Source organism: Borostomias antarcticus, assembly GCF_949987555.1.
Source record: "Borostomias antarcticus genome assembly, chromosome: 2".
NCBI classification, from domain to species: domain Eukaryota; kingdom Metazoa; phylum Chordata; class Actinopteri; order Stomiiformes; family Stomiidae; genus Borostomias; species Borostomias antarcticus.
This window is the reverse complement of record NC_140235.1, coordinates 18861952-18932839: the sequence shown is the minus strand read 5'-3', so window position 1 is coordinate 18932839 and position 70888 is coordinate 18861952. Positions and strand designations below refer to the sequence as shown.

Here is a 70888-nt window from a genome sequence, read left to right as displayed (position 1 = left end):
GACGCTGGCAGCCGGAGGTGTAGGCGTGGGCGGTGGAGACGGAGACGTAGGCGCTGGAGATGGCACTGGAGGTGGAGGCCGGTGCGCTGGAGGTGGAGGCACTGGAGGTCGTGGCGCTGGATGTAGAGGCTGCAACCGGCGGGGGCACGACCGTCAGGTCAAGGACCACTGCAGACTCCCCCTCCTCTGAGTCCCACCCCACGTCAGAGTCTGGAGAAACAATTTCAGTCATTTTCTTTGAGTTTGTCTGTTAACTTGATTATGCATTAAACATTTTATTGTGTAGCCATATTCAATTGATTTGGCAGCCAAATAAATGCTTAAGTGTGATTTACCGGGTGATTTAGATCTATAAATCTAAATTTCCCAGAGGGGAAAATGTTTAATGTGGTCTAACATTATGAAGTGGTCATCTGTGTTATCGTTCCCTGTTTTTGGTCCTAAATCAATCATAGCCTACCACAGAATGTGTGGAATGTTTGCTTTCCTCACAGCCACATAATACAGCATGTCCGTGTAGCCTACGCCACATACAGGATACACGAAACGTACAGTAGGCTACCTAAACTGTAGGAGCAATCAGACAAATGTAGGCTCGTACAAATAGCTTACCTTCCGAAGATGATTTTCTTTCCTCGCGTGGACCTCACCAACAAGCACATGCACCTCCGTCTCCGAAAAGTTTCTCTTCTTTCCGCGTTTTTCCATAAACGTCTTTGTCTGTCCTATGCTCCACGCTATATTATGTCGGTTCCTTCCGGGGTATCCACGTTGTGCGCTGTCATAGTTTTGACCATATATGGTTGGATTTGGGCGTGGAGAGGGCGGAACACGGGGCGCGTACGCTCTCTTCTCCGCCAGCGTCGGATTTTTCGTGCAGGAAATGGCGTACGACATTTTTGATAGATCCGAAAAGCGTGTAAATATTCTCGTCGTACGCTACATTTCGCATTTTCCGCGTTTTCGTCGTACGCCCTCTTTTACACCTGAATTTACACGCTCTTTGATAAATGAGGCCCCTGGAGTGCAAGGTTATGCAGCCACTCTAGTTTGTCCTCTGCTTCTTCATAGCCAGGTGGGACCTGCTCCACCTTCTCCAACCCGCACAATGTAGCTGCCTGCAGTGTGCAGTATGCTGCTTTTGAAAACTTAAAGAATATGTATTATATATTAGGAGATGTGGTAATGTTCCCAGTTCCCTGAAGTGGTAAAGTACAAAAAAAAAAAATTAACAAACACACTGCTAAATATTCTAATTTTCAATATATCTACTCAAAGAACTACCTCAATCATGTCCCATGCATGTTGCACGTTGTCTTTGACATCTTTCTTCAACCCCCTGTGATTGAAAAATGTCTTCAGTTGAGACAGTGTTCCTCTGGCAGCCTCACTCTTTGTCGAAAGCAGCATGTTGAATGTGTCCTAGAATATGATATATATTGGGGAAAAATATATTAACAATGAAAAAACAACAGTTCTGCATTATTGCAGAAAAATCCCATTCAAATAATTATTTTAGTGATCACCTGCATTAGGAGGATTTCTTTGTGGAATTCTTGGGGAGAGGCCACCAGTCCCTCCAGTCTCCCTGTAGATGTCCTTCCATTGACCCTGGCTTGGTGGCAGTGGTCCATCCTCTCTATACTTAGCCCATCTCCTCCGCAAAGAAGAGGCACTGATTTGCCATTTTTCAGTGGCACATAGCTATGGAGATGGTCCATGATTTCCAGCACCCCAACCTTGGAACTCGGGTTCGCAGAGATAACTCCCAGATTTACCTATGAATAACATTCCATAACACTTTTATAACAACCATTTTAAAAAGGATTATTTCAGAAATATTGTTACACATATTAGTAACCAGGATCATATTCTGCAGTATTTTAACATGACAAATTAGAATGAAATACAAACACTCACGATAGTGCTTCTCTGTCTCATTTCAAGGGAGTATTTGTGTGGGATGTGGCGGACAACATCTCCCTTGATGTCCTGCAGCGCCACAAGGTTGTCCACCAAGATTCTCATCACTATGATGGTCATCCTCTCCTTGAACAAGGTGAACACCTGAAATTATATGTATTCTCATTAATGTTGGATTAAGAGGGCATATAGTTTAGTGGAAATAAAGATTACACACATTTTATTAATTTATTATTTAGATTATCACACAGTCTTAACCTGGTTACAATTTTGTTTTTGTGCACCTCAGCAGTGGGCAGCAACGTCACTGGGGAGATTTCCACAGCCTTCTTTGCAGGCCCATCCAAATGGCGAAAATCCACCTTGTTCTGGTGAGCAAATAACAATGCCCAAAGGAGGAATGTGTTGGCATGCTCCTTGGTGTGGTGTTGACTATGCACAGTAATCTGGAGGACAGAATTACATTACTCAAATCAGCAAATTAATGTCTGTAGACTAATGTTGAAATACTGCACATAAAACTCATGTGGTACTATTACACTAATCAATAACATAAGGTATAATTTAATCTATAGCAACGCATTAATAAATGTAATGTTCATAATATATAAGGATGGTATTTTCAATTACTTGAACATTATCCCAGCACAGTAGGAGATGCTGTCTTTGTCATTCTGTGTGCTGTATGTGAGCCGTTTCCTGCAGGTGATGATTTCGGTCTTCTGAATGAATAACACAATACCAAGACAAGACAATCAAATAATGAAATAGTTGTAATACATGTAGTTAGATTGCATTTTCTAATGTATTCGTAAATATTTTTACTAAATGACTGTTACAGAATCTGAAATGGGAGTGTTAGATGAAAAACATTAGATAATACCTCAACTCTGGTTTTCCATTCCAGGATTTGTCGATCATGGCCACCACGAATCCTGTCTACATGGCCTCGTGCAGATTTCTTGGACTGACATGAACCAAGAGCATTCAGCAGGGAGAACACCTTCACGGAACACCCTTGTCTCCAGAGCTCATCTCCAACACAGGCCTGGATAAAGTTGACCCTAGATACGCAGGCTGTGAACAGGATCACAGAGAGCACCATCCCCATCCTTTTGTTGATGACCTGTTGTGCCTCTTCCTCTGTTGGGAACCTTTATATTACAAACAAATATTAATTGCAGGTACCATTTGCTACAGATGCCTATGCAGTCACAAATGCAGCTCTATCACATTGAGGAAAGAAACATTTCTATAATCTTACCTTGCATTTGCCTTGATACCCGGGAACTTGTGTGTCCTAATTTTTGATGCCAAAGGGAACATGGCCTTTAAACAGCCCATGGTCACGGGTGCTTTTTCAACCCCCCAGGCCAGTGTGGTATCCCAGGAAAACGCTCTGATGTTGTCCTGTGTGGGCTTCATCCGCAGTGGCCCACTGCTGTCTCGCAGCATTTCCTTTCTCTGGCAATTGACTTTTTTTTTTTTTTTTTAAATACATTCTTATAACAAATCCCAAATAATTATAATACAAATTGAAAAGTAATATTGGGCAACAGGACTAACTGCTATATTTTCAATTCACTATAGTTACATTATTAAAGTTATAATCTGAGGGCTCACCTCCTGCACTATTGCCTGAGACACTGCCTTCATCATGGCGTCCTTGACTTTATTTATTTGAAGAAGGACTCGGAACCCTTGTAAATACTTCTTCTTTTGTAGAAAGTTCAAACCTTTGGCCAAGACACCAAGTCCTCTACATGGCTGTTCTCTTGAGCCTTTCACCCTTTTGGCACATGGTGATTTTACTCGGGGTCGTGGCTGGGGTTTTTATTGGTGTCTGTTTGGGGCTGATTGTAGATTTGGCCAAGATCCTCCTCCTCTTCATGCACTTCTTTTTTGTGTTGGCTTTAAAGTGTGCTGTACATTTAAAGCAAATAAATGCAGCTGGTTCTAAATCGGGGAACACCTGACCACATGTACTGGGACTAGCCAGATTTCCTAGTCTGTGCCGATTGTAGCCTTTCTTTTTTTTGCTAATTAGTTCTAAGCAATTACTACATGTTGGCAGTTTATCCATGTTTAAGCGAATTTTAGGCTTCAATCCGATCGCTAGTTAGACAAATTTTCACGCTGGAATTTGTTATTGATATACCCAATCCTTATTGGTCGAGTAGCCTATTATCCCAAAATGTTTTGTGAAGAGATCGTTTGCCATAGTTAACTCAGCGTAAATGTTCTCCCGCTAATCAGACTCCTTCCTCAACGCGAGTCTCACAACACCATTTAAGATGTAATGCATCATCCCCGACATGGGCGGCAGCAGTGAGTAGACTAAACAAAGCGGAGAGCGCCGATTCGCCGGTAGAAGAAGACAGTCGATGCGCTGTGGATATAAAACATTTAAGTGTACAAATTTGCCCTTTATTTGAAAGGTGGGGGACTACAAACTGTAGCGCTTTAGGAGAAAAGGCTTTCATCTTTCCAACGATGTGTTTACTTTGGTGAGTAACGAAACGGTTTTGTCTGTAGAGTCGGACGACCGAGCAGATGAAGCGCTTTCATAGGCAAATTGCATTGAGAGTAACAGGGCGTTATACGTAGGATATCGCCCTGGACCAGGTCTAGTCCCCAATCTGCTCTCTTTATGGCTTTAAACCACAGCTTTCGGCGGTTCCTCTGAAAAGGGTGACATCTCGAGGGGATGCTGAAAAATCTGAGACCATCATCTTGTTTTCTGTTTGTACAGTTCACAGCACAGCAGCTTTGAGGCATAATTAGCTACATGAAACGGAGCTCCTGGCTACTGTGGCTAGCGAGTTCGTTTGCCTTTTTACCTAGAGGCCGCGTGCGCACTCTGCTGTGACGTAGGCGGCGAACCCATCTATAGGGAGGGAAAGTAATCTCATCGCCCCCTAGTGGTAGCGTTCCATAATGGCGAGAGAATGAATGGGATTTCTCTACACGTCTTTTGAAAAATGATCTTGGTCTTGATCAAATCTTGGTCGACACCGAAAAGTTAGTAGAATTTTTTTTAATTAATGAAAAAGCATTCAATTTATAACAAACAGGGAAATATACTATCAATAACATTTCTAAGATGAGTTATTAACCTCAACATACAGTACAATATGAAGGATATAAGCGAAAATTATTTTAAAAAAAGAAAAAAGAGCAGTTTGGCAAAGAATCCTGCCTACTTTAACTGTGAACCAGCAAGCAGTGACGTCACGGGATAGCCCGATTGCTAGCCTAATAGGACTGTAATACAACGTCACGTGATCTAATGATTGCAGGGACCCATGTTGCCAATCTTTCTGCAACGTTGCAGTAAAGTCTAATTAGACTTAGGAGGGTAAAGTTATTTTCGACCATAGATGGACGTTGTCACAACATCGCCTGATGGTAACATTGCAACTTACCTAAGTACAACTTATGTGCAACGTTGCTGCAACCCACTGTGTTAGTAGGGTAGATTGGTCAATACATTCGGGCGCGGTGCATTCTTTGAATCCAAAATACAGGGCAGCTGTAAACACAGAGATCCAAGTTTATTCTCAGAGCACTTCTGTTACTGATAGCTGAAAGGATATTATGCCAATTTTACCAAATAAAGCCAAAAGCAAACTACCTATCCCACCTTTAAATACAATATCCACATACAATGAATAACACTGAAACCATTTCATATTCATGAAGAAAATATCACATTTCCACTCCTTCATTACCACAAAGGAACATGCATCATATGTGGGGGACAACATGTTTACTGTGCACTTGTTTACAAATGAAAGAGTAAATGTGCGCACATCCGATCCTGTTTCAGGCCAGGTGCTGGATCAATATGTAGAATGTCTTGAAGGTTGAAAAGATCCGCACATTGGATTAATGCTCCCAGTAGGTCTACTCTTTTATTGGCTACAAACATAACGTATCAATAAAATTGCCTGATGAAGACCTGGGGCCTCATTTATCAAAGAGCGTGTAAATTCAGGTGTAAAAGAGGGCGTACGACGAAAACGAGGAAAATGCGAAAAGTAGCGTACGACGAGAATATTTACACGCTTTTCGGATCTATCAAAAATGTCGGACACGCTGCTGCGCCATTTCCTGCACGAAAAATCCGACGGTGGCGTGGAGGAGAGCGGACGCGCACGCGCCCCGTGTTCCGCCCTCTCCACGCCCAAATTCAACCATACATGGTCAAAACTATGACAGCGCACAACGTGGATACCCCGGAAGGAACCGACATAATATAGCGTGGAGCATAGGAAAGACAAATACGTTTATGGAAAAACGCGGAAATAAGAGAAACTTTTCGGAGACGGAGGTGCATGTGCTTGTTGGTGAGGTCCACGCGAGGAAAGAAAATCATCTTCGGAAGGTAAGCTATTTGTACGAGCCTACATTTGTCTGATTGCTCCTACAGTTTAGGTAGCCTACTGTACGTTTCGTGCATCCTGTATTTGGCGTAGGCTACACGGACATTCTGTATTATGTGGCTGTGAGGAAAGCAAACATTCCACACATTCTGTGGTAGGCTATGATTGATTTAGGACCAAAAACAGGGAACGATAACACAGATGACCACTTCATAATGTTAGACCACATTAAACATTTTCCCCTCTGGGAAATTAAGACTCTCATCTAAATCACCCGGTAAATCACACTTAAGCATTTATTTGACTGCCAACAGAAAAACATATCAATTGAATATGGCTACACAATAAAATGTTTAATGCATAATCAAGTTAACAGACAAACTCAAAGAAAATGACTGAAATTGTTTCTCCAGACTCGGACGTGGGGTGGGACTCAGAGGAGGGGGAGTCTGCAGTGGTCCTTGACCTGACGGTCGTGCCCCCGCCGGTTGCAGCCTCTACATCCAGCGCCACAACCTCCAGTGCCTCCACCTCCAGCGCACCGGCCTCCACCTCCAGTGCCATCTCCAGCGCCTCCGTCTCCGTCTCCACCGCCCACGCCTCCACCTCCGGCTGCCAGCGTCCCTGCCTCAAGGGTCCCTGAGGGCTGGGCTTCCTCTCAGACGCTGTGCTGGAGGCTCATGACCCTAGAGGCCCAGAGGGAAATGGCAGAAGGGATTGGGGCAGTTGTGGGGCAGTTGTGCAGCAGTTGGAGGTCACCACACTACACCACCAGAGCCAACAGGACATCCTCACTGCACTTCATTCCCTCACACATGCTGTCACGGACCTCACACTGTCACTCACTACCACACTCACGGACCTCACACAGTCACTCACTACCACACTCAAGGACCTCACACAGTCACTCACTACCACACTCACGGACCTCACACATTCACTCACAAACACACTCACACACCTCACACAGTCACCCACCAACAGACAATAAAATGGTAGAAATGTGAACCTTACTTGTTTGTGTCTTCATAGCTGGCGCATGACCTCAGTGTGGGCCCTTTGGCCCCGCTGGTAAACCTCATGACGGGGAGGGGGCTGAGGGCTTGGGTCCTCATTTTGTGGTGGGGTCTTGACTGGTTCTCATTTTTATCAGCTTTGAATATACATCTTGGCAAACATAACAGAATGATGTACAAGGAGGGGACAGATACCTAGTGAAAGTACTATTGGTTGCTAGTAAAAAGACAATAATGAGGGCTTGGTATAACCAAGGAGCAGTGGTGGGTGTTGTGGAGGAGATTTATGAGATTTATTTATGCATTGAGGATGCAGGAAGGAAAGTTTGAAGGGAGATGGGAAAAATGGATGGATTATAGAAGGAAGTGTGATGATACCACTAATATTAAAATTGTCATATTTGAGTAAGAAAAAAAAGCTGCATGGATGGAAGTACCCATAAGCTGTTATTGTAAGTGTTTATGTTTTATTGTATTGTCGTTGTATGGAGGGAAAATGCTAATAAAGATTAAAGTAAATAAGACAAAGAATATGTATCTTGGCTATGCACACACCAACAAGCCAGCCGTCACGCGCAGCGCCTGCCTCCAGTCTAGCCCCTACCATGCTGTGCGCCAGGATGAATGAGTCATGCGTGGAGCCAGGCCACCGTGCCACTACACTTGTGATGAGCATGTCGGCGTCACATATGATTTGGGTATTTATAGTGTGCACATTTTAGCGATTCACATAGACGTATTCATTCACTGATGGTGCCCTTATGTGGGTGCAGTCGCCATCGCCGTCACCTCTTTGGAGTTCTATCTCGGCCAGTAGGCCGAGTAGCGCCGGATTCATTTGGGCTCGCATTACGCACAGGAGGACTGTCATTTATATGCTTACCAAACAGCAAACAGGTCCACATGATCACATAATAATGACAATCTAATTGGTCAATTATTGCCGTTTGATGGAGTGCCTGCATTAGGTGTGTGACATATAGCGCGGAAAGGTTTGGGACAGCGCATAGGTTCAGTTTGGGGAACAAATCCATATCGGACCATGAATGAGCCGGTTAGAGGACACGTCTAATCTTGCATTGCGATATATGTTTGTGCTGAATTGGGCTATTAGCCTACATGATTGTGCGTTCAGAAACTGTCGCTCTTATTCTCTCCATCAAACATTGTTATTCACCGACGCACCACCTGCGTCGCCAGTTCCCCGTGTTCAAAAAGGGTGTAGGAAACCGTGTAAATCGGTACGACAACCTGAGGCGTGATTTTTTTTACCAACCAACTTCTGCCATAACCACGCCCCCGCGAGTTTTCATTGGTTAGGGTTAGGTTTAGGGTTAGGGTTAGGGATAGGTTTAGGATTAGGGTTAGGGTTGTCCAATGAAAACTCGCGGGGGCGTGGTTATGGCAGAAGTTTGTTGGTAAAAAAAAGCACGCCAACCTGAGAGGTGTCCTACAAAAGCGTGTAGAAAGGCGACTAAATTTTCGCCCTTTCGGCTTGATAGATCGCAATGTGGGGGGGGGGGGGATGGCGTACGCCTGAAATCGCGAAAAAGACCGTGTAAAATATGGCGTACCTCAATGATAAATGAGGCCCCTGAGCGGTTGGAATGTTGTGTTTGTAGCCGTACTGGGAGCATTAATCCAGTGTGCGGATCTTTTCAACCTTCAAGACACTTGTATAGAAAGGTTTATTTCACTTCACCCAGCGGTGATATTTTACTGCCACCTAGTGGATTAACAGATCAACTGACTTTTACTGTCACAGCAATGCCAGTGCTAATCAGTTTTCACTTCACAAGTTTCCTCTAGTGCTTTTAAAGGGAAATGGCTCTCATTATGTTTACATAGCAACTCAAGAGTCTCTTGGGTTAGCCCGTCTCCATGGCAGTAGCTTTGATGAAACTGTATTGACATAGCCTACCTCCCATCCTTCTCACTGGACGCCACAGTTGAATTGAACTTGAAGACGGAACAAACTGCTCAGAAATGTATTAGTTAGTCACACACACGGGGTGTTGAATCACCAAAAAGAGAAGTAGCCTACAGTATGAACCAAAAGCTAAAATGTGTGCCAGTGCTGGAGAAAGGTCTGGCTGGACTCATTACCATTCGGGGATGGTGGTACTGTATTTATTGAAACCAAACCAATTATAATCGTTTTCGGCAGAGCGGTTGCTAGTTTATTTCACGTAATCTGGATTAATCAGATTCAATTCTGTCGCCACTGTCAACGAATGACAATCCCCAAAACCTTCATCCATTCAGTCAGACTAGGGATCACCTAACACTTATGCAAGACCACAGTAAGCCTCCTCCCCAAAGTAGTGATCATCAAACAGCATCATGGAAAATGTTATTTTTCAGTGTCATTCATTTCAGTGATTTGGTTCTCTTCCCCTGACGTTAGGGATGTGAGTGAACCACACTGCAGACAAAGAGTATGGAATGCCAAGAGGGGACACTAAGGTGATTTTTTTAGACCCGCCTGAGGGCGCTTGCGTAGCGTTTCTGCTATTATGGACTGTCATCTGCCGCCGAATTCATTCAGTGAGGTCAACATGAAGACTATAAATCAGCTGTGGAAAAAAAATGAAAGCACTGCTCTGCAATAAACTGACATAACTATCAGAGTAGCCTACATTTCGAGCTTGCCTTTCACCAGTTCCTCAAAGATTCTGACAAGTAATTAAAACATGTTCACAAAAGTGTAGAAATTGAAATTTACTGTCCCTGTCAGTGCTAGCTATACAGTTAGCTGTAACCACTTTACAGTTTACAGTTCCTGCTAGTTTACAGTTAACCATTGTAAACTAGCAGGAATGGCTCTAAGACTTGCTTGGGGCTGATGTGGTTTTTATCTGTCCTGTACACAGAAAGGCATCACATCACAGTCATATACAGATGGCCCCGGCGCCCCAGGCGACACTGCTCAGTCTCTTCTTTCAAACATAAGGGGTATGTAGGCTACTATCACATAAAGTACTGTACTTGGCACGCAGTATCCACATTCATGTCAGTCCATATGTAACTATAGTTATAATGTAGCACAGCTAATGTTAGCCTACAGAAGAGGACATATGTTGGGAATCTACATGGTTACTTTCTCGCCTGAAAACATATTCAAACTTCATAAAGTGACAAACAGTCATGGAGACAAAATTGCTCTTTTGGTCGGAGCAGTGGGGCGGGCGCATGGGATTGTGGGATATCTTGACCAAGGAAGGATCTGTGCTGCCTTCAAAATCTGCCCAGTCGGAGGCACCTCAGCAGGCAGCATATTTGTGAATAATCCATTGGGACATGACTTGATGCCTCCCTAGGCATCCCATAGGCAGCATTTTAGATGTTTGAGACACAGCCAGGGTTTCATCAGGACCTGCCCGGCATGCTCGGCAAACGCCTCGGAACATCGGTCTCATTCGTAACATCACTACCTGTAGCTACTCTGTGTCACATCTGTAGCTAGCCTACTCTGTTTCTTTGTAGCTACCAGGGGTCTGTTTCATAAAGCTGGCTAACTGAGCAAGCCTGACTTTTGCAATGAGTAAAACCTGGAAACTTCAGATCTGGAACCTGAAGTAAAACAGCTTTCCGGGTTTTACTTTGTGCAGAAGTCAGGCTTACCCAGTTTTATGAAACAGACCCCAGGTGTCTGCCTTAGTGCCTTTGTCAGCTAGTAGTCATCGTTTTGAGTAAAGTCTTGTTTCATGCCTATACTAGTGCTTTCTGCTTAAGTCCTTTGCACAGGGGCAAGGGGACAGGTAAGCTGCCCATTGGTATACACCCCACCACATAGCTTACTCTTGTTAAATAGCCTAGGTTAGGAGTTCACACATCAGCACTTGATTCCATAGTATCGGAAAACAACTGTGACGACCCAGTAGGGCTGGCCGTCTACTTGGTTGGCTGCCTGCTTGTTTGCAGGTGGGCGGGGCCCAGCCCATTAGGCTAACCAAGTGCACCTGGCCCGTACCTTACCCTACAAATGGAGCAAGCTCATCTTGATCTGCGGCTCTGACCCATTTCCTGTCCGGCAGCGGACATTATTATTCGTTGGAGCACCTCATGTTAAATACACACACATACAGTATGCTTCCACTCATCCATTCACTTGCTTTACACTACTGATTGACTGATTTACATATGTTATATCATGGCACTTTAATAAATTATGTTAACTTTTTGAGATACAACCGTGTGGACTCCATTTTTGTCACAGCCTTAGAGCCGGGTCGTGACAAAAGTGGGGGCTCGTCCGGCCGTTTTTTTTTGCTGTTGCGTTGCGTAGGCCGACTGGTTTTGTGAATGGGCTCGTTGGGTGCCTGTATGCCGGCGGCGGTGCAGCGTTGATTGGTGGCTCGTGGACCTTGATTGTGGTGCGGGTTGCAGGTTGTTCATTGGAGTCGCGCGGTTGTTTTGCGGTAAGCATTTTTTTCTTGTTAATTGGCCGGATTTTTGATGTTGCTGTGGGTGCGCGAATCTGTGTCAGGTGGCGCTTATTTGGTCTGATTGCACACTCCCCTGAGTAGGTACAGCGGCGCTTCCTCTTTAGGGGGCGTCGGTTTGTTTTTTTCTGCTAGTGCTGTGGTAAGCATGGTTAGAGCTTTGCTCGGGAGCACGGCTAGGGCTTCAGGGGGGTTGCCATTTCTTGGTCGCTTTTCCGGGCCGCTGGTATTTAGTGCATAAGTACCCGCCATTGTACCCACATGAAGACTAGGGTTGAGCTGGTTGGCAGTTTAGTCTGGTCTAGTGAGGCAGTTTAGATAGAGGGGTGTGTGTGGTCTTGTTCGGGTTTGTTTGACCCTGTTTGCGCCTCCTGGCACGTGAGTTTGTGTGTTCATATTTGGCCCGTGCGCGCGACGGTCTGTTTGGGTGCCGTTGGTTGGTTGATGGTCGGGTCGTCTCTCCTCTTGTGGTCGTTTTTCGTTGGGGGGAGGGATGGCAGACATAGCTGCCTTTATTACGCATCCCTCTGAGGAGGGGTTGGACGGTTTAACTAAGGGGCAATTGTTACAGTTAGCTGGGCACTATAATGTGACAATTGCGGATACAGATGTGCGTCTCAAGGAGACTGTTAAAAGCGCGTTGAAAGCCGGATTGGTGGCGAGCGGCGTTTTGACCGTGGCCGTTAGTGAGCCGGGTGATGTGTTTACGGGTATACCTACGGTAGGATTTACTTTTGAGCAGCATAAGGAGTTGCTATTATTGAAGCTCGGATATGAGGAGAAGAAGCAGGCTGCTGAGGAGCGAAAGCAGGCTGCGGAGATTGACGAGCGGCTTAAAAGAGAGGAGATGCGCGTTCGCGTTGAGCGCGAGAAGTTGGAGCTTGAGAGGCGCAGGCTTGATTTGATGGCTGAGGGGACGCTGTCAGCTGATGCGTCAATGGCCCGTAGTAGCTCATCTGGTGGTGTGGCACCAGGGGAGCGCTTTGATATATGGCGCAACTTGCGGCTGTTGCCTAAGTTTAGCGAACGGGATCCGGAGACGTTTTTTTCTCTTTTTGAGCGGGTCGCTGACTTGCGAGATTGGCCGGACACAGAGCGCACGCTCATGCTCCAGTGCGTGTTAACGGGGAAAGCCCAAGAGGCTTATTCTTCCATGTCCATTGCTGATAGCGGAAATTATGAACTGGTTAAAGCCGCGGTGCTAAAAGCATATGAATTAGTGCCTGAAGCTTACCGTTTGAGGTTTCGGACATGGAAAAGGAAAGAGAACCAGACTCACCTGGAGTTTGCGCGCGACTTGACGCAGCATTTTACGCGCTGGCGTTCTGCTCTGGCGGTAGATAGTTTTGAGGGGCTCTGTGAGCTGATTGTTTTGGAGCAATTTAAAAATGCTGTGCCGGAGCGAATTGCGACATACATCAACGATCAGAAGGATACTACCGCTGGTGAAGCGGCGGCCTTAGCAGACGACTATGTTCTTACGCATAAGCGTGTGTTTGGTGAGGCTCGTACGCGCGAGCCTGGTTTTGAGGGAGTTACCCGTGGGGTATATAGTTCCCCTCTTTCTGCTGGCTCCACCCTCCTAAACCAGTCATGGTGACAGGTGGAATGGTTCCACCCTCCTAAACTGGTCATGGTGCAGGTGGAATGGCTCCGCCCTCCTAAACCAGTCATGGTGACAGGTGGAATGGTTCCACCCTCCTAAACTGGTCATGGTGCAGGTGGAATGGTTCCACCCTCCTAAACTGGTCATGGTGACAGGTGGAATGGTTCCACCCTCCTAAACTGGTCATGGTGCAGGTGGAATGGTTCCACCCTCCTAAACTGGTCATGGTGACAGGTGGAATGGTTCCACCCTCCTAAACTAGTCATGGTGACATTAGAGTGTTTTGAATTCCTTGCAGTGTCCGAATCAAAGGCTGGTTTGGTGGTCTCTGCTACTGCAGTCTTATTGGCTGGGCGTGCGATACATCAAGGGCTTAGACAACGTGGTGGCAGACGCGTTGTCTCGAGCCCCTTCCTCGTGAGACAGCCCTGTTCATTGCCTAGGCTGGTTGCCTTGTTTCGCTCTTGTGTTCTCCTCTTTCTCCTTAAATTGCTTCCCTTAGTACTAGGTTGCTGGGGGGAGTGGTGTGACACAAGGTGTGGGACGTGGTGACGGGCCGGTGGTGAGTTGTGGCGTGGTGGCGTCTCGGGTGCATCTTGGTTCCTGGTACCTTGGTTCCTCGTCCCATTGATGTTGGTCATGTTTTGTTTTGTGCTGCTTTATTCTGTTGTGTTTGTTTTGGTTGTAGGTTCCGGGGGCGGGGCCCCTCCTTGATGGGGGGGGGGTGTGACGACCCAGTAGGGCTGGCCGTCTACTTGGTTGGCTGTCTGCTTGTTTGCAGGTGGGCGGGGCCCAGCCCATTAGGCTAACCAAGTGCACCTGGCCCGTACCTTACCCTACAAATGGAGCAAGCTCATCTTGATCTGCGGCTCTGACCCATTTCCTGTCCGGCAGCGGACATTATTATTCGTTGGAGCACCTCATGTTAAATACACACACATACAGTATGCTTCCACTCATCCATTCACTTGCTTTACACTACTGATTGACTGATTTACATATGTTATATCATGGCACTTTAATAAATTATGTTAACTTTTTGAGATACAACCGTGTGGACTCCATTTTTGTCACAGCCTTAGAGCCGGGTCGTGACACAACCAAACCACAAAACCTAGTCAGATCTGATTATCCTGATGGCTGGTTCTTTAACCTCCTGGACTGATGATCTTGCATTTGGCCCACATTTGCACTTGCTACAAAACTGGGGTCCTGGCATCAGCCATTAAACCCCTAGAACCTGTCCAGAAAGCTGCTGCTCGCCTGGTGTTCAGCCACCCCAAGTTCTCCCACACAACTTCCCTTCTTTGTTCCCTACACTGGCTCCCTGTAGCAGCTTGCATCCAGTTTAAAACTGGCACTAGCCTACAGAGCAATGAAAGGAACAGCCCCCTCCTACCCCCAGGCCATGGTCAAACTCTTGAAATATTGATGGGGACATGTCCCCAGCGTCCCCCCTAAATTCTACGCCCATGGTTCTAACTTGTATGCAGTGTATTTCAGAACAAATAAGGCAGCTCAGCGATTCCAAAAGAGATCCCAAGTCGATCAAAGGCGAGCTTTTAGAACTACCCATGAGCCCCTGCTTCGTATACTGTAATGAAAACGCTGAATAATGAAATAAATTAATTGAACTGTGATTTAGAATTGCAAGAATACTTTAATTTGCCACGGTTTTATTTCGGATTATGCTTTAGTTTGGTGCCACTGTTAGTCCTCTCTGTTCCCTGTGTTGCTATTAAATTCATTATTGCCTATTTTGGTTGTCCTGGTTTTGTGTGACTGCACCCTCATCTGTCCAACCCATTTTTATGTTGCGCTCTGCTTCCTTGGGCCACCAGGGGGCGTAACATAAATGGGGGCTCGTCCGGGATCTTTGATCCTTTCGGGTTGGTGGATGTTGGTGTGCAGTGTGCACGTCGTGTAGGCTGTTAGGTTAGCAGTGTTGCGGTTTGGGTGTCGTGTGAATACATTTGACATGAGTACTTTTGAGCTTGAGGAGTTTCTCAGTGATCCTTCTGTGGAGCGTGTTTACCTCTGTAGGAAGGAGGACTTGCATGCTATTGCAGCCCATTTTGAGGTTACATTATCGCGAAGTTTGGTTAAGGCTGAGTTGAAGGAGGCTGTATTGCGTCTGCTGGTTGATTATAAGGTGCTGGGTACTGGCGCCGGTGTCATTGCTGCCCCGTCTGCAGGGTTATGCGACCTAGAGGATGAGGAGAAGGAGGTGGAGGCGCCTGAGGGGTCCGCTGGGTCGGATGGAGCTCCTAAAGTGGAGACTAGACCTCGTAGTGCTGTGAATCAGCCCACTCCTCTACACTCTACTCCTGAAGGGAGCGATGCCGGGCACAGGCTTCGCATGGCTCAGTTACAGCTTGAGGCGCGAGAGAGAGAAAGAGAAGCTGAGTACAGTCACCGGTTGGCTATGCGTAAACTGGAAATGGAAATGGAGGTGAAACTGAAGGAATTGGAGTTGGCGGCCGCTGCTGCAACTGCCGGTTTTGTTCCCTCTAGTCCTGCTAAGCCCATGGTAGCCGATTCCTCTACGTTCGGTGGGGGGTTTAATGTTAGTAAACACATAGCCCTTGTACCTCAGTTTCGTGAGGATGAGGTAGACTCGTATTTTAATGCATTCGAGCGAGTTGCTACCTCTCTGCAGTGGCCTAAAGAGGTCTGGGCTATATTGCTTCAATGCAAATTGACAGGGAAAGCGCAAGAGATTCTGTCCTCTCTGTCTCTGGAAGTCAGTCTGCACTATGAGGTGATAAAGAAAGCTGTGCTCCGCGCATATGAATTAGTGCCTGAGGCATATAGGCAAAAGTTTAGAGGGCACAAAAAGTTGCCTGGTAAAACTTTCGTTGAGTTCGCCCGTGAAAAGGAGACTCAGTTTAATCGATGGTGTAAAGCCAGCTATGTAACCGATTTTTAGTCTCTGTCCGAGTTGATTCTTATAGAAGAATTTAAAAATAGCCTCACAGACCGGCTTGTTACATATCTAAATGAACAGAAGGTGTCGACGTTAGCGCAAGCTGCTGTGCTCGCTGACGAGTTTGTCTTAACCCATAAGCAAACCTTTGGCAGTTCTCGTAATGATGGTAGGGTTTACCCCTCTGCTCCAGTGAAAGCGCAGACTAGTCCGCCCAGCCCATTTTCTACCCGCACTAGCGAGGAACGGGAGTGTTGGCACTGTCATCAGACTGGTCACCTCCGAGCTGACTGTTTCTTGCTAAAATGCAAGTTAGCGCAGCCCAGTAAGCGACCAAAAGAGGTTGGTCTAGTGCAAATGTTGACTAGCCCCATGTCATTACCTTCAGATGGGGTGTGTGACTCCTTGGACTCTAGTTACGCACCATTTGTAATAGATGGGTTTGTGTCCCTCAGTGGTGAGGTGTCAGACCGGTGCCCTGTACGTATACTGAGAGACACCGGAGCAGCGCAGTCGTTTATATTGTCTGATGTGTTGCCCTTCTCTGAGTCGATCAGCGGCTCTTGTATTCTGGTGCAGGGCATCGAAATGGGGTTTGTGTCTATGCCCCTCCACCAGGTGCATCTAGCCTGTGACTTGGTCAAAGGAGTGTTTATGGTGGGTGTGTGTCCGTCTTTGCCCGTGAAGGGAGTGACATTTCTGTTAGGGAATGATATCGCTGGTGGAAAGGTGATCCCAATGTTGGAAGTTTTAGAGCGCCCCACTGTTACGCAGCCCGATGTGTTAGCTCAGGATTTCCCTGACGTATTCTCTTTATGTATGGTCACTCGTTCTCAGGCACGTAGATCGGGAGAAGCGGTTGATCTGTCGGACACCATGTTCGCGACTGCGTTGTCTGACCAGCCTGTTTCCCCAGGTCCACCAGTGTCTACTCAGCCTGCTGTTGAGACCAGCGTTCCGAGTTTGCTTCAGTGTAACAGCCTTGTTTCTGAGACAACACAGTTACCCATGACCCGCAGTAATCTTATCGCTGCTCAGAAGGAGGATGCTGATCTAGCCAAGTGCTTTGCTGCTGCGCTTGATTCAGAGGCGGCTAAAAACAAGGAGGCAGTTTATTTTGTGGAGAACAATCTCCTAATGTGGAGGTGGAGATCACGTTTTGAATCTGACACTGAGTGGAACACGGTGATTCAGATTGTGGTGCCTACTCAATTCCGACAGTCTGTTTTGTCCCTGGCCCACGACTGCCCATGGTCCGGTCATATGGGGATTACCAAGAGCTACGACCGCGTATTGCAGCATTTCTTCTGGCCGGGGTTGAAGCGGGACGTGGCTAGGTTCTGCCGCACCTGCCAGATATGTCAGGTAACCCCAATCAGGTTATTAAGCCTGCCCCTCTTCACCCGATCCCAGCTATGGGGGAGCCGTTTGAGCATGTAATAGTTGATTGTGTTGGTCCCTTGCCCAAAACTAAGTCTGGAAACCAATTCCTGTTAACTATTATGTGTGTAGCCACCCGATACCCTGAAGCGATCCCTCTTAGGAAAATAACATCCCAGGCAGTAGTAAAGGCCCTGATCAAGTTTTTTTCTACGTTTGGTCTTCCTAAGGTGGTCCAAACCGATCAAGGTACCAACTTCCTTTCAGGTGTATTTGAGCAAGTCCTAACATCACTGGCTGTTTCACATCGAATCTCCAGCGCTTACCACCCTGAGTCCCAAGGGGCACTCGAGAGGTGGCATCAGACATTTAAATCAGTGTTGCGAAAATACTGTATGGAGAGCGGTAGGGAGTGGGATGAAGGTGTTCCCCTAGCTTTATTCGCGGTAAGGGAAATTGTACAAGAGTCGCTAGGTTTTAGCCCAGCAGAGCTGGTCTTTGGTCACAGGGGTGAGGGGTCCTTTGAGGGTATTAAAGGACCAGCTGATGGGGGAGAGTTCACCTATACAGAGAAACATGCTTTCTTATGTGAGCCGTTTCAGACAACGACTACATGATGCCTGTCAGATGGCTAAGGATAATCTTGCTTCTGCTCAGGGTAGCATGAAAAGGCAGTTTGACAAGAACGCTCTTTCGCGTTCTTTTGAGCCTGGTGATTTAGTTTTGGTTTTATTACCGACTATTGGTTCTTCTATGTGTGCTCGTTTTTCAGGGCCATATGCTATTGACCGGAGATTAAACGAGACTGATTATGTGGTTAAGACCCCTGACAGAAGACGAAAACACAGAAACACAGAGTATGTCATGTTAACATGTTAAAGCGTTTTTATTCTAGAGGTGAAGGCATGTGTGAGACCCAGAGTGCGCCCGTGGTGGTTGCGGCCGCGGTTGCTTCTCCGGCTGCTGTGAGCGCTAGCGCTCCTCTCCCAGTGAGCGACGAGGATGGTCTGAGTATGCGTAATGTCCAGCAGCAGACCCCTCGGTTGTGCAACTCTGCTATGTTGCTGAACCTTCCCTCTTTGATGCTACATCTCAGTAAAGAACAGGAGGCTGATATATTTCAGCTGATTTCAGATTTTTCCTGTTTGTTTGGAGATGTACCCACCCGCACGACGGTCTTACAGCACGATATCGCTGTGGGTGAGGCAAGACCTCAAGGAAGGATCTGTGCTGCCTTCAAAATCTGCCCAGTCGGAGGCACCTCAGCAGGCAGCATATTTGTGAATAATCCATTGGGACATGACTTGATGCCTCCCTAGGCATCCCATAGGCAGCATTTTAGATGTTTGAGACACAGCCAGGGTTTCATCAGGACCTGCCCGGCAAACGCCTCGGAACATCGGTCTCATTCGTAACATCACTACCTGTAGCTACTCTGTGTCACATCTGTAGCTAGCCTACTCTGTTTCTTTGTAGCTACCAGGGGTCTGTTTCATAAAGCTGGCTAACTGAGCAAGCCTGACTTTTGCAATGAGTAAAACCTGGAAACTTCAGATCTGGAACCTGAAGTAAAACAGCTTTCCGGGTTTTACTTTGTGCAGAAGTCAGGCTTACCCAGTTTTATGAAACAGACCCCAGGTGTCTGCCTTAGTGCCTTTGTCAGCTAGTAGTCATCGTTTTGAGTAAAGTCTTGTTTCATGCCTATACTAGTGCTTTCTGCTTAAGTCCTTTGCACAGGGGCAAGGGGACAGGTAAGCTGCCCATTGGTATACACCCCACCACATAGCTTACTCTTGTTAAATAGCCTAGGTTAGGAGTTCACACATCAGCACTTGATTCCATAGTATCGGAAAACAACTGTGACGACCCAGTAGGGCTGGCCGTCTACTTGGTTGGCTGCCTGCTTGTTTGCAGGTGGGCGGGGCCCAGCCCATTAGGCTAACCAAGTGCACCTGGCCCGTACCTTACCCTACAAATGGAGCAAGCTCATCTTGATCTGCGGCTCTGACCCATTTCCTGTCCGGCAGCGGACATTATTATTTGTTGGAGCACCTCATGTTAAATACACACACATACAGTATGCTTCCACTCATCCATTCACTTGCTTTACACTACTGATTGACTGATTTACATATGTTATATCATGGCACTTTAATAAATTATGTTAACTTTTTGAGATACAACCGTGTGGACTCCATTTTTGTCACAGCCTTAGAGCCGGGTCGTGACAAAAGTGGGGGCTCGTCCGGCCGTTTTTTTTTGCTGTTGCGTTGCGTAGGCCGACTGGTTTTGTGAATGGGCTCGTTGGGTGCCTGTATGCCGGCGGCGGTGCAGCGTTGATTGGTGGCTCGTGGACCTTGATTGTGGTGCGGGTTGCAGGTTGTTCATTGGAGTCGCGCGGTTGTTTTGCGGTAAGCATTTTTTTCTTGTTAATTGGCCGGATTTTTGATGTTGCTGTGGGTGCGCGAATCTGTGTCAGGTGGCGCTTATTTGGTCTGATTGCACACTCCCCTGAGTAGGTACAGCGGCGCTTCCTCTTTAGGGGGCGTCGGTTTGTTTTTTTCTGCTAGTGCTGTGGTAAGCATGGTTAGAGCTTTGCTCGGGAGCACGGCTAGGGCTTCAGGGGGGTTGCCATTTCTTGGTCGCTTTTCCGGGCCGCTGGTATTTAGTGCATAAGTACCCGCCATTGTACCCACATGAAGACTAGGGTTGAGCTGGTTGGCAGTTTAGTCTGGTCTAGTGAGGCAGTTTAGATAGAGGGGTGTGTGTGGTCTTGTTCGGGTTTGTTTGACCCTGTTTGCGCCTCCTGGCACGTGAGTTTGTGTGTTCATATTTGGCCCGTGCGCGCGACGGTCTGTTTGGGTGCCGTTGGTTGGTTGATGGTCGGGTCGTCTCTCCTCTTGTGGTCGTTTTTCGTTGGGGGGAGGGATGGCAGACATAGCTGCCTTTATTACGCATCCCTCTGAGGAGGGGTTGGACGGTTTAACTAAGGGGCAATTGTTACAGTTAGCTGGGCACTATAATGTGACAATTGCGGATACAGATGTGCGTCTCAAGGAGACTGTTAAAAGCGCGTTGAAAGCCGGATTGGTGGCGAGCGGCGTTTTGACCGTGGCCGTTAGTGAGCCGGGTGATGTGTTTACGGGTATACCTACGGTAGGATTTACTTTTGAGCAGCATAAGGAGTTGCTATTATTGAAGCTCGGATATGAGGAGAAGAAGCAGGCTGCTGAGGAGCGAAAGCAGGCTGCGGAGATTGACGAGCGGCTTAAAAGAGAGGAGATGCGCGTTCGCGTTGAGCGCGAGAAGTTGGAGCTTGAGAGGCGCAGGCTTGATTTGATGGCTGAGGGGACGCTGTCAGCTGATGCGTCAATGGCCCGTAGTAGCTCATCTGGTGGTGTGGCACCAGGGGAGCGCTTTGATATATGGCGCAACTTGCGGCTGTTGCCTAAGTTTAGCGAACGGGATCCGGAGACGTTTTTTTCTCTTTTTGAGCGGGTCGCTGACTTGCGAGATTGGCCGGACACAGAGCGCACGCTCATGCTCCAGTGCGTGTTAACGGGGAAAGCCCAAGAGGCTTATTCTTCCATGTCCATTGCTGATAGCGGAAATTATGAACTGGTTAAAGCCGCGGTGCTAAAAGCATATGAATTAGTGCCTGAAGCTTACCGTTTGAGGTTTCGGACATGGAAAAGGAAAGAGAACCAGACTCACCTGGAGTTTGCGCGCGACTTGACGCAGCATTTTACGCGCTGGCGTTCTGCTCTGGCGGTAGATAGTTTTGAGGGGCTCTGTGAGCTGATTGTTTTGGAGCAATTTAAAAATGCTGTGCCGGAGCGAATTGCGACATACATCAACGATCAGAAGGATACTACCGCTGGTGAAGTGGCGGCCTTAGCAGACGACTATGTTCTTACGCATAAGCGTGTGTTTGGTGAGGCTCGTACGCGCGAGCCTGGTTTTGAGGGAGTTACCCGTGGGGTATATAGTTCCCCTCTTTCTGCTGGCTCCACCCTCCTAAACCAGTCATGGTGACAGGTGGAATGGTTCCACCCTCCTAAACTGGTCATGGTGCAGGTGGAATGGCTCCGCCCTCCTAAACCAGTCATGGTGACAGGTGGAATGGTTCCACCCTCCTAAACTGGTCATGGTGCAGGTGGAATGGTTCCACCCTCCTAAACTGGTCATGGTGACAGGTGGAATGGTTCCACCCTCCTAAACTGGTCATGGTGCAGGTGGAATGGTTCCACCCTCCTAAACTGGTCATGGTGACAGGTGGAATGGTTCCACCCTCCTAAACTAGTCATGGTGACATTAGAGTGTTTTGAATTCCTTGCAGTGTCCGAATCAAAGGCTGGTTTGGTGGTCTCTGCTACTGCAGTCTTATTGGCTGGGCGTGCGATACATCAAGGGCTCAGACAACGTGGTGGCAGACGCGTTGTCTCGAGCCCCTTCCTCGTGAGACAGCCCTGTTCATTGCCTAGGCTGGTTGCCTTGTTTCGCTCTTGTGTTCTCCTCTTTCTCCTTAAATTGCTTCCCTTAGTACTAGGTTGCTGGGGGGAGTGGTGTGACACAAGGTGTGGGACGTGGTGACGGGCCGGTGGTGAGTTGTGGCGTGGTGGCGTCTCGGGTGCATCTTGGTTCCTGGTACCTTGGTTCCTCGTCCCATTGATGTTGGTCATGTTTTGTTTTGTGCTGCTTTATTCTGTTGTGTTTGTTTTGGTTGTAGGTTCCGGGGGCGGGGCCCCTCCTTGATGGGGGGGGGGTGTGACGACCCAGTAGGGCTGGCCGTCTACTTGGTTGGCTGTCTGCTTGTTTGCAGGTGGGCGGGGCCCAGCCCATTAGGCTAACCAAGTGCACCTGGCCCGTACCTTACCCTACAAATGGAGCAAGCTCATCTTGATCTGCGGCTCTGACCCATTTCCTGTCCGGCAGCGGACATTATTATTCGTTGGAGCACCTCATGTTAAATACACACACATACAGTATGCTTCCACTCATCCATTCACTTGCTTTACACTACTGATTGACTGATTTACATATGTTATATCATGGCACTTTAATAAATTATGTTAACTTTTTGAGATACAACCGTGTGGACTCCATTTTTGTCACAGCCTTAGAGCCGGGTCGTGACACAACCAAACCACAAAACCTAGTCAGATCTGATTATCCTGATGGCTGGTTCTTTAACCTCCTGGACTGATGATCTTGCATTTGGCCCACATTTGCACTTGCTACAAAACTGGGGTCCTGGCATCAGCCATTAAACCCCTAGAACCTGTCCAGAAAGCTGCTGCTCGCCTGGTGTTCAGCCACCCCAAGTTCTCCCACACAACTTCCCTTCTTTGTTCCCTACACTGGCTCCCTGTAGCAGCTTGCATCCAGTTTAAAACTGGCACTAGCCTACAGAGCAATGAAAGGAACAGCCCCCTCCTACCCCCAGGCCATGGTCAAACCCTTGAAATATTGATGGGGACATGTCCCCAGCGTCCCCCCTAAATTCTACGCCCATGGTTCTAACTTGTATGCAGTGTATTTCAGAACAAATAAGGCAGCTCAGCGATTCCAAAAGAGATCCCAAGTCGATCAAAGGCGAGCTTTTAGAACTACCCATGAGCCCCTGCTTCGTATACTGTAATGAAAACGCTGAATAATGAAATAAATTAATTGAACTGTGATTTAGAATTGCAAGAATACTTTAATTTGCCACGTTAACCCTGCCAACACAGACCCCCCCCCCTCAAAAAAAGAGCACGCAAAAATATCTAGTCAATGGCAAATAATGTAAAATGCGCAAGCGCACGCAAACACCAAATCCATATAAATTCTCCCTGCTTGGAGGTCCACTTCTTATGGTCACTCAGGGCTTTCTGCCAGCATCCTGGTGAAGCAGAGGACTGCAGGCTCCTGGGCAGGGTTGCGGATGCTGTAGGCATGTCCTGTTATATGGGGAGAAGAAACGACATGAAGGACAAGACTAAACATACCGCCTCTGAGGACTTTTTAATCTTGAATCGCTTAACTTCAGGGACCAATTTCTCTCTCAGATTAAGCCAAACCTGGACACCTGGTTGTAGACTATGATTAGGCTAATGTGTGTCCAGAGAAAAAGGATCCCCAGTCCTGATTTCTTTACAGAAGTGTTGAGATAAAGTTCTCACCACACGGGATCATGAAGGCTTGTCCAGGGTTGTAATGAGACTCCTTGCCGTTGATGGTCACGCTGACACAACTTGTTAAGACATTATAAACCTTGAATGCAACCAACAAACACTCTAAGTTAGAATGCAATGGCTCATGACTATAGGTAATCCATGCAAGGAGAGGATATCATGATAAAGGACAATAGGAATAAGAAATAGATGGACAGGGGGAGGATGAAAGCAAAGGAGAGACTTAAAGAGGAGTCAACTCACCGAAGTGGTGTTGTGATCCACCGATAGAGGTTTCTTCATGAAGGATCCTAGCAGAATCTTGCCATTGCAGAAGGAGTCAGCCTGCAGATCCACACAGAAGCCAATGGCTCTGCCCCGGTGGCAATACCACTGGAAATGTTCAGGAGTCATCTGACCCCCATCTGTGTAAGGAAAGGAAAGACAAGACAACAATCACGTTTACGTCATAATCTAATAAAGAAGATTTCATCCCTTCATCCTCTTCTTTGTAAGGGATCCCGTTCACGTTTGGCAGATTCTTGACACTTACAACCAGAAACAAAAAAATGCTCGCCCTGCGGCGCTCCAGTATAAAAAAAAAAAGAAAAAAAAGATTGCACAGATGTTTAGAGCTAAACGCTCTTCATCAGACAACAGATTATTTTTGATACTGGAGCCCAGCAGTGCGAGCGTTTTTTGGTTCCTGGTTATAGTTGGGTTTACCTTCGGCTCAGCACCTGCCTTATTTGGCAAGGGGATGTGCGTGTTTATCTTTCTGTTTAGATTCTTGACATTTACCTAAACGATTCTGAGTGATATCAGTGCAAAAACGTAAAGATGCAATCCACAGCACTGATGTCTAGAATTCAACAATCAGTTCATAGAAAACGCATGTAAATGAAAAGTATGTGAAAAGCAGGGGTGGGATTCTGCAGGGATCACAATTCAATTACACAATTTGACTACTGTATACTGATCAAGGTTAATACTAGGGATAGCTGATCAGCAGCACTAGATAGACAGCAGTCCTAGTCTGAGACTGAATTGCGGCCCTGGTCTTACTTTTGATGTTGGTGGGCCACAGCACCCTGAGCCACTCTACTAGCAGGGCCCGGTCCTCCTCCTGCACCAGTAGGGGCCTCAGAGGAGGGCCACACAGGTCAGAGACGCACAGAGTTGGCCGGAGCACCCTGGTTGACGGCAGGCCTGAGGTCGGCAATAGATAGAGAAGTTAGCATAATTGAGTGAATTGATTGATTGACTGAAACCTTTATTTATACTCAGGTGAGCTCTGAGGTGAGGCCACCTCATTTGCAGAGCTGCTGAGTGTACAACAAAATAGAACAACAAAACAATGTACAGTGCACTTAGTTAAAAACAGTTACAGCATGTATCATAAAGAAATTAAATCAGGCATTTCAATTCCGTAAGGGGAGGAAGAACTTCCAACTTTAACTTGGACTGAATGTCATTCCAGGACTTTGGGGCTGCATAAGTAAATGCTGTCCTGCCAAGTCCTGTACTAGTCCGTGGAACTTTAAGTGTGATCCAGTCACTAGAACGTGTTTGATGGACTGGATTATGGTACTATAGTATGGAATTCCATAGTATGGAATTGCATACTATAGCACACAAACAGAAGAAAAAGAAGGGGGTCAATCAAAAACATAATCTTACACATCAACGAGGAGCCAATATTTGTTCCAATGCACTTCGTTAGCGATGCGCATTTCAAAGTATTATACTGTTCTAATAGTATCAAGATTTTTGTTTTCAGATATCTGGAGAGTCGAATGGTCTTTTTGTTTGGTTTTATCTGAAAATATTCCGACACCAAGGCATTCGGTAGGGAACAAATGAACCATTACACAAATACTCACTGTAACTGTTTACTATGAATTGGTTTATTAAATAACAAAAACGAACTGTTACATATGTTGTGTGCTGTTCTGTTGTTTTGTTAGGCCTACCTGTTTGGTTTTGTTGTGTGGTTGTTTTTGTCCCCCTCTACTGTTCTCAATCTCCAAACTCTCAGGGCGCGCACCTGGTTCAAGTCATCAGTTCTCACCTGCTTTCAATTAACTACTTCAATCAACCTGGTCCCTCCCTTCCTATAAATAGTCCTATTTGTCCTCAGTTCTTTCTTACCTGCCTGAGCTGTGGCAGGGCTTTGGTTGTTTATTGGTTTGATGTGAAGCTTCTCTTGTGTTACTCTTTGGTTGTAGTTATGTTAGTTGGTTAAACAGCTTTAGTTATTGTCTGTGATTTAACCCTTTATGTTTTTGTGCACACAGGGGCAGATGACTAGTTGAGATACCCTGGGTCTACATCTCCACACACACGTAGGATTACCTGCTGTCTAACACCCCAGTTTAGAGTGCGCACCACCCACTGTACTTTGAGGTGCCCAGCACCTGTAAAGGGGGGGTGGGGTTTTATTTCGGATTATGCTTTTGTTTGGTGCCACTGTTAGTCCTCTCTGTTCCCTGTGTTGCTATTAAATTCATTATTGCCTATTTTGGTTGTCCTGGTTTTGTGTGACTGCACCCTCATCTGTCCAACCCATTTTTATGTTGCGCTCTGCTTCCTTGGGCCACCAGGGGGCGTAACATAAATGGGGGCTCGTCCGGGATCTTTGATCCTTTCGGGTTGGTGGATGTTGGTGTGCAGTGTGCACGTCGTGTAGGCTGTTAGGTTAGCAGTGTTGCGGTTTGGGTGTCGTGTGAATACATTTGACATGAGTACTTTTGAGCTTGAGGAGTTTCTCAGTGATCCTTCTGTGGAGCGTGTTTACCTCTGTAGGAAGGAGGACTTGCATGCTATTGCAGCCCATTTTGAGGTTACATTATCGCGAAGTTTGGTTAAGGCTGAGTTGAAGGAGGCTGTATTGCGTCTGCTGGTTGATTATAAGGTGCTGGGTACTGGCGCCGGTGTCATTGCTGCCCCGTCTGCAGGGTTATGCGACCTAGAGGATGAGGAGAAGGAGGTGGAGGCGCCTGAGGGGTCCGCTGGGTCGGATGGAGCTCCTAAAGTGGAGACTAGACCTCGTAGTGCTGTGAATCAGCCCACTCCTCTACACTCTACTCCTGAAGGGAGCGATGCCGGGCACAGGCTTCGCATGGCTCAGTTACAGCTTGAGGCGCGAGAGAGAGAAAGAGAAGCTGAGTACAGTCACCGGTTGGCTATGCGTAAACTGGAAATGGAAATGGAGGTGAAACTGAAGGAATTGGAGTTGGCGGCCGCTGCTGCAACTGCCGGTTTTGTTCCCTCTAGTCCTGCTAAGCCCATGGTAGCCGATTCCTCTACGTTCGGTGGGGGGTTTAATGTTAGTAAACACATAGCCCTTGTACCTCAGTTTCGTGAGGATGAGGTAGACTCGTATTTTAATGCATTCGAGCGAGTTGCTACCTCTCTGCAGTGGCCTAAAGAGGTCTGGGCTATATTGCTTCAATGCAAATTGACAGGAAAAACGCAAGAGATTCTGTCCTCTCTGTCTCTGGAAGTCAGTCTGCACTATGAGGTGATAAAGAAAGCTGTGCTCCGCGCATATGAATTAGTGCCTGAGGCATATAGGCAAAAGTTTAGAGGGCACAAAAAGTTGCCTGGTAAAACTTTCGTTGAGTTCGCCCGTGAAAAGGAGACTCAGTTTAATCGATGGTGTAAAGCCAGCTATGTAACCGATTTTTAGTCTCTGTCCGAGTTGATTCTTATAGAAGAATTTAAAAATAGCCTCACAGACCGGCTTGTTACATATCTAAATGAACAGAAGGTGTCGACGTTAGCGCAAGCTGCTGTGCTCGCTGACGAGTTTGTCTTAACCCATAAGCAAACCTTTGGCAGTTCTCGTAATGATGGTAGGGTTTACCCCTCTGCTCCAGTGAAAGCGCAGACTAGTCCGCCCAGCCCATTTTCTACCCGCACTAGCGAGGAACGGGAGTGTTGGCACTGTCATCAGACTGGTCACCTCCGAGCTGACTGTTTCTTGCTAAAATGCAAGTTAGCGCAGCCCAGTAAGCGACCAAAAGAGGTTGGTCTAGTGCAAATGTTGACTAGCCCCATGTCATTACCTTCAGATGGGGTGTGTGACTCCTTGGACTCTAGTTACGCACCATTTGTAATAGATGGGTTTGTGTCCCTCAGTGGTGAGGTGTCAGACCGGTGCCCTGTACGTATACTGAGAGACACCGGAGCAGCGCAGTCGTTTATATTGTCTGATGTGTTGCCCTTCTCTGAGTCGATCAGCGGCTCTTGTATTCTGGTGCAGGGCATCGAAATGGGGTTTGTGTCTATGCCCCTCCACCAGGTGCATCTAGCCTGTGACTTGGTCAAAGGAGTGTTTATGGTGGGTGTGTGTCCGTCTTTGCCCGTGAAGGGAGTGACATTTCTGTTAGGGAATGATATCGCTGGTGGAAAGGTGATCCCAATGTTGGAAGTTTTAGAGCGCCCCACTGTTACGCAGCCCGATGTGTTAGCTCAGGATTTCCCTGACGTATTCTCTTTATGTATGGTCACTCGTTCTCAGGCACGTAGATCGGGAGAAGCGGTTGATCTGTCGGACACCATGTTCGCGACTGCGTTGTCTGACCAGCCTGTTTCCCCAGGTCCACCAGTGTCTACTCAGCCTGCTGTTGAGACCAGCGTTCCGAGTTTGCTTCAGTGTAACAGCCTTGTTTCTGAGACAACACAGTTACCCATGACCCGCAGTAATCTTATCGCTGCTCAGAAGGAGGATGCTGATCTAGCCAAGTGCTTTGCTGCTGCGCTTGATTCAGAGGCGGCTAAAAACAAGGAGGCAGTTTATTTTGTGGAGAACAATCTCCTAATGTGGAGGTGGAGATCACGTTTTGAATCTGACACTGAGTGGAACACGGTGATTCAGATTGTGGTGCCTACTCAATTCCGACAGTCTGTTTTGTCCCTGGCCCACGACTGCCCATGGTCCGGTCATATGGGGATTACCAAGAGCTACGACCGCGTATTGCAGCATTTCTTCTGGCCGGGGTTGAAGCGGGACGTGGCTAGGTTCTGCCGCACCTGCCAGATATGTCAGGTAACAGGAAAACCTAATCAGGTTATTAAGCCTGCCCCTCTTCACCCGATCCCAGCTATGGGGGAGCCGTTTGAGCATGTAATAGTTGATTGTGTTGGTCCCTTGCCCAAAACTAAGTCTGGAAACCAATTCCTGTTAACTATTATGTGTGTAGCCACCCGATACCCTGAAGCGATCCCTCTTAGGAAAATAACATCCCAGGCAGTAGTAAAGGCCCTGATCAAGTTTTTTTCTACGTTTGGTCTTCCTAAGGTGGTCCAAACCGATCAAGGTACCAACTTCCTTTCAGGTGTATTTGAGCAAGTCCTAACATCACTGGCTGTTTCACATCGAATCTCCAGCGCTTACCACCCTGAGTCCCAAGGGGCACTCGAGAGGTGGCATCAGACATTTAAATCAGTGTTGCGAAAATACTGTATGGAGAGCGGTAGGGAGTGGGATGAAGGTGTTCCCCTAGCTTTATTCGCGGTAAGGGAAATTGTACAAGAGTCGCTAGGTTTTAGCCCAGCAGAGCTGGTCTTTGGTCACAGGGGTGAGGGGTCCTTTGAGGGTATTAAAGGACCAGCTGATGGGGGAGAGTTCACCTATACAGAGAAACATGCTTTCTTATGTGAGCCGTTTCAGACAACGACTACATGATGCCTGTCAGATGGCTAAGGATAATCTTGCTTCTGCTCAGGGTAGCATGAAAAGGCAGTTTGACAAGAACGCTCTTTCGCGTTCTTTTGAGCCTGGTGATTTAGTTTTGGTTTTATTACCGACTATTGGTTCTTCTATGTGTGCTCGTTTTTCAGGGCCATATGCTATTGACCGGAGATTAAACGAGACTGATTATGTGGTTAAGACCCCTGACAGAAGACGAAAACACAGAAACACAGAGTATGTCATGTTAACATGTTAAAGCGTTTTTATTCTAGAGGTGAAGGCATGTGTGAGACCCAGAGTGCGCCCGTGGTGGTTGCGGCCGCGGTTGCTTCTCCGGCTGCTGTGAGCGCTAGCGCTCCTCTCCCAGTGAGCGACGAGGATGGTCTGAGTATGCGTAATGTCCAGCAGCAGACCCCTCGGTTGTGCAACTCTGCTATGTTGCTGAACCTTCCCTCTTTGATGCTACATCTCAGTAAAGAACAGGAGGCTGATATATTTCAGCTGATTTCAGATTTTTCCTGTTTGTTTGGAGATGTACCCACCCGCACGACGGTCTTACAGCACGATATCGCTGTGGGTGAGGCAAGACCTTTTAAACAACATCCGTATAGAGTCAATTCCACAAAGAGAGCTCTGATGGAACCGGAAGTCGCTTATTTGATAGAGCATGGTTTAGCAAGTCCCAGTTCCAGTCCATGGAGTTCTCCTTGTTTATTGGTACCGAAACCAGACTCTACGGTTAGATTCTGCACGGATTATCGCAAGGTCAACCAAGTCACTATTCCTGACTCGTTTCCTATGCCCCGGGTAGATGACTGTGTTGACACGATAGGATCGGCTTGTTTTGTTACTAAGCTAGACTTATTAAAAGGGTATTGGCAAGTTCCCCTTTCCTTCCCGTGCTTCTGATATCAGTGCTTTTGTGACCCCTGACTCGTTTCTGCAGTATACAGTAATGGCTTTTGGTATGAGGAATGCTCCGGCCACATTCCAAAGACTGGTCAATATAGTTTTTTCTGGTGTGCCTAATTGTAAGGCTTATTTGGATGATGTGGTGGTTCACTCCTCAGATTGGGAAAATCATGTATCCTCGCTGAGGACAGTTTTCCAGCGTCTGGCTGATGCGTCTCTGACACTGAACTTGGCGAAGTGCGAGTTCGGGAAAGCGACGGTCACATATCTTGGTAAGCAGGTGGGCGGAGGTCAAGTGCGCCCTCTGGAGGCCAAAGTTGCTGCTATAGCCTCCTTCCCTGTGCCAACCACTCGACGTGAGCTGCGCTGGTTTCTAGGCATGGTGGGTTACCACAGAAACTTTTCTACTGTTGCAGCTCCTCTGACTGATTTAATCAGTCCCTTGGTGCCTTACAGGTGGTCAGAGAAATACCAAGTAGCTTTTGACAGCTGTAAAGCTCTGCTGTGTAATGCCCCAGTACTGAGTGCTCCTAGTTTTAGCACCCCCTTTTCTCTTGAGGTGGATGCAAGTTCTACTGGTGCTGGTGCAGTTCTGACTCAGATGGACCCAGATGGTTTTGTCCATCCCGTAGGGTACTTCTCAAAGAAGTTCAGTGGGTGTCAGAGTCGCTACTCCACGATTGAGCAAGAAACATTGGCCTTGCTGCTCGCACTCAAAAGTCTATGTGGGGTGTAGTGTGGAACCTGTGGTTGTTTACACCGATCACAACCCTTTGGTTTTTTTGCATCAGATGCATAACCACAACCAGCGACTAATGCGCTGGTCTCTGATTATTCAGAGCTATAATTTGACTATTCGTCACAAAGGGCGCTGAAAATGTATTTGCTGATGCCTTTTCTCGGGGATAGTCTGTAGGATTTGTTGGACTTTTGTTGGACTATTGTTGGACTATTGTAGTGTATGTGAAGGGGAGGTTGATTTATCGTTAGCCTAACTCTTTATGGGGGGGAGTGTTACATATGTTGTGTGCTGTTCTGTTGTTTTGTTAGGCCTACCTGTGTGGTTTTGTTGTGTGGTTGTTTTTGTCCCCCTCTACTGTTCTCAATCTCCAAACTCTCAGGGCGCGCGCCTGGTTCAAGTCATCAGTTCTCACCTGCTTTCAATTAACTACTTCAATCAACCTGGTCCCTCCCTTCCTATAAATAGTCCTATTTGTCCTCAGTTCTTTCTTACCTGCCTGAGCTGTGGCAGGGCTCTGGTTGGTAGAGCTTGGTTTGGTTTGGTTGTTTATTGGTTTGATGTGAAGCTTCTCTTGTGTTACTCTTTTGGTTGTAGTTATGTTAGTTGGTTAAACAGCTTTAGTTATTGTCTGTGATTTAACCCTTTGTATGTTTTTGTGCACACAGGGGCAGATGACTAGTTGAGATACCCTGGGTCTACATCTCCACACACACACGTAGGATTACCTGCTGTCTAACACCCCAGTTTAGAGTGCGCACCACCCACTGTACTTTGAGGTGCCCAGCACCTGTAAAGGGGGGGTGGGGTTTTATTTCGGATTATGCTTTTGTTTGGTGCCACTGTTAGTCCTCTCTGTTCCCTGTGTTGCTATTAAATTCATTATTGCCTATTTTGGTTGTCCTGGTTTTGTGTGACTGCACCCTCATCTGTCCAACCCATTGTTTTATGTTGCGCTCTGCTTCCTCGGGCCACCAGGGGGCGTAACACGAACGCAATTTGATATAAATTGATTGGGCATGAGAGAGTCCTTGGATATGGAGGCGTAGTGTGCAACACAACCAACATTAGCCGAGGCTCTGCTCGAGTCAACCATTTTTAAGTTAAAGGAGTAGTACAGGGAAAATGCATGCTTAGCCCTGTTTTAAGGTTACTTGTGATCATATACAATGATTCAGATCAAAACGTTGACAAAGCTAGCATTTTCGAGAAAGTTGAAATTGCTCTACCACTGTTTAGGTCATACAATGGATGTGGATGGGCATCTTGAAAAATCATTTAAAAACATTTTAAACTCTCGATTTCAAAGACAAGAAACTCACCTAGGTTTTCGTTGGCGTTCTGGCATATAATTCGCCATAAAGTAAGATTCTAGTTCATCTGGAAAGGCTTTTTAAAAATATTTAGCATCGAATTATTTAGTCGCAGCAAATACGTGTGTAAACTTCCGCTTTAACTGATTCCGATCTTGCGCAATGACTTGATCTCGCGGTAGGCGACGTCTGTGGAATCCGGCTCAGCTTCCTTATTTGAAAAGCTAGCCGCAACAACAAGACAGGCTCGTGCGAAGCATTTGTTTGGGATCTCAACAATGACACGCTATTGTGCCATTGCCAATTGTGGCAAAATCCGTTCATCTGTAACTTGTCATAGACTTTCCTACAACGATCCCACAAGATTGAAGTTGTGGCTAGAATCTCTTTACTTGGACGTAAACACACCCGTGGATATTCTTCGGGTGTTAGATCACCGTGTGTGCGCTTTGCATTTTGAGGACAAATGTTATAAGCCTAGGCTATTCTCGAAGAAATCTCCCAAAAGGGTCTTCCTCAAACGTGATGCTGTTCCGACTTTACATAGAGGAACGACAGAAGACGAACGAGTGGAAGAACTTGTGGTAAGTTCTTATTGCCAGCTGTGTGTGTGTGTGTGGGCGCCCGTGTGTGTGTGTGTTGAAGCATAATAATAGTAATAATCCCTTTGCTAAGACTAACTTTAGAAAAATAGAATTGTAAGAAGTGGTCTTACAGCATGAAATTATCAAAACTATAGATTTATTCGCTCGGACATGAATACTAGTGGTAAAAGCAGGACTCACTTTCAACAGGCAAGGAGGCAGACTCATGGACCGAAAGGTTTGCCATGTCAGCTGTTAGCAACAGGTCCCACTCAGTACAGCACAAATTTTCCTCTTCGGTGGGCATCTGTCGGCAATGTTTGCAAGCACACCACCAAAGACCCGTGGTTCGTGGTATAGCGACAGCTTCATCGACCGTCTCTGGCTCAGCGGTTCGGCGAGCCTCAATCTCTTCCATTTGCTGCAGTTCCTCCTCACTATATTCAGGCTCGAAACGATAAGCGCTGCCGTCAAAGTCTAATTCCTCGCGATCACATTCATACTCTTCTAGATCAACCATTTTGATAAGCGTTTTCTGAACTTTAGCCTAGGGCTTCCTTGTCTGTGAGCGAAAGAGTAGCGTGAGCAGTGAGCAAACTAGCTAGCCTAGCTAACATAAACAATAGCTACCGTAAGTAGTTCCGCTTCCTGAATCACCTCTGCGGATTGATCTACACATCTACAACGGTCGCGTCAATACAAGTCAATGGATTTCATAAAATGATCAATAAAACCCTACAGGATTCATACTTTGCGGCGAATTTGATGTCAGAACACTAGGGCTGCCCCCCAATAGTCGACTTAACGTTAGTCGACGAGAAGAGTCCTAGTCAAGCAAGTTTTCATTAGTCGCTTAATCGCAGAAAGAAAAAAAAACCTCAAAATCTGCTTGGGATAACAATGTCCAGGGCCGGCCCGTATGTATAGACGGACTAGGCAATTGCCTAGAGCGGCACTTTGGCAAGGGCGGCAAAATGTGAGCCAACCAAGGGTACATTTTTTATAAAAAAAATAAAAAATCTAGGCGCGTCAATGGTTGAGCCTGCGTGATTGACACATTCCTCGTGGCTGAGGAATGTGTCTGCACCTGCCGCCGCCTCCCCCCTCGCCCCCAGCTCTCACGAGCCATGACTGAGGGAAAATTGAAGCATGTTGTCCAAACGAGCCAAATTATCTGGCAGAGACTACAAAAAAGAGACTATTGAAGGACCAAGCACTCCAAAAACAGAGGGGTTCGTTGTTTAAATATATTGATCCCACCGGGAGTAGCAAGGATGACGCACCTTCTTCAAATCCACGACCGAACCAAGAGACTGCTAGCACTAGTAACATTAGCACAACTACCTCCCTTGCTCCAGAAGAAGCAGCAGGTGCTAGCTTTAGCAGCATCGGAGCAGACAGGCCGCCTTCAAATCTACCGTCAAGCCCACAATGTCAGGAGATTGCCAAACTACCAACTACAGGCATTTGTCCACAAGAAGAAACAGCATGCTAGCTGTAGCACTAGCAGGACAATGACAAGAGCCGATGCTAACGTTAGCCTGCCTCCAGGACCAGATCTACCGTCAAGTTCACAAGCAACTTTTTGCGGAGTTGACTCCGGCTTCTGGAGAACGCAGTTTCTCAAAGTTGAAACTAATAAAAAACTACCTTCGTAGTACAATGACAAAGGACAGACTGAAATGGACTTGCAACGCTCTCCATAGAACACGAACTGGCACAGAGAATCGAAGTTGAGGATGGAATTGACCTTCGCTGCGATGAAGGCACGTCGTGCCGCTTCTGAAAGGTAGGCTAATCATAAATATGAAGCTAATCTTCATTTTCTCTCTAGTCGTTTAAACTGCTTGCGCAAATGCGCACATTCATGCGTGTGTGTGTTTTACGTACATGATAAAGTGGTATAGGACTGAGATTTACACTGGTATTATTTAGTTGGAGAATCTGCTGATATAATGTGCTTGCGCAAATGCGCACATTTCGTGTGTGTGCGTGTATGCGTTTGTTTTACGCACATAGGAGAGGTGCACTCGTATTTAGCTTGAGGAGCTGAAAATGGATTATTTGGAAAACAGATGTGCTGTAAATAATTTGTAACCAGGTTATATTTATTATTTATTTTAATTTATTTATTAAAATCTGTCCTGATGAAGGTGGCAACACCGAAACGTTGTTAAAAAGATTAAAGCAGAGAAAAAGTGTGTGCGGGAGTCTTGTATTTCTCATTTTATATTTATTATGCAGACATTAGTTTTATTTGTATGGATCCCGCATACTGCGTCATGCATACTGAAGCTAATATTGTTGACACCGAGCACCTATAAGGCATATGTATGGCATGTTGGTGTTTGTGTATTGTTGCTGGTTTTCGCTTTATATTGGCCTTTGTGTTGTTGTCGGTATGGTAGGCCTACGTTGCTAATAGAGAGCGGCATAATTGCTTTTCGCCTAGAGCGGCAGAAATGCACAGGCCGGGCCTGGCGAGAAGCCAACGTAGGCCTAATTCTTTTCATCGTTCTCATTCGTTCGGCCTCTTATTAAGAAATGTGCGTATAGCCTATAATAGGCCAGCTACATTTTCGTTTGCATTCTGACCTCAGAAAATTGAGTTCTCATGTAGCTCCCATTTATTTCTTCACTGATCGCTCGGCTGTTGTGAAAAATGAAATGTGTGTGGGCTACTTTTGTTTTCCGTGTTACATTTTGTTGTGCTATATGACTGTTTAAATAAATGAGTAATAAAATGTTGTTCAGTCTCCTTGCTGTGTTGCCAAATGCCGACACATTGAGAATGTATTATTCAATTCTGCTGCCGCTCGCTCCGTGTGTATGGTAAGGTTATATGTATAATAATAATAATCATAATAATAAAGGAACGACTAGTTGACTAGTCGCTTGAAATGAGGACTTCTAGTCGAGCAGGAAAATCTTTAGTCGGGGGCAGGCCTACAGAACACCAACGGACACCAATTACACCCTCGGTGAGCTTAACATGTTTTAAGGGTTTAACATGTTTTTGAATGATTTTTCAAGATGCCCATCCACATCCATTGTATGACCAAAACGGTGGTAGAGCAATTATCAACTTTCTCGAAAATGCTAGTTTTGTCAATGTTTTGATCTGAACCATTGTATATGATAATAAGTAACCTTAAAACAGGGCTAAACATGCGTTTTCCCTTTACTACTCCTTTAATGCTTCCGTTAAGTGTGAGAAGCCTGACAGCGGCAGTAGGCCAGCATTATAGCTCAACACATCTGCATACACTTTTTAGCTTGTAATTAAATCATTTCATATGTCAATGGGGATAAAGTTACACAGTACAATATTTAAGTATTTAATTTAAATGGTAAATGGACTGCACTTATATAGCGCTTTTCCACCTTAGCAGGACTCAAAGCGCTCTCATTCCCCCATTCACACACTCACACACCAATGGCGGTAGCTGCCATACAAGGTGCTAAACTGCTCACTAGGAGCAATTTGGGGTTAGGTGTCTTGCTCAAGGACACTTCGACATGTGGACAGTCAGAGCTGGGATTCGAACCACTGACCCTTCGATCATTGAACGACCCGCTCTACCAACTGAGCTACAGCCGCCCTGTTAAACAAAGATTTCCCATTTTTAAAAAGGCCAAAACATTTTTTCTGCTTCAAAAATTGAAACTATGCTACACAAAAAAAATCTATACTACTGTCAGTACTATGGGTATTAAAAATGATTTCCTTGCTTGAGAAATCTGCAAATGCTTTGACAAGGTACAACATAGTAGCAGGCTACCCATGCCCAGTTCGTTTCAAGTCCCTAGATTGTTGTTAAAATTTATACGCACTTGGAAATTGTATCCAAATTATTTTTTAAATGCCAATTTTGCTGTCATCTTGTATTGAATCTCTTAGCTGGTAACATGGAGACATGAACCATATACGTGTATGTGACATTTCAGATCAATCTGTTTATGAGGAGTTACCTTTTATAGGTTTTTCAAAATATTCAACTTGAAGTGAAATCCATCATGGCAGACCTTATGAGTTCTTGAGGCAAATGTGTTCCCCATGAGGAAAGACATAAGTGTACAAAGTTTCATACATTTTTGTAGAATGGCATGGAAATGCTGGCATTTTGAAAGGTGCGTTTTGAATCGGTTACTAATACCGAATTCTACCGGACGAATCATGGTTATTATTTCTGGCATAGTTACTCATGGTCTCTAGTTGCAGCATGCAAATTAGAGCATTTTTGGTCAAGGACTTTTTGTGTTATCCAGTAAAACCTTTGTGGACCAACCAACCAACCAACCTACCAACAAAGCGAGCTATAGAGCTGCTGCTCACAGCTAAAGAAAAATAATAAAAATAGGCCTACAATTTATTTTTTCAAAAAACAAACAAACAAAATAGGCTATGCTCAAATTACTACCGTCAGTACAGGTATTCGAATACACAAATACCTATGTTGCCCATCCCTATCTATATCTCTGTTTGTGTAGGCAACTACAGCTGTCAAAAGATAGTGCTCTAGGGGTAATGTTGTAAAACTGAATTTAGAACTTACTCAAATCTTCGTTTTGTTCATACTGCTCCAGCTCAATCATGGAGGACGGCCCACTCTGGAAACCCTTCAACCTATTTGTTAAAAACACAACAAAAAAGACTTCTCATTAATAATCTATTCAAACAATCCATCCAAGGCTGAAAGGGGGAAAAAAACGTGAGAGCACTCACATGTTGTCTGACAGGCGATTGTTATTGCCGGGCCAGTTCAGCATCTGAGAGGTGGCACTTCTCTCCACAGCACTGGCGCTCTCATCAAAGGAAATGCGGCCCCCGGCAGGCTCCTGACCCAGGTCCTCATCCTCGGCATTAGAGCCTTCTCTGGTGAGGCTTCTCTGGGCAGACCCCTGCTCCTGGGGGGTAGAGAGCCGTTTACGCCCTCTCTTCTGGAAGGTCCTGGTAGCAGACAGATCCTTCTTCTTCGGCATCAGGGAGCCACCGCGAGGCTTCGGAGTACGGATCGTGTTGCCATTCAGAAGTGGCCTGAGTGGCAGGGACTTGCGTGGTTTGGGCTGCGTCCCCTTTGTCTTACCCCGTTTGCCCTTCTCGGAGCCTGGTTTCCTGGGCGGTGAGGCGGTGGTCTCCACGTTAACGGGAGACGTGTCGAGTTCCAACCAGTTGCTGGGAGTTTTCCGCCGCCGTTTCTCTGAGACGTGATCCTTTGGTCTCTGGGGAGCGATGGGGTCGAGTATGCTGGGTAATTTTCTATTTGGGGTGTGAGAGTACACCCTGTCAAACACCTTTTCTCCTGCAAAGTCACAAACAACACAGATCAGCACATATCAAATTAGTAGTGTGTATTTTTCCAAAAGTCCACCTAGACCTCTACACACCATCTCATCTTTTAGCATTATACACGTTTCATTTAAAAGTAAAGCACTTAAAAATTGTAAGAGAAGTCAGTGTGGGAGGCGTGTCCAGCTATCTACCAGCCTTACCTGGAGTGAAGATGAGCCGTCTGATTGGGCTGGGCTGGGGGCTGAGCACTCCCTGGTCCTGGTCCTGCTCGACTGTGTTCACCCCCACTTCCTCCTCTGTCTGAACAGGCTTCTCTTGACGGCCCTTCCTCAGCTTCGGCTCCAGGGAGCCACCGCGAGGCTTCGGAGTACGGATCGTGTTGCCATTCAGAAGTGGCCTGAGTGGCAGGGACTTGCGTGGTTTGGGCTGCGTCCCCTTTGTCTTACCCCATTTGCCCTTCTCGGAGCCTGGTTTCCTGGGCGGTGAGGCGGTGGTCTCCACGTTAACGGGAGACGTGTTGAGTTCCCACCAGTTGCCGGGAGTTTTCCGCCGCCGTTTCTCCGGGACGTGATCCTTTGGTCTCTGGGGTGTGAAGGGGTCGAGTGTGCTGGGTAATTTTCCATTTGGGGTGTGAGAGTACACCCTGTCGAACACCTCTTTACCTGGAAAGTCCCAAACAGTAAAGCACTTTAGAATTATGATAGAAATCAGTGTGGAAGGTGTGTCCAGCTATCTGCCAACCTTACCTGGAGTGAAGGTGTGCTGCCTGACCTCTCCCTGGTCCTGCTCGACTGTGTTCACCTCCCCTTCCTCCTCTGTCTGAACAGGCTTCTCTTGACTGGCCTTCCTCTTCTGGGCCCGTCTGGCCCTCCTGGTAGCCTTCTTTGGCCTCAGGTCTGAGGGCTGCTTGGATGAGCGCTCTGTTTGCCTCCTGTCCCTCTCTTCCTGACCACCTTCCAGCTTCTCTTCTGCAGGGAAACAAGAAAAGAGTGATAAGAGGAGATACATGACGACTGATTAGTCATAAGTTTAACTTTAAAAATCACACTGACCCATTTCATCATATACTGTATACACAAAACAAAATAGGACTACTCAAAGACGATTGCTACTTGTGTTCTCTGATTTAAACTGGTGAGTGAGGCCTTACTTAGCACAGGGGGAATATTCCCAGTCCTCCGAACTAGCGCTAGACATTTCTAGAAGTCTCCCGCAAGTAACAATTCACAAAGCTGTGTGGAGCCGTGGACCATCTTTTTCTTCTGAATGGGGAGACATTTTTTGCTACGAGAAAGGGGCGGAGCTGACCTCATTGCTAGGAATGATATGCTTCATGAGCGTGCTTGTGATTATGACCCTCTGTGATTGATGACAGCTGCTTCCTGTTCATATTCTACCTGTCTAGTGTGTGAACTGAGTGTATAAACTGTTCACATTCTACCCATCTAGTGTGTAAACTGTTCTCACATTCTACCTGTCTAGTGTATAAACTGGTATTACATTCTACCTGTCTAGTGTATAAACTGTTCCCATTCTACCTGTCTAGTGTATAAACTGATATTACATTCTACATGTCTAGTGTATAAACTGTTCACATTCTACCCATCTAGTGTAAAAACTGTTGTCACACATTCTAAAAAAGACTTATAATAAAGACTTCTTGACAGACAAGCACACTTAACATCTCCTGACCCTTAACATCTCCTGACCCTTAGCACTGGAGCCACACAACCTTGTGTGCTCCCTTGCTCTAGTCACTCCACACAAACAACTGCAACACCAGGGATCCATCTGTCAAGCTCCTGAACTCCTGAGTGGATGCATTTGCCTAATCTCCAGTGAGGACGAGTCTGCCCATTGTCGGGAGGTTGATCACCTGGCTTCCTGGTGCACTTGTAACAGTCTGGAGCTCAACGCCTGCAGATGGTTGTAGACTTCAGAAGGAGCCCCCCCCCCTCTCCTGCACCCCTTTGCCTGAATGGGTTGACAGTTTACTCTGTATAATCATTCAAGTTCCTGGGCACCATCACATCGCAGGACCTCAAGTGGCAGAACATCATCCCCATCACCAAGAAGGTACAACAGAGGATGTTCTTCCTGCCCCAACTGAAGAAATTCAATTTGCCACAGACAATCATGGAGTAGTCCTACACGGCCATTACCGTCTGGTATGGTGCCTCTACAGCCAGGGACGAGGAAAAACCCGTCTGGCCAAATCCTCATGCAACCTGAACAGTTTCTTCCCCAGACAGTGGGGCTCACATACAAGTGAACTACTGGGCACTCACCAATGCTGCCTGCACTGAATGTTCACTTTTCTCAATTTCCATTATTGCACAAATAGTTGTCACTTTCATCTCTGGCGTTATGGGCTTGACTACCTCCCTCACTGGGTCCACAATAAACCCAGTGAGTTTATTGCTCTGTTAGCAAAACAGCTTGCCAATAGCGATGCAAATTAAGTGCAGCAGGCATTCACCTTTAGGAATTATTTTACATGTAGTCTCTCTAAAAGTCCTCTCCACCACACCCCAATTTCCCTAGGTTTAAGAGCTATCGTAACGTAACTTTGTGAATTTTCAACTTTTAAAATTGGGAGTGAAAGTGAAACGCCCAATTTTCTCTAAATTTGGCCATTTAGGAGCACTTTTGTTTGCCTTCAGATGTTCTGTGAATATGGTCCATGGCTGGGTTACCTGATGGACCCAGGACCCCTGGAGCATCCTCCTCCTTGCCTGGCTGCTCCGTCTCCTCCTCCGAGCCCCACACAGGACCAGGGCTCACTGCAGCGTCTGGCTCCTCCGTCTCCTCTCTCCTCCCCTTGGCGGACTTGCCCCTGCCCTTCTTGGGCTTGTCCTCGCCATCACCTCCGGCTTTCCATTCCTTCCCTCTCAAGGATTTCACCGCCCTCTTCCCCATTTTCGTAGCGGGTTTCGCTTTGCCAGACCTAGCGGCCGCGCCCTCTCCGGGTTCATCGTCCTCGCTCTCGCCTGCGGCCGATGACATCGCAGTCTGTCTTTTCCTCGTGGATGGCTGTTCGTCTCGGGCTGTGATGTCATCTACGGGGCAGTCGTCTTGACCGGCGATCCCGTCGGCCTCTGCGTCAGGCCCCGCCTCCCTCCTGGGACTAGAGTTCTTCTTTTCCCTCTCCTTGGCAGCACGTTTCCTGGCTGCGGACGTTGAGGGGACGGGCATGTGTGAAGATGTGCCTCCAAACACCGCTTTCCCTTTCTTCCCTTTAACTGTCCGTTCTGCAGCGTGAGGTTCCTCTGGCGGAGCGCTCCCAGCTCCCCCTCCTGATTTCGGCCTCCCAGCAGCCGTCTCTGATTGGTCGCCCTGCGGCGCCGTGTCTGCGGACACATCCTGGTTGGATGAAGAGGTCTGAGCTTTGCCCTGCTTCGCTCGAGCTTTACTCTGGTTGGGGTTGGTTTTCTTAGGGATGGTGAACCAGCGAGGGCTGTCGTCCTCCAGAATCATAAATTCATCGTCCTCTGGCTCGGGTGGAAGAGCAGGTTCCTTCACTGGAGACGACATCCACGAACTGAAAAGATACAGGCGGTCAGGTGCTGATTCTGCCAGCTCCTTTGTGGTGCTAGCAGCCTCAGAGCACAGTCAGTGTGGCCTTGGCCTTACGTAAACCAGAGCATTGCGCTATGGTAATTAGCAGTCAGTTGAAAACAAATGTAGAGAATAATCTTAATAAACTTTACCATGCAGGTTTAGACTGGATGCTCTCTCTCAGCTTCAGCAAAAAATCAGACATGTCTTTGCCACTTCGTTTGGACTGGGAAGGTCTGGGCTCCGGTGGAGGATGGGCCTGGGTCTGCTGCTTCAGTGCCGTGACTGGAGGGCAGGCTCTCACTTGCCTTGTGATGATAAGTAATGACAAACAAAACAGAGAACTGAATACATTTCAAAGCATGGATAAAATACACTTGTGTACTTGAGTATGCATGGATGGATACAAAACGTAAACCCATATAAAGGTGTGCTGGGAGATCTATGATCAGGCAGGTATGAGTGCATTCTTACAGTGGCAATGATTCCTCTGGTAACGTTTTGCTGTGGCAGCCCGTAATCTTAACCGGAGGAGGGTCCATTTCAGCATCATCACCTCTAAAATGGAGGATTAAGAGGACAACATTATGCACTTTTTAATCACAGTATCAGATCGACAATTATAACAAAAATCAGGATGTTGGTCACAACAACACTACTCCAAACGAACACTTCCTTACCCGCCGGCTGCAGGAGAGGTTATGAGCACCGGAGACAGGGGCAGTAAGTCTACTTGTCCCCCAGACACAGCTTTGCCATCTTGTATGGACTGGGTCTGGGTTTGCCGCTTCAGTGTTGTGACTGGAGGGCTGGATCTCGATTGCCTGGTGATGAACAACAACGGAGCAAAACAAACAAAACAGATTAATACAGTTATTTCAAAGCATAATAACAACAATAATAATTAATAATAATAACAATAATAATTCAATTTATTTATAAAGCACTTTTCATTGTCAGGCAATCTCAATGTGCTGAAACAATCACAAATATATAGAATGGATAAAATACACGTATGTAGATGTACACAGTATGCATGGATGGATATAAAACATAACCCATATAAAGGTGTTGTAGGAGATCTATGATCAGTGCAGGTATGAGTGCATTCTTACTGGGGCAGTGATTCCTCTGGTAACGTTTTGCTGGTGCTGCACGCCGCAGGTAAATCATAGCTGCCACAGCAAAGGAAAGGGGAAAGCAAACGGTTAGAAATCTTTGAAAATATTTTTCTGCCCAAACGCACTTTTGAAATAATTCTTTAATCTCCATATGACCCTAGTGTTGGGCTCCACATTTCTCAGCACCACTATTTTTTTGGAGACATGCCATAGCCAAGTTTCTGTTCTCAATTGTCCAGATGAGTTGAAAAAAGCCAATGCTAACAACCAGGACAGTCAGGTAGACTAAAACAAATTAACATTTGCCTGCCTGCTATGAAATAAGACAATGTAGCCATAACCAGCAATGTATGTTAAGTATATGAATATTAAAGCTGAATCAACCACTGTTGCCTAAGTTACACACAGTAGCTAGTGTGAAATGGAGAGAATGATATAAATCGTTTAAATCACTTAAGACAATGTAAAGCTGATTGTAGTCCAACTATGCAGGAAATCAGCTATGTAAATAAAGCTTTATATCATTAATTGATGAATGAAGGAAGAGTATTCTCATTGAAATGAGTCAAAATGTCTCACCAAGGTGTTTCTGCCTTCCTGTTATGATCTGGTGTCTCACATTTGCCAGGCAAGGCAAACTTAACTGGAGGAGAGTCCATTTCAGCATCATCACCTCTACAATGGACAGACAATAAGTGTGCACTTTTTAATCACAATATCACAACTACACATTAGGATGTCACAACAATACTACTGCGAACAAACACTTACCTGCCTACTGCAGGACAAGTTGTGAGCACCGGAGACAGAGGCGGTAAGTTATCCTCTCCCCCAGAGAGAGAATCTGTAGAAATTCACAAAGGTCTGGTAAATTTAGGTACAGAATTAGGTGATCTAGAAACAGGGTGCCATTGTGTGAATGGTGTAGGGACAGGGGCCGGTTGCACAAAACATCTTAAGTTTTTCCCTTAAGTATTACCCTTAAGGGTTAATTTCCCCTTAGTTAAGGGAATTACTTAAGGGTGTTGCACAGAATCCCTTACAAGGTTTCCTTAGCTAAGGGGAAACGTTAAGGGTTTTCATACAAGGAAAGAGATTTTACAGCAGTAAAATTGTAGTTTCCATGGTGACCATTGGTTTGCTTGCACGTGACCGGCTATCTGTCACAACACTACACTGGGAAGTCCTGAGACGCTGGGGAAAATGTCTGAGGAGAAAAAGAGAAAGCCGAACTGGTCTGAGGAAGAGAAAGTTGATGGAGTGTTGATTTTTCCGATTAATAAATTGCTCCTCGTACTGGGTGGGTGCTTGAATCTTGATGCGCGTCCCGTCTATCACCCCGCACACTTTCGGGAAGCCGGCAACATTAAAAAAGTGCGCCGCTACCGCATCCTCCTCCCGTTTAGATGGGAAGTTGACCATCTCATCCAGCAGACCGGTAAGGGCGTTTGATACCCGGTGAACCACATGGCACACAGTAGAACGGTGGACATGAATAATGTCTGCGAGGACCGACTGAAAAGATCCCGTCGCATAAAATCGGAGCGCAATCATCAATTTTAACGGGGCTGGAAGCGCATAGCTTCAGAAGGTTGGGTGGTCCAAGCCCAGGCGGTCGGACAAGTCAAAAATGGACTGTCGATCAAATCTGTAATTAAATATCAGTTGTTCCTCACTAAGAGCGTCTAGTGGGTTCTCCCTGTCGCGGAACACTCTTCTTGGGACTCGATTTCCATTGTTTATGTTCATAAACGCAGCCATAACTTAGCTAAGGTTGGGGTAGAGGTCCCTTATGTTTTTTCCCTTATTTTGCTTGCTAAGGTCTTTTGTGCAACACCTTAACTGACTTTAAGGGACTCCTTAAGTATTATACCGAGATAAGTAGAAAACCTTAAATATTTGAGGGACATCTTAAGGAAACCTTAAGGGGAATACTTAAGGGTGTTTGTGCAACAGATTTTATTTTAAGGAAACCTTAAGTCAGAACTTAAGGGAAATATTAACTTAAGATGTTTTGTGCAACCGGCCCCAGATGCTCACCCACATCTGACAATTCTCAGCCATAAAAAGGACAGAAAACTTGGCTTTTAGGGCAAACCCGAGCAATATCACATCACACATTTGATTCTGTTCTTACCCATATCATCAAAGATATTTTCAAGGTCGCTCAAGGACACCTGTTGATTTTGCAATCTTGTGGGTACGCTGTCATTAGAAACAGGATACAGAATCAAAATCTGTTTATGGCCATTGTAGTTTTTCAATGTACTAAGAATTTGCTTTCGGACATGGTGCATAACATTGAGACAACATTGGACAGACAGGGACGAGACAGGACAATGCAAAGACAGGACAGTGCATAGATGGATCACTGACTAAGAAGCAAATTATGCAAGCTAATGTGATGTCAAGCAACATTAGGACTAATTTTGATCCTACCACTCTTGACTTGGGATGTAACGGAGCTTCTTCTGCGGTCTCTCCTGTGAATATATAGAGGTTTAACTATTTGCATAATAGTCACATTAGCGCACTGACACAATGTATCATGCAATGAATGCAAATAAATAAATTCAAGTCATTTGGAGACTATATAATGAACTGTACACTGAGCAGAATCACATGAAGGACAAGAAAAGACTGATGCCGCAACCGCAAAACAACAAAACATGCCTCGCAGCATCACTTTAGCGTTGCTAGTCTCCATAATTACATGCTGACAATCGTGAAAGACAAATATCGTGTAGTCTGGTCCAGAGAGAGGGGGTGAGGTCGTAAAGGGCCCCGCTTTAGCGTTACTCTAGAATAGGTAGCTTTGGCTAACGTTAGCTAGTGTTACCTGATTTGTTAGGAAGATAACAGTCCACTGCCTAGTTTACCGTAGCTAACGTTATAAGGCAAACTATGGCTCATAGCATTACTCTATTGCCCCAGAGCTCTTATGAGCCTGAGCATATGCAGTATAAACTAACGTTAGGCTAAGTGGACTGCTATCTTGTTAACATTAGCTAGTAAACTAGGCTTTAAGGTAGCTAGCTAATCGTAACGTTTTAGCGTCACATACCAGTGGTGGATGTGTGAAGTCCATTGTGTTTGTCAGACGGTCGCTTCCTTTGATTGCTATATAAATCGATGCTGGTACTGTGTTAGCTAGTAACGTTAGCTGGGTGTTAGCAGCTAACCCTAATTATGGTTAGCCAGTGCCATTTACCTTGTTAACGTTAGCTAAGGGGAGAGAGTCGATTTGGTTAGCTGCACACTATTCTAAACTAGCTAGCGCTAGGCTACCGTTAACTTAATGTAGCTAGCTGGCTAACGTTACCTCAGTCTCGCTACGTTACCGCCATTTCTCATGACCAATACGTCTGCAGGTCACATCGCATATGTATTCCAACATTGCAAAACAGTAGCCAGCTATATATAGATATATTCGCAATAAAAAAAAGCTAATTAGCTGGCTATCCTGTCCGGATAATTCGAACCTCGAAGAAGTTGTTGACAAAAATGAATTGTGCGCGCGCCTTCTTAAAATCTCCCTTTTCTTCTTCTTCTTCGAGTTTACTGGCGCACCGCAAACAACGTTACGATGCACGTTACCGCCACCTACTGTAGAGGAGTGAGGAATATCGCTACTGCATCTATAACGCATAGTTTTTTGTGTGTGTTGGCTGTAAGCCGACACACCAAGGAGAGGGAATCCTTTTTGTCCGTGCTTCTTGCGTCTTACTGTCTGTTGTTGACCTGCAATTCCATTGCTGCTACCACAAAAGGCAGTAGTCACAGAACCCTGCAATTCCATTGCTGCTACCACAAGAGGCAGTAGTCCCAGAACATAAAAACTGTCTGTTGTTGACCTGCAATTCCATTGCTGCTACCACAAGAGGCAGAAGTCCCAGAACCCTGCAATTCCATTGCTGCTACCACAAGAGGCAGTAGTCCCAGAACATAAAAACCAAAAGACTCCACAGATTTCCCAGGTCAGCGGTTGCATAGACATGATAAAGAACTAGACTGGCCATTGTGCTGTAGAATTCCAATGGACTGACCTCCGACGTGGCAGCCATCTTGTGCAGGGCTTCCCACTATGTGACGTCAATGAACCCACAGATTCACTGTGTATATTTTCAGAGGTAGCCTACAAACCAAACCGATCACAGGTGAAAAAGGTGACAAACATAAAAAACCCATACATACACAGATCAAACAAATGACCTATTTTGGATTAAAAATGGCTATTTTCACTTAAAGATGACAAGTCTGCACCCATGATTTTAAATGGTAGATGTTAGATCATCTGGGAGAAAGTCCCTGTGTTTGTGCATAAGTGGCATTTCCTATCACTGGGATTAGCTGGAATGCTTGTATATTTATATTGTGACAAAAATGTTTTATTGTGACTTGTTAAGGGATTATAGATGCAGTCCCAATTACAAATGGTACAAAACAGTGCAGCACGCATAGCACTATGTTGTGTAGCAACAAACCAAACCGATCACAGGTGAAAAAGGTGACAAACATACAAACCCATACATACACAGATCAAACAAATGACCTATTTTGGATTAAAAACGGCTATTTTCACTTAAAGATGACAAGTCTGCACCCATGATTTTAAATGGTAGATGTTAGATCATCTGGGAGAAAGTCCCTGTAATTGTGCATAAGTGGCATTTCCTATCACTGGGATTAGCTGGAATGCTTGTATATTTATATTGTGACAAAAATGTTTTATTGTGACTTGTTAAGGGATTATAGATGCAGTCCCAATTACAAATGGTACAAAACAGTGCAGCACGCATAGCACTATGTTGTGTAGCAACAAACCAAACCGATCACAGGTGAAAAAGGTGACAAACATACAAACCCATATATACACAGATCAAACAAATGACCTATTTTGGATTAAAAACGGCTATTTTCACTTAAAGATGACAAGTCTGCACCCATGATTTTAAATGGTAGATGTTAGATCATCTGGGAGAAAGTCCCTGTAATTGTGCATAAGTGGCATTTCCTATCACTGGGATTAGCTGGAATGCTTGTATATTTATATTGTGACAAAAATGTTTTATTGTGACTTGTTAAGGGATTATAGATGCAGTCCCAATTACAAATGGTACAAAACAGTGCAGCACGCATAGCACTATGTTGTTAATATAGAACCCCAATTTAATTACAATGTATACTTGTCTAGATTAGCTATTTGTTAAAAATAGATTAGTTATTTCATTACTTGTATTTATCAGAAATATCTCTGTAACAATGACTGTATAAGTTGTGCAACAATTTATCTTTCAGCGTAGATACACGATTGATGCTCAGCCAGGCATGCTAGAGGAGGACATTTTATATTGCCAAAAGCAAGAACAAATGCAATCAAACAAACGCTCCTGTACCGAGCCATGTATGAATGGAATAAACTAGATGTACAGTTAATGAAAACAGTAAAATTTGATTTCAAAAACTTGGAGAAAAAAAAAGAAAAATCTATTTGCTAGAGGAATAAACTAAAGTAAATGTGTGGTGCTGCTTCACTGCAGGACTGGCACCAGGTGATCCAGAGGCCCATGGACCTGGACACCATCCAGAGAAGGCTGGACACCAACCACTACTGGGGCACCAGCAAGGACATGCAGGACTTCAACACCATGTTCAACTGATACAACTATAACAAGGTAGGTGGTACACACACACACACACACACACACACACACACACACACACACACACACACACACACACACACACACACACACACACACACACACACACACTTCTGGAGTGCTGGTGGGTGGGTAATTGCAGGACAACATGATGTTGCTGTTCACCTATTTTTTCCAACTACTACTCTATCACTTTGTCTCCAACAATGTAAACACTGCTGCTACTGATCATATGCAAGCTTAACACGGCTGTGTTTCTGTGATGGAGGTGATTCGATGACCAGTTGACTTGTTAGACATGGACTTGCTCCTAAAGCTGACCAAGAAGCAAGCCAGAGGCTCCGTCAGGGGGATGAGAGAGCGCCCCTGGTGTTTGTGAAATGGATGGGCACACAAGATGTTTCAATCTGCTCCACCATCCATGCAGCCCCACTCATGCCTTGTCCACACGGGCACAGGTATTTTTGTCCAGCAGGGGAAAGTCTGAGAGTCGTCACAGTCAGACAGAGTGGGGCTAGAATCCCTGAAAGAGAACTGTCTTGCACACTTTCTTCCTTGTGCTTCCACTCTGCCAGGTGAGGGTTGTCACTTTTGCGATGTGGTGCAGCCGGATTTTCAAAAAAACAGACACAATCAGAGACAACAGTTGGGACTGATGATTGTCAATCCCGAACTGTGTCTCCTCAATGTGCCTGCCGAGTGAAAAGATGTCTTCCTTGCCCATCTCTTCACGGATGATGTGTGTGACAACCAACTCGTTTGGAGCTTGCCCTGATGGCCCACGGCGAATCACTCTCTCTGCAGCTCTCACCACCTTCAGAAAGAGAATCAGAAGATGTTTCATGCCATTAAAGCTAAGCCTATTAGGAATTAGTATTGTCTCAGTTGTGTATGGTGTATTCAGTTTCAGATCAATGGCAATGCACTGTTAGTGCAGTAAAGACTAAAGACTTCACTTGTGTGAGTGTGTGTGTGTGCATGTGTGTGTTTGTGTGTGTGTGGGGGGGGGGGTTGTCCTTGTGGGCAGCATGCTAGCTGGGGGTACAGAGTGGCAGATGAATGTTCTGACTCACCTTAACCGTTCCTTCTGAGGGAATCACCAGCCCACCGTTGTTGCTCAGCTCAAGAAGGTGGTAGCTCTCGTCGAATGATGCGTGCACAGCATCTGTCACCAGGCTGGTCCGGCACACATCACAGGACAGGCTGCAGAGAATCCGCCTAACAACAAATCCTGCGATGTAGACCAGAGCATTCTCCACAAGACCACCAAAGCGGCTAGACCCTGTGACCCTGCAGACAGGGACACAGTGGCATCCTGTTCTGTCACGTTGCCAGACTGAACTGGCTTGACTGTTACGGCGGCACCTCCGCGCGCATTCCCCTCCGCTCCTCCGAGCTTGCCGGTGGCCCGACGCAACGTGCGTCGGTCCGGCTCTACCCCGCGGCGTTCGGGGTCTCCCGAATTCCCGCCTCCTGAGAGCAATCCTGAGACGCCCAGCACCTCAGCACGCGCACGGCGCGCGCTCCAACGCCACAGGTGAAGGCAATCGTGGTGATCAGTGAATGCGCTTACGGCTGAGTGCTGCGCACCGGGTCCCAATCATCATCATCGCCTGCCTACAAGAACCCTGGTTTTCTCCATGCTCATCGCCAGAACTTCCCATAGAATACCTGTGGCAAGTACCCTAGCCAGCTTAGCCTACCTTGTTGATTGCTGTCCGTATCTCTGTTTTCAGTTTTGCTTATCCATTTTTTCTCGTTCCGTTTTATTTTCCCTCCAGACCCAGTGTGCAGTGCTCGGCTTGCCTGCTATCACCACCCCTGGACTGAAACACGGATTCCCTGACCCCCCTTCTGGATATGGACTTTGATTACGGATTACGGATATTGGACATTGTTTGCTGATCGCCTGACCCCTGCCTGTTTATCGTTTTCGACCTTGCCTGCTGGACTTATTAATTTATTATTAAACCGCCCTTTGGGCTTTGCATTTTTTCTCTGCCTCCGGTGTCGTGCGTTTGGGTCCAAATCCAACCCAGTCATAACAGAAGATCTGGCCAGTATGGACCCAGCCGGCACTGGAGAGCAGTGGACCCAGCCCCAGCGTGAACCTCACCTAGCTAACCCCAAGCCATACGATGGGACCTTCTCTGAGTGTAGGGGCTTCCTCATGCAGTGTGGATACATTTTCCAACATCAACCCAGCATGTATTGGTCTGACGCTGCACGGGTGGGCTACATTGCTACACTCACCACTGGGGAGGCTCTGAAGTGGGTCCAGGCAGCCCTGGGTCCGGGCAGTCACCTCCGCGATGACTATGCTGCTTTTGAGGCCGAGTTTAGGCTAGTTTTTGATCATGCTGCTGATGGTCAGGACGTTAATGCCCGTCTCACCACCATCCAGCAGGGTGGCCGCTCCGTGGCTGCCTACGCTACCGAGTTCCGCACCCTGGCTATGGGTAGCGGGTGGAACGACGTCGGTCTGCGCAGCGAGTTCCGACGAGGCCTGAGCGAGACTCTCAAGGACGCGCTGGTCAGGGACCGCCCCACCTCCCTTAACCAACTCATCTTTCTCGCTATGGAAATCGACGAACGCAACCAGGAGAGGAAGCGTGAGAAAGCGCTGCGTCATCCCGCCCCCTCTGGTCGCTCTCCGGGCAACTCCTCCACCGTTCCACTTACCCTGACCATGCCTGCTCTCACCAGCGAAGAGCCCATGCAAGTGGGTAGGGCTCGCCTCACGGCTGTTGAGAAGGACCGAAGGAGGGCACTGGGATTGTGTCTCTACTGTGGAGCTAAGGGCCATCTGAGGGACAACTGTCCCACTCTGCCAAAAAGAGTAGGCTCACCAGCCAGGAGGGGATTTCTGGTGAGCCGTGTTACCCATTCCCCACCATCTGTCAGCCCTGCCCGGTTCGAAGTTACCCTCGCCTGGCACGGGCAGACGCTTACCATCGGTGCGCTCATTGACTCTGGGGCTGATGACAACTTTGTGGATGCGCACCTTGCCGCCTCAGCGGCTTTCCCCCTCGCCGCCCTGGAAACCCCTCTCACCGTCTCGGCCTTGGATGGACACGACCTAGGCCCCCTCACACACCGGACCGAGCCACTGACCATGACAATTTCCGGAAATCACGTGGAGGAGATCCGGTTCTACATTCTTGAGACCCCCCGGGCTCCTCTCATTCTGGGCCGACCATGGCTGGAGCTCCATGTGCCGCATGTCAGCTACGGCCCCGGCCGCATTCTGAGCTGGAGCACGGCCTGTTACGCGCGGTGCCTCCGTGCTGCTCAGACTCCCTCCCTGTCGTCTCGGCCGCCCCCTGCTCCCCCCGACCTCTCCACCGTGCCAGAGGTTTACCACGACCTGGGAGAGGCCTTCAGCAAGGAGCGCGCCCGCACCCTTCCCCCGCACCGGCCCTACGACTGCGGCATTGAGCTCCGCCCCGGCGCCCAGCTCCCAGTTAGTCGCCTGTACAACCTCTCCCTCCCTGAGAAGGCGGCTATGGACAGCTACATCTCTGAGTGTCTGGCTGAGGGCCTCATCCGACCCACTCTCTCCCCGGTGGCGGCGGGGTTCTTCTTCGTGAAGAAGAAGGGTGGGGACCTCAGGCCATGCATTGACTACCGGGAGCTGAACGCCATCACCATCAGGAACACGTACCCTCTCCCCCTCATGAGTTCCAACTTCAAACCCCTCCTGGAGGCCACCATCTTCACGAAGTTGGACCTCCGGAACGCCTACCACCTGGTTCGAATCCATGAGGGGGATGAGTGGAAGACCGCGTTCAAGACTCCCCGAGGCCATTACGAATACCTAGTCATGCCGTTTGGCCTCACCAACGCCCCCTCCGTGTTCCAGGCTATGATGAATGACATCCTCCGGGACATGCTGGATATCTTTGTTGTGCTCTACCTCGACGACATCCTGGTGTTCTCCAGGAGCGCTGAGGAACACGTCCAGCACGTCCGCCTTGTCATCCAGCGTCTCCTGGAGAACCGCCTCTTCATCAAGGCCGAGAAGTGCACCTTCCACACTCCCTCTGTGGAGTTCCTGGGACTTATTGTGGAAGGTGGACAAACTCGGCCTGATCCCAAGAAGATCCAGGCTGTCGTCGAGTGGAGCCAACCCACCACCCGTAAGCAGCTGCAGTCCTTCCTTGGCTTCGCCAACTTCTACCGGCGATTCATACGGGACTACAGCCGGGTGGCCGCTCCCCTCACTGCCCTCACCTCCTCTCTGCGTCCTTTTACCTGGACACCTGCAGCCAGTGCCGCCTTCACCGACCTCAAGAGGCGGTTCACCTCCGCGCCGGTCCTGCTTCATCCCGACCCCTCGAGGCCCTTCACCGTGGAGGTGGACGCTTCAGACACGGGTCTCGGCGGGGTTCTCTCACAACAGTCAGCGGCCGACCAGAAGATGCATCCCTGCGCCTTCTTCTCCCGCCGCTTCACACCTGCAGAGGAGAACTACGACATCGGCAACAGGGAGCTGCTGGCTGTTGTGGAGGCCTTCCAGGAGTGGCGGCACTGGCTAGAGGGCGCGGAGCACCCCGTCACCGTCTGGTCGGACCACAAGAACCTGACCTACCTCAGGTCGGCCAGGCGGCTGACCTCCCGTCAGGCGCGCTGGGCCCTGTACCTCAGACGGTTTAATTTCCACATCACTTACCGTCCGGGGTCCAAGAACACCAAGGCTGACGCACTGTCTCGGCTTTATGCGGCAGGGGAGGATCTTACCACTCCGGACACTATTCTTCCCGCCTCCCGGGTGATCGGGGTGGTCACCATGAACGTCGAGGCAGTGGTCAGGAGGGCCCAGCGCACCCAACCCGACCCCCGGACTGGCCCGCCCAACCGGCTGTTCGTCCCGGCTGCCGTCCGGACCCGTGTCCTCCAGTGGGGACATGCGAGCCGGTTTGCCTGCCACCCGGGTTCCCACCGTACGCTGTCTTTCCTACGCCGGCGGTTCTGGTGGCCCACCATGGCAGCGGACGTCAGAGAGTTCGTCTCCGCCTGCACCACCTGCGTCCGCAGCAAGGCATCCCACCAGCCGCCGGCTGGCCTGTTGCGACCCCTTCCTGTGCCCAGTCGTCCGTGGTCACACATCGCTCTGGACTTCGTGACCGGTCTCCCTCCCTCCCGGGGAAACACCACCATCCTGACCATTGTGGACCGGTTTTCGAAGTCTGTGCGCCTCGTGGCCCTACCCAAGCTCCCCACCTCGATGGAGACGGCGGAGCTGCTGACTGAGCACGTCTTTCGGCTCTACGGTCTGCCCCAGGATGTGGTGTCTGACCGTGGACCCCAGTTCACGTCTCAGGTATGGAGGGCATTCTGTGCGGGGATTGGGGCCACGGTCAGTCTCTCTTCTGGTTACCATCCACAGACCAACGGCCAGGCGGAGAGAGCCAACCAGAGCCTGGAGTCAGCCCTCCGGTGCATGTCCTCCCTTCACACATCCTCCTGGAGTCAGGACCTGCCCTGGGTCGAGTACTCACTGAACGCCATGGTCAGCGAGTCCACCGGCATGTCACCCTTCGAGTGCTCCCTGGGGTTCCAACCTCCCCTGTTCCTGCTCCAGGAGGCCGAGGCGTCGGTGCCGTCAGTCCAGGCTCATCTCCGCCGGTGCCAGAGGGTCTGGTCCGCAGTGCGGTCCGCCCTGCTCCGCGCTACAGCGCGCGCCTCCCGCGGTGCCAACCGGCGGCGTGTCCCGGCCCCGGTGTACCAGGTCGGTCAACAGGTTTACCTCTCCACTGCTGACCTGCCCCTCCACGTCTCCTCCAGGAAGCTGGCGTCGAGGTTCATCGGGCCCTACCTCATCGACCGGGTCGTCAACCCCGCCGCTGTCCGGTTGATTCTCCCCGCCTCCCTTCGCCGGGTCCATCCGGTTTTCCATGTGTCTCGGGTCAAGCCCGTCGTCACCAGCGCCCTCGTGCCACCGGCTCCCGCGCCGCCCCCTCCGCAGCTGGTGGATGGCCACCCTCAGTGGGCGGTGAGGCGGCTGCTGAAGGTCCGCCGCCAGGGCCGCGGGTTCCAATACCTGGTCGACTGGGTGGGGTATGGCCCGGAGGAACGGAGCTGGGTTCCTCGGTCCCAGATCATGACCCCTGTTCTCCTCCGCGACTTCTACCGGGCCCATCCTGATGCCCCCGGTCGGTCGCCAGGTGGCTCCCGCTTGGGGGGGGGGTCCTGTTACGGCGGCACCTCCGCGCGCATTCCCCTCCGCTCCTCCGAGCTTGCCGGTGGCCCGACGCAACGTGCGTCGGTCCGGCTCTACCCCGCGGCGTTCGGGGTCTCCCGAATTCCCGCCTCCTGAGAGCAATCCTGAGACGCCCAGCACCTCAGCACGCGCACGGCGCGCGCTCCAACGCCACAGGTGAAGGCAATCGTGGTGATCAGTGAATGCGCTTACGGCTGAGTGCTGCGCACCGGGTCCCAATCATCATCATCGCCTGCCTACAAGAACCCTGGTTTTCTCCATGCTCATCGCCAGAACTTCCCATAGAATACCTGTGGCAAGTACCCTAGCCAGCTTAGCCTACCTTGTTGATTGCTGTCTGTATCTCTGTTTTCAGTTTTGCTTATCCATTTTTTCTCGTTCCGTTTTATTTTCCCTCCAGACCCAGTGTGCAGTGCTCGGCTTGCCTGCTATCACCACCCCTGGACTGAAACACGGATTCCCTGACCCCCCTTCTGGATATGGACTTTGATTACGGATTACGGATATTGGACATTGTTTGCTGATCGCCTGACCCCTGCCTGTTTATCGTTTTCGACCTTGCCTGCTGGACTTATTAATTTATTATTAAACCGCCCTTTGGGCTTTGCATTTTTTCTCTGCCTCCGGTGTCGTGCGTTTGGGTCCAAATCCAACCCAGTCATAACATTGACACCGCACCGGAACATCAGCCGGCGGAAGATGGCCTGGAACTGTCCAGCAGTCAGATTGTTGTTGCTGCCGCCTTATAGGGAAACAAACACACACATACAACATTTTATACAGATCTAGTTTTTCAGGGTTTACTTACACGAGTAGTAGAGAGAGGAGTGGTAGTGTAGAGAGGGGAGTAATGAGAGAGGAGTGATAGAGTAGAGAAGTAGAGTAGAGAGGAGTGATAGAGTAGAGTAAAGAGGAGTGGTAGGAAGAGGTTTGTCTGTCTGTGGCTGTCTGTCCCTACAAGTAGACCAATCACAGTGCACACTGCTCACAGGTGACACAGTCAAACAGTAAACTGAGGTCATGATCAGCATAGGATGGTGCATGCAAGTCCTATTTCAGGCTGGAAGGTTTGCTACTGTAGCCTAACTTGAATGTTACTCTATGTCCACAGACGCACAGTATACCCACAACCAAACACAAGGCTACTTGAGATCAAGGCAACTTGCTTATTCCATAGTAACACTATACCAGACACGGAGGCCACAAGGTGATTAGACCCTTTTTTGTTGCAAATACTATAAAATGTAAATCAAACCTGATGCTCTGATTGAATTGAAGAGCAGCTCCAAATGATCCTGGCTAAACCTGTAGGTCAGCACATACTGCTGGTCCTCCAGCAGATTTGGGATCATTTGCGTCAAGGTATCGATGTTAATCACCAGCCCAATTACAGACAGGTGCCTTAAAAGGAAAATGCTTTGATTATATTAAATAAAACATTCAGAAAACATTGAGAGAATTGTATGAACCAGATAGACATTTTCTAAACTGCCATCCCTCTTCTAATTCTCACAGCTCATACACATTTTATATATCAAAACGTTCACACGACTCTTGGGATTCATAAAATCTAAGCTAAGCTCTTCGATGTATATTTTTCACTCTGTGACAGTTCGAATAATGACTCACCCCCCTCCATTGAAATCAATGGAGCCACACTCTAGAAAATCTCTCTTCGCTCTAGAATCTCTAACTGTTTCTAACTCTGTTTCTAACTCTTCACCTGTCCTACACTTCTGAAGACCGAAGGTCATATTATACATGGAAAAATGCGTGATTGTCTGGATTCTGAAGAAGTAAATAGTTGAGCTATGCTATGTATACTTTTCGCTGTGTGCCAATTTCAACAACGACACCCCCCCCTCTCACACTAAGGGTTACTGGTGTTTACAATTGCCATTCAGCTGTCTGGGGATACACATACCAAAAAGGTCCTTTTCTTTCATCAGTTCATCATCCTTTTAGACTCGTTCAAATGTCCTCCTCAGTGTCAGTAATGAAATCACACCAACTCAATCCAGTTACTGCCAATGAGACTACTTACTGCCAACTGACCTTGAACCTCAGACTGCTCTTGTGTGCAAAATATATGGCAGCATCCACAGGGAGTTTGGGGGACGGTGGGACATCTGGGTGTTTGACATGACTTGTGGCCACAGGAGGTGATATAACAGTGGTGAACCTTGCGGCGCAGGTCCAAGCCTGGAGTCTAACAGTGAAAGCTCAGGCCAGACATGCCATGCCATGCAGCGCATACAACAATATGTTCATCAATACACTGTAGCCAACAGTAGAACAGTACTACAATAGTACTGTCCATCACCTGTGTATGCTTGATAGAGTGCTAATTTACATATGCTCCTGACAGATGGGCTTTGGTTCCTGCACCACCAAGTCCTAAATAGGCTCTGCACAGATCCCCTGAGAATGATACGAACAAGCAGCCATTATTGTGGTAATGTCTTGCTTTAATGTGTCTGTATTGCTTGAGAGTCACCAACATTGTGAATGTCTTAACATACTTGGCTGATAAATCTGACTCTGATTTGATTCTAATGCATCATGGGTTATTGTCATATAGGGTTTTACACCATGCCATGTTTGCAGAGTGCTTCTTCAGGCCACAGTTGGTGGTACCACCCTTCACCTGCATCATGCTGTAATGGTCACTCTGAAACAGCATGGCCACAAGATGGTTGCAGAGAACTTTGCCTGCTGCAGAGGTGCATGATGATCCAATAAACTCAATAGGCTTTGTGCCAGCTTGGAAAAAATCTACAGTAAAGACATAAACATGTCAGACAAAATGTGTGTGCATGTGTGTCCTTTGGTTCATAAGATTAACAGAAAAGAAAATCCATGGTTGTAACTGCCAAATACAAATGGTATGGAACAACTTTACAAAAGAATGTGTCATGCAGCCAGGATAATATTATATTTAGAGTTTACACATACATCCAAAGTATTTTCATTACAAGTAGCATTACATGATGTAATGAAATATCATTACATATCATTACATGAAACACGGCTATAATAGCCGTTTGAGTGAGTAATCAGAGCTACCAATTACTTAGGCTTTTTAGCTCTTTAGTCCTTTCCCAAGGGACAACGCTGATGGGTCAGGGAGGGATCCTAAAACAAATGGAGCATAAAAAACATGAATGTTAAAAGTACAGGTACATTCCTCTTACACAGCCCTATTCTGTGAAGCCCCTGGGTGCTCTAGGAATTGGATGAGACTGAACAATTCAGTTCAATTCAAATTCCAGTGGTCTGAACCTACATGGTATCATACAGTAGTATTCTGAGTCCTTTGATTAAGCTGCAAACGGTTGGACATTTCACACATGCAGGAACAGTAGAACTGTTTATACTTTGTTGCCACAACGCAAGCATAAAACAGACTGGTACACTGCATTTATTTTCTGGATTTCCAGAATTTAAAGAAGTGCTTAAGTGCCCTTCTGATTGTCACACAGACTTAGGACTCTGGTAGTTAAATCCTATTAACATAAAATTAATAACACTTAAAACATTTACATTCATATTCATGAAGAAAATGTTTCCACTCCTTCATTACCACAAAGGAACATGCATCATGAGTGGGGAACATGTCTTGTTCATGGTTTATTTCACTTCACCGATATCTTACTGCCTCCTAGTGGATTTACAGATCAATTGATTTCACTCTCACAGTAATGCCCTTTATGTAACTTAAGTACCAATAATTTGAAGTAAGAAGGATGAGCTAAGATGATATGAAGAGGGGATTTCCCACAAAAATGTTTCAAAGTAAAAACCTTTAATTGGTTACATTAGAAAAATAATATCAACTCTCCTTCACATATAGAAAGTTTATTTATTTAAGTTTGTTTTCAAACACAAACCTGTTTTCACAACAAAAGAACGATCAACAAGTGATGACAGGCCATAGCCAGACAGCCGTAGCTGCACTACCGTACGTGGGTGGGGTGTCTGCAAGGTTCCGACCTCCCCGTCAGTAACCCTCACCTGATCAATCATTTAAAGGTAGCCTGGAACTTAACATTGACATTCTCTGCTGACACTATGCTTGAACAAAGAAGATGCTTGAACATGGCTTACAAATGCAGCATACAAATGTCCCTTCATGTAACTTAAGTACCAATCATTAGAATATATATATATATATATATATATATATATATATATATATATATATATATAGTACCCAATATTTAGCATACAATATCAACACATTAACAATTCAGTATCACCCAGCATTGGAAATTAGGCTTCCTAGTGTATGTCTTGATTGTCAGCTATGAACAGAATAAATGGAGAAAACACATTGTATGTTTTGGAGAACAATAACATGAAGTGTGGTTGTATTTTGAGCCATATTGCTTTTAGGTATACAGTTCAGTAACAGCATTGGAATAATTCAATCTCCTACTCAAAAGTTTGGAAGTATTAAAATAAGCGATAAAATAAGTACAATACAGTAAAACATACATACAGACACACAAACAGTTTAAAACCTCTACTGTAGGCATTTCTAATCTCATAGATGTGGAGGGAAAGTACATTCATAATGTACTGGATACATAAAACATTACAGCACCTTTAGCTTGGTCACAATCTAAATGGGGAACTTTCCGAAATGAATTCCCAGAACATCACGTTTTTTTTTTGGTTTTCGCCAAAGATTATAAGAACATTTTAGTAGTGCAAGAGTGTATTGTACAGACTTACAGTACATGCAACGATAACATAGCTATTCCATCACGTTCACTTCAAAGAGCACGATATGGTAAATATTGTCAATATTGGGATTCTACAAAGATACAACCTCCCTTCTTCACTTCCTTGGAAATCACTGATCTAACTTGACTATATTTTTAACAGCTATGTTTAGGCGCACATGGTGTTCTCATCTACTCAATCACTTTATCTCAGAGCAAACCTCTAGGAAGGGAAGAAGGAAATATGCATTTTAGAGAATTCATCGGGGCCCTGATCGATTACACATTCAACCCAGGAGGTCATTGGGAATCCTCCCTAAACAAAAACTCTAACCAGCACTCATGTCAGACAGTGTAGATCCTTTACAGTAGGTAGAATATTTTGAATTCTCAAAAAAAAAAACTTGGATCCTGCTGAGACAGTCAAAATCTCAGACAAGAGACGTCACGATGATTGCTTGTGGGAATAAAACATTCCCTAGCGGTGAATAAATAACGGCTTGCAAGTTCAGTCATTATAAATTCCATACTATCCGTGACTGAGATGTAGATTCAACTGCTTTCAAAACAGCACTGTTCAGGCTCACGGGATCTCCCTCTCACAGTCAGTCAGATAGCGCCTCCACTGAATCTGGAATAAAACATATTTTGAGTGAGTGAGATTAGTGAGCGTGGATGAACGCGCATGAACCCAGATCTAGGCCAGGTCAGTATATGACGTCAGTGAATGCAGGTGAACCTGAGCCTACTGACCCTGTGAGGCAGTGTTGTTAGTGCAGTAGCATTATTGCACTAGTGCCTGGGTTAGTGTCTCCTCTCCCTGACAAAGAGCAGACAGGCAGGCAGAAGAGAAAGGAGGATGTGAGGCCAGAAAAGTGAGGGACAGAGCAGAGGAAGGATTTTAAACTGGGGCTGTGTTCTGAATCGCATACTTCTATTTTCTACTACCAGTATGTACTACAGCTGCCCCTAGAAAGTATGCACTTTTCACGCAGTATGCATACAATTGGGATATACTACTTTGTCATTACATTGCTCCTTGAAATTTGACCACATCCGTCACAGTCCATAAAGCCACATTCGTCCACAGCTATTGTGACTCACATGTGACGTAATTTCCGCTGAGCACAGGGTTGTGGGTGAGAATAGCCAGAAAGGGTGCTGGCTTGCATACTGCAAAATATGACCGGATGTAGTAGGACATCCTGGTATTTTTGCCATACTGCATGTGCCATAATGTGTATTGGGATATACTACATCCTTTTCTACCGTACTATATAATATGGAAGTATGCGATTCGGAACGCAGACTAGGACTGTGTAGACTAGAGAGAGAAAGCTACTTCTTTAAATTCCCATGATTGGATGGGATATGTAGATTGATAGAATTGACTGCTAGACTATGGATAGTAAATTGCCAGTTTTGGGACCCTTTAAAAAGTCTAGCTACATACCTAGGACTGGAATGATGAATTGTTTAGTGCTGATAAGTTACTGTAAGAACAGGCAATGACAATAATTCCAATGTATCTGCACCTGTACTGGTTATATATAGTAATTAAACTTTCTGTTCTATTGTTGTATTCTACTAGTCAAACTAGTTCTTGTGGCTCGTGTTTCAAATTAATCAAAAAATTCTTTCCATTTAGTGGAAGAGTGGGGTTTTCCTCTGGAGAACTAGAATGTGTTGCGCAGTCAGGGAGAAGTTATGAGTTCTAAGGTTAGACTAACGTCTGGTGTGTTGACAGTCAAAATAAAGCCATCACTCACTGTGAGGCGGGTCCACCTCCATGGCTTTGACCAATCCCACAGCAGAGTTCTGTTTGGGCCGCGCTCCCAGTTCTCGCTCCTCTCTGACTACCGGGTCCGGGTTCTGGTTCAGGTCTGGCTTCGGCTCCTCTCTGACCACTGGGTCCGGGTTCTGGCCCAGAGGCTCCTTCTTCTCCACCTCCGTGTCGTAGAAGCCCCCCTCCTCGGCCACCATCTTCTCCACCTTCTCCATCAGCCGCTGCAGCTGGGGGTGCTCCCCGAAGATGTAGTTGTTGATGACGTAGTACCTCCTCTTGCACTTGTCCAGCACCCACTGTAGCTCCTTGCCCTCCCGGCGGATGTGCCTCTCTATGGAGATGGTCCTCAGCACCTCCGCCCAAGTGAACACCACGATGGTCTGCCGCCACACCCGCTCCCCGAACATGCTCAGGTGCTCCTCGATGCGGATGCGGTCCACCTCCGTGAACATTCCCACGGGCACGACCAGCAGGAAGGCGTGGGGGCCCGGCGGGCACATGGAGGCCCCTCGCACTATCTCCTTCTGGTAGATGGGGGGCGTGTCCTGGGATGAGAACCAACCGGGCGTGTCAACCACCGTCACCTGGCGCCCCGCCACCTCCGTCTGGCGCTTCACGCAGAACTCGGCGGCCCGCTCCAGGCGGAACTCCTCCTTGCCCAGAATGGTGTTGCCCGTAAGGCTCTTCCCGGGCCAGCGCCAGCCCAGGAGGACCAGCCGCAGCTCGGGCAGGCGGTTGGCGGCGCGGGCTGCCGCGGCCGCCCTCTTCTCCTCCTCCTCAGGGTCAGAGACGTCGTCTGCTGAAGGTGGTATAGTTCATCAAATACAAAACTAAAAATAACAAACATCTTTGTCATACAGTGAGCACACACACACATCACACAGTGTAGAAGGCGTTGATGCCGTGTCATTGTTACAACAGCTCACCTAGCACTAACCCTATCACTGTCGGCCTGCAACATGAAGTTGAAATTAGTGATGTTACGCTTGACGCAGTAGTCACAACACTCGACCTCCCGACGATACTAAATAATGTATTGATGCTTGTGTCAATTTGGCAAAAACCACGTGATTATTCGAACGAAGCTTCGTTCGCCACGCAAGCACCCGACTCCGTGTCGACCTCTGACCCGTATTGAACAAAATCATCATATGACGGTGGGCTCATTTGTATTTTGCCCAAAATGCCCATAGGACTTGACTTGTCAATCAGTCGATCAATCAGTTAACTGTGTAAACAAAATTACTTATTTATCGACAGCTATTCTATTACAGTACGCCATTGTATTCAGTATTAGCATTTCAAATGGTTGTTCACATGCTGCACTGAATTCAAAGTTATCCTTGACTATACACGAATAGATCAGCATGGCTCGCTGGCTAGGCTATCAATCTTACTCAAGTTGATACAGGCTTGAACTGCGTGCCAAGTTATCTAATTAACATTTATTCGCTGTATAGTGACCCGGTCCAGGCAGTATAAATGTATCTGGCACGCGAGACGTGTCACTTGTCAGAGGTGAAGTGTCAAACTGGCTAGCAAAATAGCCTCCACCTTGACTCCTGCTAAATACAAACTACAGTGAACACGAACCCTTTTTGTAGTTTGTTCAACTGCTCTTCTTTCGTTTTGAACACCTACCTGTTGGTGGTACTAGTTTGCCCGCTTTCATTGTCAGTGTTGTTATTTTAGTTGAAAATGTAGTGTTTATAGCTAGCTAACTAACTTGCTATGTATGTTTCATGAGGCGTGTGTAATCTGTCGGAGAAGGATTTCCTGCTTGGAAGATTGAGCTTGACAAGGGACCAGGCGCGTGCAGAGTGAGGTAATGACGCCCCCTTGCAGCCTTCGGCAGCAGTGCAGCTAACAAACAGGCAAACAAGCCTAGTGGCCATAGCACTATTATTTTAGGCCCATATAATGATATTACAGTAGATTGGAAAATACCATCCCTATAATGATATTAGCCAAACCGACAATTCACAATACGTAATCTGGTTTCTTATGATAGGATAACCCATATTACTGATTTGTCCAATATTCAACATTAAGACTTTTTGTTTTGTAAAAAGCAGGACTGATTTTAAACATTTTATTTCTTAAAATCTTGTTAATGACATTGACATTCCAATATTTACACAAATGGACAGACTGCAGAAAACTACAATAAAACCGAATTCAAGCTATTACATGCACCAAGGTCACATCTCTAGTGCAACAGCCAATTCATTTCCTTCATGATTATCAACACCAACATATGGTAATGCAGAGCAGCGGAAAATCGGCACTCTTCACTTAAACAGCAATAGTAAAGTAATGGCACTTATTGCTTTCAAATCCTTCAATTGGCAATATACTATACAACAGGTAAAACTATACATATAGAAAGTAATACAATACAAATAGAATACAATACCTAGCTCCCACCGATTAGATTTCAAAAGAGAAAACACAAACTGTCAGATTACGCTTCATATATACTCTGTGTATGCTTCATATATACTCTGTGTGTATGCTTCATATCTATACTCTATGTGTATGCTTCATATCTATACTCTATGTGTATGCTTCATATATACTCTATGTGTATGCTTCATATCTATACTCTGTGTATGCTTCATATCTATACTCTGTGTATGCTTCATATATACTCTGTGTATATGCTTCATATGTGTTTGCTTCATATATACTCTGTGTATGCTTCATATATACTCTATGCATACAGTACACACCCACTCGTTCAGAGTTAACACCCCCAGGCGGCCAACATCTGCATGTCGTTGTCATCCTCCACCCTCTTCTTGGTTGCTGTAAAACAGGGAGACGACGTCACTGAGTGAGGAGCCTATGCTGCTGGGTACCAGAACGTGGCATCACCACGCCCCCCGAGGACGCTCATACTTACGGGTGCGCTGACTCGGCTGGGCCGAGGGCAGCTTGTGGGAGGGCACACTTGGCAGCCTGTCGTGGGAGGGCGCGCTGGGCAGCCTGCAGTGAGAGGCCGCGCTGGGCAGCCTGTCATGGGAGCGTGCGCTGGGCAGCCTGTCATGGGAGCGTGCGCTGGGCAGCCTGTCGTGAGAGGGAACGCTGGGCAGCCTGCCGTGAGAGGGCACGCTGGGCAGCCTGTCGTAGGAGGGCGCGCTGGGCAGCCTACCCATGTTCTTCATGCTCTCCTCCAGCTCCAACTCTGCCAGCTCTGCCAACAGCTCATCCTGGGGGAACAAAACAGGGGTCTCCAGCTATGACTCTCCTCAGACAGACAGACAGACAGACAGACCCAGAGGGGCCATAATAACCAACAATACATGCAGTGTAAATCTGACAGTTTGAAAAGTCTGGATGGGCAGTGGCTAGTTTTCTGTGCAAAACTAGAATGGAGAAGTTAGACGCCTCCTTCCCTCCACTAGTCTGGGTGTCCACCTTGGGCAAGTGGTAGTACCCCCTAGCCCCCCTACCTGGGGTTACAGGTAAAAAACCCTGATGACAGAACAACTAAAAGGAAGAGAGACCCGGCCCGGAGGAAGCCCGGGGCCCTCGTCTGGAGCCAGGCCCAGACGGAGGGCCCGCATGCGAGCGCCTGGTGGCCGGGCTTACCACGGAGCCCAGCCGGGCCCAGCCCGAACAAGCAACGTGCCAACACCATCGTATCCTCCATCGACCCACCACCCGCGGGAGGAATTGTCAGGGTCGGGTGCGCTGCCAACTAGGTGGCGGTGAAGGCGGGGGGCACCGACGGACCGGACCCGGGCGACAGAGGCAGGCTCTGGGGACATGGAACGTGACCTCGCTGGGGGGGAAGGAGCTGGAGCTTGTGAGGGAGGTGGAGCGATACCAATTACACCTGGTGGGGCTAACCTCCACGCACAGCACCGGAACCAAACTCCTGGATAGGGGTTGGACCCTGTTCTTCTCCGGAGTTGCTCACGGTATGAGGCGTAAGGCAGGTGTGGCTATACTAGCTAGCCCCCAGCTGAGCGCCTCTGTGCTGGAGTTCACCCCAGTGGACGAGAGGGTCGCCTCCCTGCGCCTTAGGACTGTGGGGGGGGGGGGGGGGACTCTGACTGTGGTTTGTGCTTATGCACCAAACAGCAGTTCAGAGTACTCGGCCTTCCTGCAGACCCTAAGTGGAGTCCTATTTGGGGCTCCTGCAGGGGACTCCACTGTCCTACTGGGGGACTTCAATGCACACGTAGGCAATGATGGAGAAACTTGGAGGGGCGTGATTGGGAGGCATGGCCACCACGATCTGAACCCTAGTGGTGTTTTGTTGTTGGACTTCTGTGCTAGTCACGGTTTGTCCATAACAAACAACATGTTCGAACACAAGGATGCCCACAAGTACACCTGGCATCAGAACATCTTAGGTCGATGATCGATTTCGTTATCGTATCATCTGATCTGAGGCCATGTGTTTTGGACACTCGGGTAAAGAGAGGGGCAGAGCTGTCCACTGATCACCATCTGGTGGTAAGCTGGTTTCGATGGCGGGGGAAGCTTCTGGACAGACCTGGAAAACCCAAGCGTGTAGTGAGGGTGAACTGGGAACGTCTGGAGGAAGAGCCTGTCCGGAGAGATTTCAATTGCCACCTCCGGCGGAGCTTCTCAGGCATCCCTGTGGAGGTTGGGGACATCGAGCATGAGTGGTCGGTGTTCAAAGCCTCCATTGCTGAAGCTGCGGCTGGGAGCTGTGGCCTGAGGGCCATAGGTACCTCAAGAGGCGGTAACCCTCGGACACCGTGGTGGACAGCGGTGGTCAGGGAAGCCGTCCGACTGAAGAAGGTGGCCTTCCGGGATATGTTGGCCCCAGAGACCCCAGAAGCAGTTGCAGGGTATCGACTGGCCCGGAGGGCTGTGGCTTCGGCCGTGACCAAGGCAAAGCAGCGGGTGTGGGAGGAGCTCGGAGAAACCATGGAGAATAACTTTCGGTTGGCACCAAAGTGTTTCTGGAAGACCATCAGACACCTCAGGAAGGGAAAGCGGGGGACCATCCAAGCTGTATACAGCAAGGAGGGGACACTGCTGACCTCAACTGAGGAGGTTGTTGAGCGTTGGAAGGAGCACTTTGAGGAACTCCTGAACCCGACTAATCCACCCTCTACGATCGAGGCAGAGCCGGTAATGATGGGGGGTCGTCAATTTCCTTGGAGGAGGTCTCTGAGGTAGTCAAACAACTCCACAGTGGCAGAGCCCCAGGGACTGATGAGATCCGTCCAGAAATGCTGAAGGCGCTGGGTGTTGAGGGGCCGTCTTGGTTGACACGCCTCTGTAACATTGCGTGGAAGTCTGGGTCAGTGCCAAAGGAGTGGCAGACTGGGGTGGTGGTCCCAATATTCAAAAAAGGGGACCAGAGGGTGTGTGCCAATTATAGAGGCATCACATTACTCAGCCTCCCAGCCTCCAAGTTTATTCCAAGGTGCTGGAAAGGAGGGTCCGGCCGATAGTCGAACCTCAGATCGAAGAGGAACAATGCGGATTTCGTCCTGGTCGTGGTACCACCGACCAGCTCTTCACTCTCGCAAAGATCTTGGAGGGGGCTTGGGAGTTTGCCCAACCTGTCTACATGTGTTTTGTGGACTTGGAGAAGACTTACGACCGGGTCCCTCGAGAGGTCTTGTGGAGGGTTAGGCGGGAGTATGGGGTGAGGGGGTCCCTACTTAGGGCCATCCAATCCCTGTACACCCAGAGCGAGAGCTGTGTCCGGGTCCTCGGCAGTAAGTCATCTTCCTTTCCGGTGGGGGTTGGCCTCCGCCAGGGCTGCGCTTTGTCACCAATCCTGTTTGTGATTTTCATGGACAGGATATCGAGGCGTAGCCATGGGGAGGTGGGTTTGCAGTTCGGTGAGCTGGGGATCACGTCGCTGCTATTTGCAGATGATGTGGTCCTGATGGCATCAACTGCCTGCGACCTCCAGCACTCTCTGGATAGGTTTGCAACTGAGTGTGAAGCGGCTGGGATGAGAATCAGCACTTCTAAATCTGAGGCCATGGTTCTCAGCAGGAAACCGGTGGCCTGTCCGCTCCGAGTAGGAAATGAGTCCTTACCCCAAGTGAAGGAGTTCAAGTATCTGGGGGTCTTGTTCACGAGTGAGGGAACCATGGAGAGGGAGTTTGGCTGGAGAATCGGAGCAGCTGGTGCGGTTCTGCAGTCGCTTTACCGCACTGTTGTGACGAAAAGAGAGCTGAGCCAAAAGGCAAAGCTCTCGATCTACCGGTCTATCTTCGTCCCCACCCTCACCTATGGTCATGAAGGATGGGTCATGACCGAAAGAACAAGATCACGGATACAAGCGGCCGAAATGAGTTTTCTCCGGAGGGTGGCTGGGGTCTCCCTGAGAGATCGGGTGAGAAGTTCAGTCATCCGGGAGAGACTCGGAGTAGAGCCGCTGCTCCTTTGCGTCGAAAGGAGCCAGTTGAGGTGGTTCGGGCATCTAGTGAGGATGCCTCCTGGGCGCCTCCCTAGGGAGGTGTTCCAGGCGTGTCCGGCTGGGAGGAGGTAGACCCAGGACTAGGTGGCGGGACTACATCTCTGCACTGGCCTGTGAGCGGCTAAAGATTCCCCAGGCAGAGCTGGTTGATGCTGCTAGGGAAAGGGATGTCTGGGGCCCCCTGCTGGAGCTGCTGCCTCCGCGACCCGACCCCGGATAAGCGGATGAGATGGATGGATGGATGGATGAAAAGTCTGGCCAGAGCAGGGTAGACAAGGTTGAGGATGACTGAGTTGGTAGATCTCTTACCTCATCGAACGCCTCGCCGAACGGTCGTGAGATAGCGTCGCAGATCTCCTGGGCCACCTCCTGCTGCTCTGTGATGTCCTGCATCAGAGAGTCTATCCTATCCAGGTCCCTGGGGGGGGGGGGGGGGGGGACACACCACATTAATAATAATATCTGATTTGCAGGATACTCATCCTTGTGTTCGGGATCTAAGAATCTACATCAAGAGTTGGATGATGGGCCTGTCCTCTCACATGTTTTGGTGGACCCCCTTGATGGCCTTTGCAGCGAAGCCCATGGTCTTCAGCACCTCTGTGTTGGTGTTGGCATTCTCTAGCGCCTCCCTCTGGAACTCAATGGTGGACAGGGTACCGTCGATCTGGGTGAGCTGCTGTTCAAAGCGTTTCTTCCTCTTCAGCGCCTGCAGGGCAGCTGTAAAGGTGATGGGTTCATAGGGAGCCAGTTGCAATGTTACAGGGGTCTATAGAGAATACACAACCTATAGGCACACAGTAGTAAATGTTGCAATTTGAATGTATCTAATACAGCTCATTGGGTCGCCCACATATTCAGCGGGCCTAAATACAAATGCCTAGTAGGCTAGGATCGTTCTATTAATACACCCATGGCTAGGATTCAGTTAAGTGAATGGTTGTTCCCGTCTTTTGGGGTACAAAGGAAGGTAGTTGTTGCCTCCTTAATGTTTGTTTTTGTTCAGGTAATTCAACATTCAAATATGTTAGCCTGCCTATAGGCTATAATTTACTAGCCTAAAACCAATAAGAATCATACCCCGTTTGTTCTTGGTGCCATTCTTCTTTGCTATCGTGATTTCTTGCTCCATTTTCTTCTCCAGGTATTCTTGTTTCTTCGTTAGCATGGCCTCCGTCTCCCGGAGTTTGTGAATGGCCTCCTGTGGGGAAGGTCCCGTCCGCGCTCCCCTGTGTCTCGATTTTGATGAGCTTGAACTTGAGGAGCTTCCCTTAAACATTTTCGAAATTTTACTCATTGTTCCACACACTTCTTTGGTAAACAGCGAGGGAAATTATATTAAAAAAATCCCGCGTCGACTTCCAGAGGAGAGGCGGTAATCCCAGCCCGACAGCTTTCTACCTTCAATTCAAACTAACCAGCCAGCACACACCTGTATGACGCTTCCTGATATTTGACACCACTTAGTTAGCCTCGCGTCACCAGTCTCTCCTCGGGGAGATATTCCTGATACTTGAAACCACTTAGTGTGATATAATAAAATGATATTATACAACGTTATAGATCCGGTCCATTGTCTCTATTGGTCAGTTTGCATTCCAGCCGTGGCGATAACCACGATATCCCCACGCTAAAATGGAATATTCGCACATATTTTAATATTGTGGCGTTGCGGTGTGCTAGCAGACAAAACATGGAGAATAGACGATAGTAGGAAAATAGCCAACCGGCTTGAATATGTATTTCCCTGCCTCCTGGGCTCACAACTCCCCGGGGTTGAGATATGTCCACAGCTACATTAACTTAGTCCTCCAAAAATCATTCCCCTCGCTCTCCCAAAACCACCAACAAGTCCTCTCTTTTTCACGGCTCCATTTTAAAGTTCGTATTGTCTTTCTTTTTGAAATATTGACGGATAAATGTGGCAACCGTATAAAAGCAGAACCGTCCCTCGAGGGGATCCCTATACGCTCACTACGCAGGTTGCGAAGGCCACGCAAATTACGTAACGCCCGGCTCACACGCTTGCGTTTGATGCGTCAACTTTGACGGATGCCATTCACTTTCAATGGCCGCAGCCGAATGGCATTCTGGTTCCGTTGTTGTCCCGGTGCGTTGCGTTGCCTGCGTTGCTAGCGTCGAAAGTTAAAACATTTTCAACTTTCAGATGCGTTGCCGGAGCTGCCGACCAATCAGATGTCTTGACGGAGAAAGACGTCATCGCAAGGCGGGATTTCACATTTTTCGATACCAAGATGGAGGACAATCGCTGTTTGAATTGTTTGTTTTCAGGATAGGATGTACCCAATACCTGCGGGCACCACGTTCACGTTGCCTCAACCACAATGCATAAACGATCGCCACACGTTCGACCAGATTAGCATCCATGACAGCACTAAACGAAAAGCCGGGTGGGTTTTCAAAATAGTTCGCGCTAGCAGGTTCGGAGAATATACTCGGCTGTTGCGAGCGCAGTTTTGGACAATGTGATTGGTTGTTGTTGCGTGCGGCAGACACGCCTTCCGCCATCCGTCAAAGTTGACGCATCAAACGCAAGCGTGTGAGTCCCCCGCCTTCCCCTCCTCTCGTGCAAAAGCAGGTGTCACAGCGTATGAGAAGATGAAGCGGAGCAACTTTTCGGGCAATGAAAAGAGGGGGGGGGGCATGAGACTGGGAACTTGCGTTAACTCCTCTCCAAGTTTGATATCAGCAAATAACAGTGGCTAAAGTTAGCGTTCAGTTGCTTGTTAGCTTTCAGCGCATCCCAGTATAAGTTAGTCTGTCTGTCTTGCTAACCTAGCTCAGAACACGGGCTCAGCAGCGCATCTCTTGGTCTGCGTGTCTTTTGCTTGTCAGCCAGTGACTCCAGGGCCTCATATATCATTGAGGTACGCCTTCTTTTACACGGTCTTTTCCGCGATTTCAGGCGTACGCCCCCCCCCCCCACCCCCCCCAGCGCGATCTATCAAGCCAAAAGGGCGGATATTTAGTCGCCTTTCTACGCGCTTTTG

The 70888-nt window shown here is 47.5% G+C and overlaps 3 protein-coding genes across 4 annotated transcripts; all 3 read right to left on the bottom strand.

The window, feature by feature from the left end:
* Positions 1-23426: 23426 nt before the first annotated feature.
* On the bottom strand, positions 23427-46540 carry LOC311328535 (uncharacterized protein). The gene is made up of 18 exons (XM_084461291.1): positions 46119-46540; positions 45494-45537; positions 45192-45259; positions 43826-43898; positions 43634-43729; positions 43049-43108; positions 42614-42757; positions 42408-42491; positions 42086-42241; positions 41072-41916; positions 39122-39343; positions 38576-39037; positions 37809-38385; positions 37639-37709; positions 24902-25045; positions 24101-24261; positions 23846-23936; positions 23427-23623 (listed from the first exon to the last, which is right to left on the bottom strand). The coding sequence occupies exons 1-18, from the start codon at positions 46140-46142 to the stop codon at positions 23541-23543; spliced, it is 3405 nt and encodes a 1134-aa protein (XP_084317417.1). The 5' UTR covers positions 46143-46540; the 3' UTR covers positions 23427-23540.
* A 12619-nt stretch (positions 46541-59159) lies between these two features.
* gimap4 (GTPase IMAP family member 4) lies at positions 59160-63211 on the bottom strand. 2 transcript variants are annotated; one of them, XM_084450488.1, is made up of 3 exons: positions 63095-63211; positions 61437-62252; positions 59160-60298 (listed from the first exon to the last, which is right to left on the bottom strand). In XM_084450488.1, exons 1-3 carry the CDS (start codon positions 63123-63125, stop codon positions 60273-60275), a joined length of 873 nt encoding a protein of 290 aa, XP_084306614.1. In that variant the 5' UTR covers positions 63126-63211; the 3' UTR covers positions 59160-60272. The 2 variants fall into 2 exon arrangements, with proteins under 2 accessions (XP_084306614.1, XP_084306615.1); XM_084450489.1 differs by having other exon boundaries at positions 61437-62249; positions 63095-63185.
* A 448-nt stretch (positions 63212-63659) lies between these two features.
* Positions 63660-69797, bottom strand: chmp4c (charged multivesicular body protein 4C). The gene is made up of 5 exons (XM_084461576.1): positions 68958-69797; positions 68420-68597; positions 68187-68295; positions 64359-64665; positions 63660-64261 (listed from the first exon to the last, which is right to left on the bottom strand). Exons 1-5 carry the CDS (start codon positions 69172-69174, stop codon positions 64200-64202), a joined length of 873 nt encoding a protein of 290 aa, XP_084317702.1. The 5' UTR covers positions 69175-69797; the 3' UTR covers positions 63660-64199.
* Between the last annotated feature and the right edge of the window lie 1091 nt (positions 69798-70888).

What these genes read in the sequence shown, in the direction of transcription:
- gimap4 (XM_084450488.1), bottom strand. Translation starts at nt 63,125, where the DNA reads ATGAAAGCGGGCAAACTAGTACCACCAACAG. An exon ending in CAAACTAGTACCACCAACAG is followed by an intron (nt 62,253 to 63,094) that starts GTAGGTGTTCAA and finishes TACCACCTTCAG; the next exon opens with CAGACGACGTCTCTGACCCT. An exon ending in GGAGGTGGACCCGCCTCACA is followed by an intron (nt 60,299 to 61,436) that starts GTGAGTGATGGC and finishes GTTTTATTCCAG; the next exon opens with ATTCAGTGGAGGCGCTATCT.
- LOC311328535 (XM_084461291.1), bottom strand. Translation starts at nt 46,142, where the DNA reads ATGGACTTCACACATCCACCACTG. An exon ending in ACTTGTCCTGCAGTAGGCAG is followed by an intron (nt 43,730 to 43,825) that starts GTAAGTGTTTGT and finishes TGTCCATTGTAG; the next exon opens with AGGTGATGATGCTGAAATGG. An exon ending in AGGAAGGCAGAAACACCTTG is followed by an intron (nt 43,109 to 43,633) that starts GTGAGACATTTT and finishes TTGCTGTGGCAG; the next exon opens with CTATGATTTACCTGCGGCGT.
- chmp4c (XM_084461576.1), bottom strand. Translation starts at nt 69,174, where the DNA reads ATGAGTAAAATTTCGAAAATGTTTAAGGGAAGCTCCTCAAGTTCAAGC. An exon ending in AAGGGGGTCCACCAAAACAT is followed by an intron (nt 68,296 to 68,419) that starts GTGAGAGGACAG and finishes CCCCCCCCCCAG; the next exon opens with GGACCTGGATAGGATAGACT. An exon ending in CCAGCCGAGTCAGCGCACCC is followed by an intron (nt 64,262 to 64,358) that starts GTAAGTATGAGC and finishes CCTGTTTTACAG; the next exon opens with CAACCAAGAAGAGGGTGGAG.